The sequence below is a fragment of the Phocoena sinus genome, chromosome 1, assembly GCF_008692025.1.
Source record: "Phocoena sinus isolate mPhoSin1 chromosome 1, mPhoSin1.pri, whole genome shotgun sequence".
In the NCBI taxonomy this organism is placed as follows: Eukaryota; Metazoa; Chordata; class Mammalia; order Artiodactyla; family Phocoenidae; genus Phocoena; species Phocoena sinus.
Window position 1 is genome coordinate 116,400,866 of NC_045763.1, and position 72,089 is coordinate 116,472,954.

At 40.3% G+C, this 72,089-nt stretch overlaps 1 protein-coding gene across 2 annotated transcripts; it reads right to left on the reverse strand.

Annotated features, from left to right (window-relative positions):
* Positions 1-1,631: 1,631 nt before the first annotated feature.
* On the reverse strand, positions 1,632-39,210 carry LOC116757378 (interferon-activable protein 203-like). 2 transcript variants are annotated; one of them, XM_032638815.1, is made up of 9 exons: positions 38,958-39,210; positions 27,741-28,025; positions 26,685-26,818; positions 25,942-26,103; positions 24,285-24,443; positions 19,889-20,086; positions 16,944-17,363; positions 15,285-15,476; positions 1,632-1,945 (listed from the first exon to the last, which is right to left on the reverse strand). In XM_032638815.1, the coding sequence occupies exons 2-9, from the start codon at positions 28,003-28,005 to the stop codon at positions 1,883-1,885; spliced, it is 1,593 nt and encodes a 530-aa protein (XP_032494706.1). In that variant the 5' UTR covers positions 28,006-28,025; positions 38,958-39,210; the 3' UTR covers positions 1,632-1,882. The 2 variants fall into 2 exon arrangements, with proteins under 2 accessions (XP_032494706.1, XP_032494716.1); XM_032638825.1 differs by lacking the exons at positions 19,889-20,086; positions 24,285-24,443.
* Between the last annotated feature and the right edge of the window lie 32,879 nt (positions 39,211-72,089).

Sequence of the window (72,089 nt, forward strand, 5' to 3'; positions counted from 1 at the left end):
CCTTAGAAAACAGTTTGGCAATTTCTTTTTTTTTTTACTTTTTTTTTTTTTTTTTTTTTTTGCGGTACGCGGGCCTCTTACTGTTGTGGCCTCTCCCATTGCGGAGCACAGGCTCCGGACGCACAGGCTCAGCGGCCGTGGCTCACGGGCCCAGCCGCTCCACGGCATGTGGGATCTTCCCGGACCGGGGCACGAACCCGTGTCCCCTGCCTCGGCAGGTGGACTCTCAACCACTGCGCCACCAGGGAAGCCTGGCAATTTCTTATATATTTGAAATACATTTATCATATGAACCAACAGTCTCACCCCAAGATTTTTATTCATTGAAAATGATAACACAGGTTCACACAAAAATCTGCGTGGGAATATTTGCAGCAGTTTTATTTGTAAATATGTCAAAGTGTCAACAATCCAGTTGCTCCTCACTTGGGGAATGGATAAACAAACTTTGGTGGGTCCACACATTGAATTCTACGCAGCAATAAACAGGAATAAACTGATACACACAACTACATGGATGAATCTTAAACGTACTATACTAAGTGAAAGAAGTCAGACTCAAAATGCTATATACATTTTAACTTCCATTTTAGGAAACTCTGGAAAAGGGAAAAGTTTAAGTTAAGAAACTATATCAGTGGTTACCAGGAGCTTGGATTGGAGGAAGCCTTGACAATAAAGTGTCATGAGGGAAATTCTTGTTATGATGGAGCTGTTCTAATCATTAGGAACATGATCTTACCTTCTGTCCCTTATTTTTCTTACTAGGGGAGTGAAAAGAAGAACACTATCAACCCTCTAGAGCTAATATAAGATTAAGTGACACAAAATAATTGCAAAACACCAGGTACCAAGTATGTGATCAAGAAATACACTGTAAGGAAACTATATTCAATATCCTGTAATAAACCATAATGGAAAAGATTACAAAAAAGAATACATTCATATGTATAGCTGAATCAGTTTGCTGTACAGCAGAAATTAATACACACTATAAATCAACTCTACTTCAATAAAATACATGTAAAAAACTACATTGTAAATTTCAGTGTTAGCGATCTACTTTCTGCCATTGTACTCTAAACTAAATTAATTATTTGTCAGTGTTTGCCTAATGCAAGTCTTTGCTTGGAGCAACTTCCTCATAGGATCCACACATGTGAGAAGCAGGAAGTATAGCTGCAGAGCTACTTACCTGTTAGTACCTGAATAAGTAAGTGGAACCAGTTATTTCACATCAGACAGGGCTAGAATTACTTCCAACATATACTAGTGACTTCATGCAAATCATCAGAAGCTGCCTTATTTGGTACACAAATTACCCAATTATGGCCCCTCCAGGAGATCAATTCTGAAAAGATATCATTGTTTTGGACTAAAGCAACTCCACCCTAGGATAGGGGTTGGCAATTGAAGCATAGACTGGATTTCAGCTGGTCTGGCTTCCTCTTGGGTTTCTTTGAGCAGGGCACAGCTTGTTCAACCTGTTCATTCTTTACCAGAGTTATATTCTGTAAAGATCACAACCAAAGTATAAATCCAAATATTGCTTGGGTCTTAAGTATCCCTATCTGATTTGCAGCCCACCGACTATTTGCTTTTAAGCAATGAACTAGACTCCTAGGGAGGCATGTCTTTTGGAAAAATCATGTTTATTATTATTTCCAAATTATAAAAGTTATAGATGCAAAATTAGGAATTGAGATGGTACAGAAAAGTATAAAAAAATGCAAAGCACCCCACTCCTAAGAATTAATGGCTAGTATACCTATTGTGATATTTCAACCATATGTATACATATATACTTTTTTTCTGTACTTAGATCTTAGCTCCATAAACATCAATATTAATGACATCCAGGTTTTTAGAAGAACAGCTATAATCAGGTTTCCATATATGATTCAAGATTGAATGGTTGTTCCTTGCTTTTCCTGGCCTTGGTGACCTTGAAGAAGAAAGAGATAAGATAAACAATGAGATGACCCTGATTATACATTTCCCCCTTCACTCACACTGTGTCACCTTGCTATGGGCTGCATCTCTTTTTCTCTTCCCGTCTGAGGGGCTCTTCTCCCACTCTCACCTATCTTCTTTAGTGAATTCCTGTCTTTTGAGTCACCACCCCCAATTCTTGGCTGGAACCCTGAAATGAGATATGCACTCACACCCAGCGTGAGTGCATGTGGACAGGCAGGAGTTATTGGAGAACAAGAGAGAGGAAGGAGCAGGTGTACTCAATGCCAAGAGTTGAAGGGAAAGTTCTTACTGGAAAGAAAGGTGGAAGAAAGGGGCAAAAGTTATTCCTGCCACCATGCTGTGAAGGAAGGATTGGGATATATCATTGAGAGTCTGAGTAATGGCAAGATCAAAGAGCATGTGCATGTTGGTGGGAATGTAAATTGATGCACTATGGAGAACAGTATGGAGGTTCCTTAAAAAACTAAAACTAGAACTACCATATGACCCAGCAATCCCACTACTGGGCATATACCCTGAGAAAACCATAATTCAAAAAGAGTCATGTACCACAATGCTCATGACAGCTCTGTTTACAATAAAATAGCCAGGACATGGAAGCAACCTAAGTGTCCATCGACAGATGAATGGATAAAGAAGATGTTACAGATATATACAATGGAATATTACTCAGCCATGAAAAGAAATGAAACTGAGTCATTTGTAGTGAGGTGGATGGACTTAGAAACTGTCATACAGAGTGAAGTAAGTCAGAAAGAGAAAAACAAATACCGTATGCTAACACATATATATGGAATCTTAAAAAGAAAAAAAAAATGGTTCTGAAGAACCTAGGGACAGGACAGGAATAAAGACATAGAGAATGGACTTGAGGACACAGGGAGGGGGAAGGGTAAACTGGGAAGAAGTGAGAGAATGGCATGGACTTATATATACTACCAAATGTAAAATAGGTAGCTAGTGGGAAGCAGCCGCATAGCACAGGGAGATCAACCCGCTGCTTTGTGACCACCTAGAGGGGTGGGATAGGGAGGGTGGGAGGGGGGAGACACAAGAGGGAGGGGATATGGGGATATATACATATGTATAGCTGATTCACTTTGTTGTAAAGCAGAAACTAACACAGCATTGTAAAGCAATTATACTCCAATAAAGATGTTAAAAAAAAAAAAGAGGGGGGGGCAGTCTTCCCTGGTGGCACAGTGGTTGAGAGTCCGCCTGCCGATGCAGGGGATGCGGGTTCGTGCCCCGGTCCAGGAAGGCCCCACATGCCGTGGAGCGGCTGGGCCCCTGAGCCATGGCCGCTGAGCCTGTGTGTCCGGAGCCTGTGCTCCGCAACGGGAGAGGCCACGGCAGTGAGAGGCCCGCGTACCGCAAAAAAAAAAAAAAAAAAAAAAGGATCATCAGAGTAGCTACTTCATAGGGTTATTCTGAAAATTAAATGAGAAGATCTATGTAAGATATTTAGCACATGTCCAAAATTATCAATATCATCCACTCAAGCAAGCTCTGTTCCACATTGACTATCTTCAGTAATAAGCAAATTCGACGTTAGCTGATTCCACATGTTTTGTGCAATGATTGGGTCCTATGGGATTAACTGCAATTAAGTACTCCAAGTTTGATGTCCTTTATTCCTACATAGGCATCTATACACAGACTAGAAATCCAGAGAGCACTAAAAGCACCATCATGATGAATGGCAGGGAGCAATATTATAGTATGAGATTTTTTTACAACCTCAGTCACAAAAGATTTTGGGGAGAACACTTAATCGTAAAGACTTTTTTTATACCTACTATTTCACTTAAATGTCAGAATAGAGAATAGGCTTTAATTAAAGTTTGTAATAAGTAAAAAAAAAAAAAAAAAGAGCATGTGCATTTCTGAGTGCCTGATATGTCAGCCTTTGTATTTGATCTGTTTGCATTCCAGTGCAGGCATACCTTGAAGATATTATGGGCTCAGTTCCAGACCACTGTGATAAAGCAAATATTGCAATAAAATGACACACAATTTATTTGCTTTCTCAGCGCATAGAAAACTTATGTTTACACCATACTGTAGTCTATTAATGCAGTAGCATTAATTAATGTATTAATCAATGTATTCATGTACATACCTGAATCAAAAATACTTTATTGCTAAAAAGACATTAACCATCACCTGAATCTTCAGTGAGTCCTAATCTTTTTTTTATGGAGGAGGATCTTGCCTGGATGTGGATGGCTGCCGACTGATGAAGGTGATGGTTGCTGAAGGTTGGGGTGGTGGTGGCAATTTCTTAAATAAGACAATGATGAAGTCTGCTGGATTGATTGACTCTTCCTTTTCATGGAAAATCTCTCTATAGCATGCATTGCTGTTTGATAGTGTAGGGGAACAAAGTTTGCCACGTTTACCACCCCAAAATATGTCTTTCTGGCATAAGGATTAATTTATGTTGATTATTTTTAAGAAAGAGAAGAGTCTGTAAGTCTTTCTTTTCACCTCCCCTTTAGCTGTGTAAAGAATTTAGATAAAGGGGCTGTTGCCAGAATAAAGGCCTCATCAGAGGTACCTGCAAAGAATATGGGCTAGGTGTAGTGGAGGAAAACTTGGCAGGGCCCAGAGATCAGAGTCCAGTCTGTGTCCCATCCTCTCTGCATGCCCAGAAACCATTTGTTTACCAAAACATTTGTTTTTCCATCTTCATGTGAATTGTCTTTCTCCCCAGTGGAAGTCCCAAACAACTACCCCCAACATACTCTTTTGTCATTAACTGAAGATGGTATTTAAGGTGAGGGTTTCAGTCATCTTGGTGAGTTACTCACTTTTTCTGGGTCTCTCCCATGTATACATGCTAGTAAACTTTTGTTTGCTTTACTTCTGTTTATCTGTCTCACGTCAATTTAATTCTTAGACCAGCCGAAGAATCCAGGAGGGTAGAAGAAATTTTTTTCCTCACTGAGAATAGCATTTTACACACAGTAGAACTTCTTTCAAAATTGGAACCAAACTTCTCAAACCCTGCCAAAGCTATATCAACTAAGTTTGTGTAATATTATAAATCCTTTGTTGTCATTTCAATAGTATTCACAGCAGCCTCATCAGGAGTAGATTCCATCTTAAGAAGCCATTTTTTTAATTCACCCATAAGAAGCAACTCATTATACGCTGAAGTTTCATCATGAGATTGCAGCAATTCAGTAACATCTTCAGGCTCCACCTCTAATTCTAGTTCATTTGCTATATCTACCACATCTACAGTTACTTCCTCCACTGAAGTCATGAACCTTTCAAAATCATCCATGAGGGTTGGAATCAAACTTCCTCCAAATTTCCTTCAAACTCTCATTCATGTTGGTATGTTCACCTCTTCCCATGAAATAGGAATGTTCTTAATGACATCTAGAATGGTGAATCCTTTCCAGAAGATTTTTATTTGACTTTGCCCTGATCCATCAGAAGAATCATATCTACTGCAGCTATATAGCCTTGTGAAATGTATTGCCTAAATAATAATCCCTGGGCTGCAGAATGGATGTTGTGTTAGCACGATAACAACATTAATCTCGTTGTACATCTTCATCAGTGCTCTTAGGTGATCAGGTGCATTGTCAATGAGCCGTAATATTTTAAAAGGAACCATTTTTTTCCTGAGCAGTAGGTCTCAACAGTGGGCTTAAAATATTCAGTAAACCATGTTGTAAACAGATGCACTGTCATCCAGGCTTTATTGTGCCATTTACAAGAGCAGAGGCAGAGTAGACCTAGCAATCTTAAGGGCCCTCAGAATTTCAGAGTGGTCAGTGAGCACTGATTTCAACTTAGTCACCAGCTGCGTTAGTCCATAACAGGAGAGTCAGTCCATCCTTCAAAGCTTTAAAACCATGCACTGACTTCTCCTCTCTAGCTATGGAAGCCCTAGATGGCATCTTCTTCCAATATCAGGCTGTTTCATCTTCATTGAAAATCTGTTGTTGAGTGTAGCAACCTTTATCAGTCATCTCTGCTAGATCTTCTGTATAACTTAGCTGCAGCTTCTACATCAGCAGCACTCGCTGCTTCACCTTGTACTTTTATGTTATAGAGATGGCTTCTTAATCCTCATGAACCAACTTCTGCTAACTTCAAACTTTTCTTCTGCAGATTTCTCACATCTCTCAGCCTTCACAGAATTGAAAAGTGTTAGGACCTTACTCTGGGACTATTGTAGCTGGTTTGACCTTCTATCCAGACCACTAAAACTTTTTCCATATAAAAAATAAGGCTGTTTTGCTTTGTTATTCATAGGTTCACTGGCATAACATTTTAAAATTCCTTTAAAACGTTTTTCTGTACATTCACAACTTGTCTATTTAATGCAAGATATCTAGCTTTTGACCTCTTTTTTGCCTTCCTCACTAAGCTTAAATATGTCTAGTTTTTGATTTAACCTGAGAGATATGTGACTCTTCCTTTCACTTGAACACTTAGAGGCCTCTGTGGGGTTATTAATTAGCCTAATTTCAATATTGCTTTTTCTCAGGGAATAGGGAGGCCCAAGAAGAGGGAGAGAGATGGGGGAATGGCCCATCAGTGGAGCAGTGAGAACACACATAACATTTATGAAAGAAATTTGCCATTTTATATGGGTGTGCGGTTCATGGCACTCCAAATGATTTCAATAGCAACATCGCTGATCACAGATCACCATGACAAATATAAGAATAACGAAAAAGGCTGAAATATTATGAGACTTGCCAAACATGACACAGAGACTCAAATTGACAAATGTTTTGGAAAAATGGCACCAGGAGACTTGCTCTACACAGGATTGCTACAAACGCTCAATTTCTCAATTTGTCAAAAAAAAAAAAAAGCAATATCTGGAAATCACAAGAAAATGAAGTGCAATAAAACAAGGTATGGCTGTGTTAACTTTTGTTAGTGTTCCAGGAATCCATCCCACATGAATGTGTATATGTGAGTTTGACAAAGACCATGGAATTTTCCCTGTAGGACCAAACACCTCTGTTGTAGACCAGTATGTGTATCTCACTAAAGGCAGGTAACTTTGTGTTCTGAAATGCTCAGGGGCATCCTTGATCGTTTAGATTGAAATGAGCTCTGTTAACTATCCTCTGGGATAAAAGGTTTTTCTTCTATTCTATACATGATGAATCAGAGGTTCCTAGTATTTAAGTTATTAGCCACCTAGTAAATGACAGAGCCAGTATTTGAAACAAATCTGCCTTAAGGAAGTCCAAATTTACTAAATAATCTACCTGGTCTGAAAATTCAAACAATTCTACAATATTTAGCTTAGATATCATATCCTTTGATAGCCTCTCTGAAGTTTCTGTCTTCAATATGATTAAAAGCACCCTTAAATGAAAACTATAAGATGCTGATGAAAGAAATTGAAGATGGCACAAACAGATGGAAAAGTATATCATGTTCTTGGATTGGAAGAATCAATATTGTTAAAATGACCATACTACCTAAGGCAATCAACAGATTCAATGCAATCCCTATCAAATTACCAATAGCATTTTTCAAAGGACTGGAAAAAATTTTTTTATTTTGTATAGAAACACAGAAGACTCCAAATAGCCAAAACAATCTTGAGAAAGAAGAATGGAGATGGAGGAATCACGCTCCCTGACTTCAGACTACTACAAAACTACAGTAATCAAAACAGTATGGTACTGCCATAAAAACAAACAATAGATCAATGGAACAGGATAGAAAGCCCAGAAATAAACCCACACACTTATGGTCAATTAATCAATGACAAAGGAGGCAAGAATATACAATGGAGAAAAGACAGTCTGTTCAATAAGTGGTGCTGGGAAAACTGGACAGCTACATCTAAAAGAATCAAATTAGAACATTCCCTAATACCATATACAAAAATAAACTCAGAATGGATTAAGGACCTAAATGTAAGACCGGATACTATAAAACACCTATCACAAACATAGGCAGAACACTCTTTGAAATAAGTTGCAGCAATATTTTTTTGGATCAGTCTCCTAGAGTAATGGAAATGAAAACAAAAATGACCAAATGGGACCTAATTAAACTTACAGCTTTTGCATAGCAAAGGAAACCATAAACAAAACGAAAAGATAACCTATGGCCTGGGAGAAAATATTTGCAAATGATGCTACCAACAAGGGATTAACTTCCAAAATATACAAACAGCTCATACAGCTTAATATCAAAATAACAAACCCAATCAAAAAACGGGCAGAGGACCTAAATATACATTTCTCTAAAGAAGACATATAATGGCCAACAAACTCATAAAAAGATGCTCAATATTGCTAATTATTAGAGAAATGCAAATCAAAACTGCAATGAAGTGTAACCTCACACCAGTCAGAATGGCAATCATTAAAAAGACTACAAGGGGGCAGAGTCAAGATGGCAGTATGGGCTTCCCTGGTGGCGCAGTGGTTGATAGTCCACCTACCGATGCAGGGATTGTGGGTTCGTGCCCCAGTCCGGGAGGATCCCACATGCCACGGAGCGGCTGGGCCCGTGAGCCAAGGCCGCTGAGCCTGTGTGTCTGGAGCCTGTGCTCTGCAACAGGAGAGGCCACAATGGTGAGAGGCCCATGTATCACCAAAAAAAAAAAAAAAAAAAAAAAAGATAGTGGTATGGGAAGACACCAAGTTACCATCTGCCCACAACTAGGGAGCCTGCCTGCTGCCGGTGGAGGACCCTGATGCCCAAGGAGATGGAGGAACCCCGAAGTGAATGGGTAGGATGTGGGGGGACTGAAGGGGGAGGCCAGACAGGATTGGCACCCCTGAGGACAGGGAGATCAGGAGATGCAGGTAGGAGGGGCCCTCTGGGAGGAGGAGCTGGAGAGGAGTGGAGGGTGACTGCCCCACCCACTTGGGCCCAGGGAGCCTGCTGAGCTCCCAGGCCAATGCCCTGCCTTCCAAAGGCCCCTCCAGGCCACGTGGGCCCTTGGGAGTATAGGAGGGAGGTCGGGGAGATCAGGAGAGGCAGGCAGGAAGGGCCCTCTAGGAGGGAGGAGCAGGAGAGGAGAGGAGGGTGTTTGCCTCACCCACTCAAGCCCAGGAAGCCCGCTGGGCTCCCAGGTGAGGTCTCCTGCCCTCTGGGACCTCTGTTCTGTTGAGCCTAGGCCCCACGCCCCACTGCTCCCAGAGCCTTTTCCAGGACTGTGGGTCCTAAGCATAGGCCCTGCCCACTGCCCAAACCTTGCCCTTGCTTAGGCCCTACCCTCCACAATCAAGGCCTTTTCCACCATTTTTTTTTTCTTTTCCCTCCTCCTCGTTTTTACTATTGTGGTACCTTCCAGTTGATAATTCATTTATATTTTTATTTTTATATTCTTTCTAACGTATCTGTTAGTTTCCTAGTCCAATTTTATTTTCTACATTGTTATTGTTCCCTCTCTCTCTCTTTTTTTTTTTGCCACCCCCATGGTTTGCAGGATCTTCATTTATGAGCCAGGGGTTGGGCAGAAGCTCCTGCAGTGGAACCTCCAAGTCCAAACCACTGGACTAACAGAGAATCTCAGACCCCAGGGAATATTCATCAAACTGAGGTCTCACAGAGGTCCTCATCTCAGCACCAAGACCCAGCTCTACCCATCAGCCTACAAACTCCAGTTTTGGAAGCCTCAGGCCAAACAGCAAGTAAGACAGGAACACCATCCCAATAATTTAAAAAAAAAATAAAAATGAGAGGGCAAAAAATTATGTCACAGATGAAGAAGCAAGGTAAAAAACCTACAACACCAAATAAATGAAGAGGAAATACACAATTTACCTGAAAAAGAATTCAGAGTAATGATAGCAAAGATGATCCAGAGTCGTGGAAATAGAATGCAGGCATGGATTGAGAAAATATAAGAAATGTTTAACAAAGATCTAGAAGAAATAAAGAACAAACAAAGAGATGAACAACACAATAACTGAAATGAAAAATACACTAGAAGGAATCAATAACAGAATAACTGAGGCAGAAGAACAAATAAGTGAGCTGGAAGACAAAATGGTGGAAATAACTGCTGAGGAGCATAATAAAGAAAAAGAAAAAAGAAAAGAATTGAAGACTATCTCAGAGACCTCTGGGACAACACTAAATGGACCAACATTCACATTATAGGGGTCCCAGAAGAAGAAGAGGAAAAGAAATGGTCTGAGAAAATATTTGAAGAGATTATAGTCAAAAACTTGCCTAACATGGGAAAGGAAATAGTCACCCAAGTCCAGGAAGCACAGAGAGTCCCATACAGGATAAACCCTAGGAAAAACACACCAAGACACATATTAATCAAACTAACAAAAATTCAATTCAAAGAAAAAATATTAAAAGCAGCAAGGGAAAAGCAAAGATAATATACAAAGGAATCCCCATACACAGATTTTTCAGCAGAAACTCTGCTGGCCTGAAGGGAGTGGCAGGATATACTTAAAGTGATGAAAGAGAAAAACCTACAATCAATATTACTATCCCCAGCAAGGATCTCATTCAGATTTAACAAGAAATCAAAAGATTTCCAGACAAGCAAAAGCTAAGAGAATCCAGCACCACCAAACCAGCTTTACAACAAATGCTAAAGAAACTTCTCTAGGTGGGAAAAACAAGAGAAGAAAAAGACCCACAAAAACAAAGCCAAAACAATTTAAAAAGTGGTAATAGGAGCATACATATCAATAATAACTTTCAATGTAAATGTATTAAATTCCCCAACCAAAAGGCACAGACTGGCTGAATGGATACAAAAATACGACGCATATATATGCTGTCTTCAAGAGACCCACTTACGACTAGGGACACATACAGACTGAAAGTGAAGGGATGGAAAAAGATATTCCATGAAAATGGAAATCAAAAGAAAGCTGGAGTAGCAATACTCATATCAGATAAAATAGACTTTAAAATAAAGACTGTTACATGAGATAAGGAAGGACACTACATAATGATCAAAGGATCAATCCAAGAAGAAGATATAACAATTATAAATGTTTATGCACCCAACATAGGAGCACCTCAATATATAAGGCAAATGCTAACAACCATGAAAGAAGAAATCGACAGTAACACAATAATAGTAGGGGACTTTAACACCACACTTACACCAATGGACATATCATCCAAACAGAAAATATATAAGGAAACACAAGCTTTAAATGACACAATAGACCAGATAGATTTAATTGATATTTATAGACCATTCCACCCAAAAGTGGCAGAATACACTTTCTTCTCAAGTGCACACAAAACATTCTCCAGGATACATCACATCTTTGGACACAAATCAAGCCTCAGAAAATTTAAGAAAATTGAAATCATATCAAGCATCTTTTCTGACCACAACACTATGAGATTGGAAATCAATTACAGGAAAAAATACTGAAAAAACACAAATACATGGAGGCTAAACAGTGCACTACTAAATAACCAAGAGACCACTGAAGAAATCAAAGAAGCAATAAAAAAGTACATAGAAACAAATGACAATGAAAACACATCGACCCAAAACCTATAGGAATAAAAGGAATAAAAACCATATGAACATTTCAATAGATGCAGAAAAAGCTTTTGACAAAAGCTTTTGATGCAGCAAAAGCAGTTCTAAGAGGGAAGTTTATAGCAATTCAATATCACCTCAAGAAACAAGAAAAATCTCAAATACACAATCTAACTGTACACTTAAAACAACTAGAGAAAGAACAAAGAAAACCCAAAGTCGGTAGAAGGCAAGAAATCATAAAGATCAGAGCAGAAATAAATGAAATAGAAATGAAGAAAACAATAGCAAGGATCAATAAAACTAAAACTTGGTTCTTTGAGAAGATAGACAAAATTGATAAACCCTTAGCCAGACTCATCAAGAAAAAAAAGGGAGAGTATGCAAATCAATAAAATTAGAAATGAAAAAGGAGAGATCACAACTGACACTGCAGAAATACAAAGGAATATAAGAGACTACTACCAACAACTTTATGCCAATATAATGGACAACCACGAAGAAATGGACAAATTCTTGGAAAGGTACAATTTTCCAAGACTGAACCAGGAAGAATTAGAAAATATAAACAGACCTATCACAAGTAATGAAATTGAAACCGTAATTAAAAATCTTCAAAAAAACCAAAGTCCAGGACCAGATGGTTTCACAGGCGAATTCTATCACACACTTAGAGAAGAGCTAACACTGACCCTTCTCAAACTCTTCTAAAAATTGCAGAGGGAGAAACACTCCCAAATTCATTTAGAAAGTCACCATCACCCTGATACCAAAACCAGAAAAAAAATCCCCAAAACAGAAAATTATAGACCAATATCTCTGATGAACATAGATGCAAAAATCCTGAACAAAATACTAGAAAACAGAATACAACAACACATTAAACGGATCATACACCACAGTAAAGTGGGATTCATCCCAGGGATGTAAGGATTCTTTAATATATGCAAATCAATCAATGTGATACACCACATTAACAAATTAAGGAATAAAATCCATATGAACATCTCAATAGATGCAGAAAAAGCTTTTGACGAAACTCAACACCTATTTATGATAATAACCCTCCAGAAAATGGGTATAGAGGGAACCTACCTCAACATAATAAAGGCCATATATGACAAACCCACAGCAAACTTCATACTCAATGGCGAAAAACTAAAAGCATTTCCACTAAGATCAGGTACAAGACAAGGATGTCCACTCTTGCCACTCTTATTCAACATATTTTTGGAAGTCCTAGCCATGGCAATCAGAGAAGAAAAAGAAAGAAAAAGAATACAAATTGGAAAAGAAGAAGTAAAACTGTCGCTGTTTGCAGATGACATGATACTATACATAGAAAATCCTAAAGATGCCCCCAGAAAACTAATAGAACTAATCAATGAATTTGGTAAGGTTGCAGGATACAAAATTAATGCACAGAAATCTCTGGCATTCCTATACGCCAACAATGAAAAATCAGAAAGAGAAATTAAGGAAACACTCCCATTTACAATTGCAACAGAAAGAATAAAGTATCTGGGAATAAACCTGCCTAAAGAGGTGAAAGACTTGTACTCAGAAAACTATAAAACACTGATGAAAGAAATCAGAGATGACATAAACAGATGGAGAAATATATCATGTCCTTGGACTGGAAGAATCAAAAGCAATCTACAGATTCAATGCAATCTCTATCAAACTACCAATGGCATTCTTCACAGAATTAGAACAAAACGTTTTGCAAGTTGTAAGGAACACAAAAGACCCTGAGTTGCCAAAGCAATCTTGAGAAAGAAAAATGGGGTTGGAGAAATCAGGCTCCCCAAATTCAAACTATACCACAAAGCTACAGTAATCAAGACAGTATAGTACTGGCACAAAAACAGAAATACAGATCAATGGTACAGGATAGAATGCCCAGAGATAAACTCACGCACATACGGTCACCTAATTTACAACAAAGGAAACAAGAACATACAATGGAGAAAAGACAACCTCTTCAATAAGTAGTGCTGGGAAAACTGGACAACTACATGTAAAAGAATGAAATTAGAGCAACTACCTAACACCATACACAAAAATAAACTCATGGATTAAAGACATAAATGTAAGACCAGACACTATAAAACTCTTAGAGGAAAATATAGGAAAAACACTCTTTGACATAAACCACAGCAAGATCTTTTTTGTCCCACCCCCTAGAGTAATAGAAAAAAAACAAAAATAAACAAATGGGACTTAATTAAACTTAAAAGCTTTTGCACAGCAAAGGAAACCATAAACAAGTCAAAAAGACAACCCTCAGAATGGGAGAAAATATTTGCAAGTGAAACAACAGACAAAGGATTAATCTCCAAAATATGCAAACAGTTCATGGAGCTCAATATCAAAAAAAACAACAACAATCTAATTAAAAATTGGGTGGAATACCTAAATTGACATTTCACCAAGTAAGACATACAGATGGTCAAGAGGCACATGAAAAGATGCTCAACATCACTAATTATTAGAGAAATGCAAATCAAAACTACAATGAGGTATCACCTCACGCCGGTCAGAATGGCCATTATCAAAAAATCTAGAAACAATAAATGCTGGAAAGGGTGTGGGGAAAAGGAAACCTGCTGCACTGTTGGTGAGAATGTAAATTGATACAACCACTATGGAAAAGAGGATGATGACCTAGAGGGGTGGGATAGGGTGGATGGGATGGAGGCTCAAGAGGGAAGGACATATATGCATATGACTGATTCACTATGGTATACAATAGAAACTAACACAGCATTGTAAAGCAATTATACTCCAATAAAAATATATTAAGAAAAAGATACTATGTGGATTAAATGAGATAATGTAAAGAAAAAAATAGTTACAAGTAACAAATGCTGGAGAGGGTGTGGAGAAAAAGAAACCTTCCTTACACTGTTGTTGGGAATGTAAATTGGTGCAGCCACTATGGAGAACAGTATGGATGTTCCTTAAAAAGCTAAAAATAGAGTTACCACATGACCCAGCAATCCCACTACTGGGCATATGCCCTGAGAAAACCATAATTCAAAAAGAGACATGTACCACAATGTTCATTGCAGCACTACTTACAATAACCAGTACACGGAACCAACCTAAATGTCCATCGACAAATGAATGGATAAAGAAGATGTGGTACATATATACGATGGAATACTACTCAGCCATAAAAAGAATGAAATAATGCCATTAGCAGCAACATGGACGGACCTAGAGATTATCATACAAGTGAAGTAGTCAGAGAAAGACAACTATCATATGTTATTATTTATATGTGGAATCTAAAAAAATGATACAAATGAACTTATTTACAAAACAGGAATAGATTGACAGACATAGAAAGCAACTTATGGTTACCAAAGAGGATAGCAGTGGGAGAAGCAGAAGTAAATTAGGAGTTTGGGATTAACATATGCACATTATTATCTATAAAATAGGTAACTGAGGACCTACTGTATAGCACAGAGAACTATACTCAGTGTCTTGTAATAACCTATAAGGGAAAAGAATCTGAAAATGAATATATATGTGTGTGTGTGTGTGTGTGTGTGTGTGTGTGTGTGTGTGTGTGTGTAACTGATCCCATTTGCTGTACACTTGAAACTAAGAAAACATTGTAAATTAACTATACTTCAATACAAAAAAATTAAATTTAAAAATATCAGTAAAAAAAAATAATGAAAAGAAACTTTACACCCACTAAATGACAAAAATTAGTTCTCGTTCCACCTGCTGAACTCTCCATAGTAACAGCAGTCTAGTTTTCTTAAAGACTTCTACTTTGGAACAATAATGACCCCCCAGAAAATCTCACCTTGATGAAACTGTGAATTATGGATCTCAGCTGCCTCTTATCCCCACTTAATGCCAATTCAAAGCAGATGAGTGTAAGTCTATCGCCTTTCTCACAGCTGATTCTGGTCAGTCGTTCTCCATAAACCAGGACTTCCATCACTCCTGTATTATCTTGTATTTCATAATATATGCATTCATTACATACCAATTTCTGCAAAAGAAAATTAGCATCCATCTTCTGAGAACTGGATCAGGAATTTCCACAACTTTGAAAAATATAGGGTGTTAGTGGAAACTGTTGTGTCAGACCAGTTAATATGAGCTGGAGGTCCAGAATTACAGGTACCAAATAGTGTAAGATGTCTTGTTCAGTTTATCCCCCCATTTAAATTCTCTTTCTGTCTTTCCTTCAAGTCTTTGTGTGCTGGGTTCTTCTAGAAAACTGGATTACTTTCCTAATTTTTCCTGCTCCCATCTCAGAATAGCTGAGATTTCTTAAGAAACTTGGATATAGTGTGGTCTGATAAGCTTCACAGGTTTCTTTGGATCTCCCTGAGAACAAAGGCCATTCATGTCTTACTATGAGTCTCAAAAAGATGGTTGCAAGTCCTCCTTAAGCAGATTATTATTTCAATATGTAATTCTTTCCTCTATCTTCTCTATTTATTCATTCTTCCCTAATCTGCCCAATCTTGAATCTAGATCATCTACTTCCATTGTTCTAATTTCTATATCACTTACTTTACTCATTCATTCTACAAATGCACATGTGTGCACAGTCAAACAGAGTGTATGGAAAACAACAGGGGGATAGGTAAACAGCCACCCTAGAAGACATATATAATGGATTATGAAACAATACTTCACATAATGGTTAGATCAGCTAACCTTAGTATTTCTATGATGTGTTGGGACTGAAATACTTACCCTAATTCTAAGAATTCAGCAAAATTCTGCATTTTATTGCCCATATTAATATATTGTGGAATGAAACAACTTGATTTTTCTAGCGTTTTCAACATCCATATTTCTCTTATTAGTTAATGCCAAGGTTTTTTGCTCAACAATTTTTTGATGAATGAATGTGAAGAAGTGAGAGAACTTTAGAGGTCAGATGATCAGAATCTTAGCTAACTGTGGATAAGAGCTGATTCTAGGGCAAAGTAGTCTATTGATTTCTGACTCTGGTTGTCATAGTTGAAATCCTAGCTTGGAAGGGCAATTTTTTATTCACAATTAAATTAAGCTGTCACTGAAACAGGAGGCAGAACTCAAAGAAACAAAACCAGAAGGAGAGCTCTCTCTCTTCCCCCCCACCTCTCTCTCTATATCTATATATATAAACAAATATAGATGGATATAGATTTGTATGTATCTATATATATATATACAGATATAAACTCTGCCCTTTACTGGCTCAGGGTGGCTATGAATGGATTAGCACAGCTGTTAAAATCCCATGATTTCTGGAGGACTTGCATGCTGTTACCTTGGGAAGAAAAATGTTAAGAGATTGTCTATGTTATATTCTGAAGTGGGAAGACGGCACCCAGCTATCCCTGGTCAGGGGGGCTTTGAGTTCCTGTGTTTATGAAGTTAACCAAATTCATTCGGCAGCTAAGACTTTTACATTCCGGGGTTTCAGAAGAAATATTGCAAAACAATGGTGTGGGCTTACCTTATGCACCAGAAACACCCCATTCACAAATGTTCCTAGAGCTTGCGAGTAAAGATGACTGATTTTAGGAGTTGCATTTGCCTTTTGAATCAGGCTTTTAGAGATCTCCATCTTTCGGTCAGGGTTAACATCAGACACAGATGAGGCATTGAACACCTCCAGGAACCCATTGCGGCCAAAATAATCTGATATGGCAATGATTTTCTTTGGGATGAACTTCTCCTTCAGGTCAACATGATAAACCTTCACTTGGAAGAACTGGCTCTCAGTAGCCACTGTGGCATGAAACATCTTCCTCTCGCTTTCTCTGACATCATATGTAAATGGTTCCGTTGCTTTCAGCACCATCACTTCTTTGGGCCCCCTCTGGAAGCCCTCCTCTCTGGAAGCTTCTTTAGGTACAGCCTTCAATCTTGGTTTCTACATAGAAGTATACACCAAAAACAGGCACAATTAAGAACAGGATTCACTCTCTAATGAGAATCATCAACGGCTAAATGTTGACCTCAACAAAGAACATAATTAAGAACATAATTAACATATTAAGAACATAATTAGGTGGAGTTGGGAAAAAAACATAATTAACATATTAAGAACATAATTAGGTGGAGTTGGGAAAAAAAAAACCTAGACAAAGATCACTGACATGGTATATATAATCTAATGGAATGTATGGAGATGATTTAAACAGTGAATTTTCTTCTTTTTCATTGTTTTATGAGTGTGGTAGGAAGAATACTTTTCTTTAAAAGGTATTAACTCAAGGGAAGAACTATTTCTCCCAGAAAGAGCTATGTAGAGTACAGAGGCAGTGGGCAATAGTAATGCTGCTGTGTAGTGATTTCTAGTAGAGATGAGGATGAAAAAATCAACTTAAATTATCCCATCAACTCATTTCAGTGTGCAAGATAAGATACAAATCTGGATGAACATAAATTGCCCTTGATAGCACTGAGAGTAGGGAATGGCTCCAGTCAGAATCCATTGATCTCATCCCAGTAGATGTGTGGCAATTTAAAGACACAAATTAGAAAGTCTCTTTTCAGGAAAGCAGTGTTATGTTGAAAAAGGGTTAGTAGACAGTCACTGGAAAAAAACCCCGTGAACTTTCTGAATTTGGAAATGTCCTGGATAAAGAATGTTTTGAAGAGGAGCAGAATCAGCCACCCCAAAATATGTTTCTTAGGCTTAAGATGATTATTTTGAGAAACAACATACATAGAGGAAGCTCTAAAACCAGAAAGAAAGTTGCCCTTTTGTAAGGGAAATGTGCATTTATAAATTAAATCTCCATTTCTAAGGGTGTCTCCCCCTGTGTACTAGGAAGAGAAGGAGGACTCTAAATCTCAAGAGAATACTATCACCAGAGGAGAAACTGACTTAAATTTGCATAACAAGCATCACCCTCGTTTTTCCTGCTTTTCCTGGTAACCTCCACAAAACTCGCCTCCCCACACTTTTCTTTCTTCTGTCTTCACTAAAGATGGTATTTAAGCTGGGGGCTTAGGCCACCTCAGGGAGTTACTCATTCTTCTTGGGTCTCTTCTATGTATAGATGAGGTATACCTGTTAATAAACTTCTGCTAGTTTTTTCTTGACAATCTTTGATTTAATACAGGGGTCTCAGCCAAGAACTCAGAACGGTAGAGGGGAAATTGCTTTTCCTCCTCTACACACCCCTGTTAGAATAATGGCAGGACCCTTAGGAGAAGAATGCCAAAGGAGAAGTCAGGTGTCAGGGGACTTTTCTATGCCCCCCTGTCTACCCAGTGCCTGCACCATTTCTGAGTTTCAGGAGAGCAGTTTGAATTGGAGGGGAGGTTACTGATCTGTAAGAAGAACTGTGAAGGCAAGGGGGGGCCATGGGAGTTCTAGGGACCAGTTCATGGAGACAGGCCAGCTGCCTCCACAGACCAGCAGTGCTCCATGTGGTCTGACTTGTACTGTTATACAGGCCACAGCCTGGGGGTCATGGGGCTTAACTCTGATTTCTCATCACTGTGGCCAATTCTCCCTACATCTGATGCTCATTCCCAGGCCAAGTTAATCACTAACAACAAATCTCATACTAGTAACAACAGCAGCACCTTGACAAGAAGTGCACAGGACCTAAGGAAGAAATTATGTATCTATACTCAGGGTCATGAAAGAAGACCTGATGGACACATGTTCTTATTATGTTCATTGTGTGTATAGGGAATACTGAAAATAGCCTAAAGTCAAATAGTAAAGGATTATTTTTAAATTTATAAAAATTTTAAAATGCAGTTATTCTCTTACGTTAAAATAATAATTTAAATCTATACTTCTTGAATTAAGTAGCACTTCAAGATATAGCAGGTGAAAGTAAAAACCTGAATTATAGAAAAATATGTGTAATGTGATCAACCTGGGACAAATTGATATTCTTTGTATATACATAACAAAAGGTAAAATCAGAAAGACTGTTTACCAAAATATGGCATTTGATAGAAGGGAGATTTCAGATAGTTAAAATTAATTATTTTTGTCTATGTATCTGCATTTCCTAAATTTCTTAGATGATATTACTTCCATAATTAAAAAAAAGAGAAAGAATTGGTGATAGTGCTTTGTTTCTGTATTTCTCCAACTTATTGCGCCCTAAGCTCTCTCACTCATGATGTATTGAGAGAAACACAGAAATAAAATTAAACAAACAAATTACTAGTTATACCCATGACTAAAGAGGAATGATTTATGTGCACACTAGGTCATAGAATATCCTAATACAAAGGGCAGCATAATAAGAGTCCGAATTTGAATGTAGGTAGGATCTCAAAATACACACTCAATAACAATATGTGTGATCTAATTAATAAAGAATTGTATGTCGTAGGGGATTAGTGTGAAGTTCCTTTATGGTTCTAGAGAACGCTGTCATTATGTTGTAGGGAGGGAAAATACTGAAAACAGGAATCTGGTACCTTGGCTGAGGAACTGCTGGATGAGGTTGGTGGCAGCATCTGAGGAGTCTGAAGGCAGCCCTCATTAGGGATTATGCTGCGGTTTGCACATTGTGGAAGCTGACTCTGCTCCAGGCATAGTTCCTTTTTCATGGAGTCAAGCGTTTTATTGGTTGTGTCTTCTATTTTTTGAATCCAAAAATATGTATTTTCTTCTTCCTGGTTAATGGTTTTCAATATCAGATGAACCATAACATTTCTCTCTTGCCCCCCACCCTCTCTCTCTCCGTCTCTATCTCTCTCTGTCTCTCTCTCTCACACACACACCACAGGATCTTCACTCTGCCAATTTGCTCTGGAATAATAGTACATCTTCAGATACCCTCAACACCTCCCCAGCTTGGAGTCCAACCAGGATTTCAAACTTCTCTCTACAAATGTTAAAAACTCAGGTGATCAAAATTTCATCGGTCTGTTTTGGAATTCTGGCTCTACCTCTGATGCAAACTGGCCTGTATCAATTTCACCAAGACAACACTTGGAGTAATTTATTAGTAGAAAACTCTACCAGGTTATAATGGAAGCACATCTCTGAACAATGTTGGCTGTACTTATGGACATTTTATTAACTAAGTCTTCATTACCTTATATATTTACCAAATAAGCAAATCGGTTCTATCATCTACTCTTCAAATCCAGGAAACCCAGGTCTGCATTCATTTGAATGCTTTGTTTATCAGCATACCAGAGACATTGTTTCAAATTCATAATTCCAGAGGCAGGATTCTGCTATCTACCTAGTCTCTATCAAGAAACCAAATCTTTCGTAGTTCTCAGCAATAAACAGACCCATTCACAATTTCACCCAGGGTATTCTCAGTACACGGATTTTTATAATTGTTTAAGCCAGGGCAGGAAGTGTCTGTAAAATCAATTATTTTGACTATCTTTGGTTTCACTGATGAAAGACCATTTCTAATGTTCTGCAGTATAGAATTGCCACAGTTCTTACCACTTCTATCATTCATTTAACCAATCCATAAAATATCGGTTGTTGATAAAATTGTAGATGAGGGAGCTGCTTAAAATGCCTGTCTCTGGCATGCAGCTACTTGATTAGAATACCCTCTGACCTTCCTTGTCACTTCATTCCTCATTAGAAGGCTTAAGAGTCTGGGCAATGGAAACAAATCTGAGATATAACACTATCCGACATAAATTTTTACAAATAAATTTCAGATATTGTAGCATCTATACTACAATATATGCATTTAATGCTCAAGTTTTAGAATTCAGTTAGGCTTCATTTGAATCCTGGCTCTAACATTCATTTTCTGCATGACCTTGGAGAAGATTTCTAACCTCTAAGAACTTCAGTTTTCTCATATGTAAAATGGGATTAACAATAGCCTCCTCGTGTGACGTTATAAAGAACAAATGAGACAGTGTACACAAAGAACACAGGTTTTAGAGTCTAGCATCATTAAATGCTCATTACCTAGAAATATCACTACATTATTATCTTACAGTAGACACAGGGCTTTCTATTTTTGCTCTGATCCACAGATGTTTCATGCTTAATGTTGGCTTTCTTGATGGAAACCCAATAGAGAGGTGGTATGAGAAGCACTTTATTAAAGAAGCTTCTCCATTCACTTCTGCTACATTTAGTAATTCAATCTCATTGACAAGAGCATCTTGATCATTTTTTACATTCGGTTAAACCAAAAACTCCCACCATAACCGTAGGATTTAGGTCCCTAAAACATACTATATGGCTGGATAATACTTAAAAATAGTAATTGAATTTTTTCCCTTGGCTTATTTCCTTCACCACTCTACCCTGTTCTTGAAGCATGCCAATGTGTGCTGTTTGTTAATGGGGAGACATAGCAGCAGGAATAAAAGAAAATATTGGTCTGCTTCTGTCTTTGAATCCCAAACAGAGCCTATATTACAAAGAAAATAGTTGGGAGACCCCATGATGAAGAAGAACAAGGCTTTCCTGCTCTTTCCACTGATGAATCAAAGACAGAATGGGTCAGATCATCTTTGTGCCAGGTCTCCTACAGAGGTGGCTGGACCCCAAAGAAGAAATGACTGAATGGTGTGTTTAGGTGTATGAGGCCAAAAGGACAGAGGAGCCTCCCTGGGATTCCTGTGCTCCAAGGAGTTTTAGGGGCAGCAGAATGATTCTTATGAAAGTAGAAATGACTATATCACAAATTTAGGCAGATAGGACCTTAGAAAGTGTCAATTCTAAGCCTGTATGCATAGAAAAATAGGGTTGTCTTGCAAGAGGGAGGGGATATGGGGATATATGTATACGTATAGCTGACTCACTTTGTTACACAGCAGAAACTAACACACATTGTAAAGCAATTATACTCCAATAAAGATGTTTAAAAAAATAAAGAAGAAAAATAGGGTTGTCTAGAGATGTCCACATAAGTCATTGTTGTAGCAGAGAGACAGTGAGCCTGGGGTTTCAGTGACTAGACCAAGGCCAGCTGGACCTAGAGGCAAACAGGCACAGATTACTAGCTCCATCCCATAAATAAAACAAAGAGAGACTATGTGAGGAATTATTAATTATTGGAGGTAACAGTAATAAAAACAATAACAAAACTTGAAAAATCTTGTCAGAAGAAATGTCTTCAACTGGTATACGTGGATTTGCGTAGGGGGCTTCAGCCTCAGCAGCTTGGAACTTGGGTGACAAACTATTTTAGAGAATAGTGATTTAAATACTCCTTTTGCCTAGTCCTCAGTCACTTGCTTATTTACTGCAGAAACAGGCATTGTATCCCAGTGTGATGATAAGCACAGGGGTCAAATCAGGGCAGAATAAAGGCAGGCTAGGATAGGAGCTGATACACACGTGTGTGTACTCACTTTTCCATTCTCATCTGGTCTTTGCTGGGAAAGAGCACTGTGAATGAAAACTATGGCTGGATGCTGCAGCCATCAAGCCATCACATTACAGCTGCCCTGACAGTAAGCCCTAAGGGAACTCAAGATAGAAACAGGATGCCCGCCATCTAGCAGTCAACTGCTGCAGCCAGCCCTGATGGTGCACCTTGAGGAAACTCAGCATGAGAAAGCACAGGAGACTGGCCCCAGATAGCTGAGGTTCATAGCAAAGGAATGATTTCAGTGAGTTCAGACTCTTGCATCTTCCTATACATAGAAAAGTGTCAAATTCCTTAACTTGAGATATTTGGCTGTCTTTATTAACAGTAATCTTTTGATGTTCCAACTACCTGGTCTTTGTTGCAAAACCTCCTATACATCCTGGCTCCCCACTTGCTTCTTCAGAGCAGTATCTCAGAGCTATCTGAGATTCTGTGTCCCCCGCTTAAGTCCTCATATTGTCTGCTGAATAAAACATAACTCTCAACTTTTAGGTTGTGCATTTTTCTTCAGTTGACAGGCACCTGATAACTGATGTTATAGTATAGTAACAAAGAAAAATGTACGTTTATTACAGTTGCAGTAAGTGCTAAAAAGGAAAAGGAAACGGATCTTTGAAAGCAAACAAAAGGAATACCTAGGACTTCCCTGGTGGCACAGCTGTTAAGAATCTGTCTGCCAATGCAGGGGACACGGGTTCGAGCCCTGGTCTGGGAAGATCTCACATGCCATGGAGCAACTAAGTCCATGCACCACAACTACTGAGCCTGCGCTCTAGAGCCAGCGAACCACAACTACTGAGCCTGCGAGTCACAACTACTGAAGTCTGCATGCCTAGAGCCCATGCTCTGCAACAAGAGAAGCCACCGCAATGAGAAGCCCACACACCACAATGAAGAGTAGCCCCCACTCACCACAACAAAGACCCAATGCAGCCAAAAATAAAATGTAGATAAATAAATAAATTTATTAAAAAAAAAGAGGAATACCTAATGTATTCTGGGAGGGGGGTATCAGTGAGGACTTGTATGAGGAAGAAATTCAGGTTTGCACCTGAAAGGTGAAGACACCTTAACCAGTGGTGAATCAGGACAAGTGATTCCAAACAAAGAAAGCAGTCCATGTCAAAACATCTGACGTGGGAAGGAGCACAGAACTTTGAAAATAAACCCTATCATGTGGTGGGTGAACAAAGGGGAGTAGGGCCAAGGAAAGTGGAATGTAAGGGTGAACAGACATTCATCTTGACTTGTCTGGTCACCTTCCCCTCCTCTTTCTATTCAACACAAGAGTGTAACCCTCTCAAAATTAGAGATTATTTCATAAATACATGCTTTGTAAATAGCCAAGGAGTTAGAATAGAGTGGGATCACAAAACATACATGGAAAAATGAATGAGTGATTATGTTAAATAAATAAATGGTAAATTGTGGGAAATGAGATTACGATAATTCTTGTACTTATGTTGTAGGAGGTCCAAGGAATGGGAACAGGGAGCAGGTACCTTGACTGAGAAACTGCTGGATGGTGTTGGTGGAGGTATAGATTTCACTGCACAACTGTTCCCAGTTGGGCATTTGCTGGCTGCTGAAGTTCCTGGAAGTTGACTCTGTTTCTGAGATACGGTCTTCCTTTTTAAGTCATTAATTTTGTCATTTTTTTTCTCGAGAAAAAAAGATTTTTTCCTTAGTTCTTGATAATGATATTCAAAATCACATAGAACACAACATCATTTCTTTTCTCTCTTTTTTTTTTCTTTTCTCTTTTTTAATGTAGAGTCTTAAGTTTTCAATTTTTTTCTGAAATAATAGCACATATACAGATACCTGTATTACCTATCCTTCTCCTATCTCAACTAGGATTACAAATTTCACTCTCCAAATATTAAAAGCTCAGATGAAATTTCATTGGTTTGGGATGGAATCCAGGTCCTACATCTGATGCAAACTGGCCAAAGCAGGAAGGTAAACTTCCCTGGTTATAAGGGAAGCAAATCTCAGTCCAGAATTGGCTGCATTTAAGGATGTTTATTAACTATGACTTTCTGATCAAGAAAATACACAAGTGGGTTTCTGATATCTGCTCTTCAGGCTCCTAGAAATCTACTGATATTTTGGGAAAGATTACTGGATGAAATATGGACTCTTGGAACTAATAAAAATGACAACAAGGAAACTACACCCCAAATAGAAAGTCTCTTTATATGGGAGGTCTGTCTTCAAGGGGCATGTGTGTGTGTGGGGGGGGTGGGTGGGTATGCAGCCTGAGTCAGAGGGCAGCTTGGGTCTTAGGTGAGAAACAATGTTAGAGAATAGTGGTTTAAATCCTGCTCTTGCCTACCCTTCATGTTGTCTTGGGGCCATCTTTTAGTGCCCATTCATCTCAAATACAGCTCCATAGTCCTGGGTTGCATATAACCACAGGGCAAAACAAAAAGCAGGTTGGAATAGGAGTCAATGTCTACAGGTGTGAAATCACTTTCCCACCCCTGTCTTGTCTTCCTCTTGGACAGGTTACCTATAATCTGAGCTCCTTGTCTAGAAGGAAAGAAAAATGTAGAGTTATCACAGTTGTGATAAGTACTATAAAGGAATAGTAAAGTGTCCAAATAATGAGAGTATCTGATCCTTTCTTGAAAGGGGTTGTTTCCGTGAGGACTTGCCTGGGGAAGGAATTCAGGTTGGTACCTGAAGGTTGAATGCATTTGAGCCAGAGAAGAGACAGGGATAATGAATTCCCAATCAAGGAAAGAGCCTATGTGCAAACACCTGACATGGGAAAGAGCATATAATGCCGAGAACTAGTCTAGACCCGTGGTTAAGGGGAAAGGGGTGAAAGGAGACTGAAATGTAGGTGAGAAACATACCCTTATAGTCATGTCTAATTGTCTGGCCACTACCATTCCTTATTTCAGGACCAAACATAAGACATTCTTGAGGTCAGGAATTATTTCATAAATGCATACCTTGCCAAAAGCCACAGGACTTAGAATACATTGAGGTCTCAATATCTGCATTTGATAAATTAATGGGTGATTTTATTATATAAGGAAATTTTATATAGTAAGGGATTACTGATTACTGAGAAACTCTTTCAAGGTCATGAGGATCCTTATAATATGATGTAGGGTGGTGAACATATTAGGAACAGGAAAATGGTACCTTGGTTGAGGAACTGCTGGATGGGTCTGGTGGAAGCATTTGAGGAGTCTGGAGAAGGCTCTCAGTTGACTGTGTACTGGTTACTAACAATCCTGGAAGCTGACTCTGCTCCTTCTTTAGATTCATCCTCTTAGATTCATTAGTTTTTGTGGTTTTCTTTCCCTGAAAGTAGGGTTTTTTCCCCCTGGTTAATACTTTTCAATAATAAAAGAAACACATCTTTACTACTGAGAAAATCAAATTTTTATTATTAGATTCTAATTATACTAAAATTTATGTCCTTGGGAACTCCAGGCCAGAAGGTAAGCAGTGCACATGTATGTTGGCTTCATACAAATAGTAAGGAAAATTTTATACATGTCATTCCTGTACTCACTTCTGTGTTGATGAGAGGAGCAGTGGACTTGGATTTAGAAAATCTAAGTTTGAATTTAGTCTCTTTGAGTAGGCTTTGGCAAGCTGTTTTCCTAATCTGCTTGCTATTTTAATATACATCTAAAAGAGGGGTAATGATTTCGTATTTCCACCACAGGGAATTATATATGTTCAGAAACATAATGGGTGATCAGTACCTATTAATTCACTGGCTCTAAAATTAATTTTCACTCTGGCCCTGGATCCCTATTTCTCTGATTCGTTTATTTGCATGTTGAGAAATGAATAAAGAACTAAGTGTTCATAAGAAGGTAACAAGTAGAAAAGCCACAGTAAAATCTCCTTTTGTGGGACCTTAGCCATCCTACCTTCACAGGTGTATCCTTGATTGATTCAGGTCCCAAAGTTTTATTAGTGATGGATGTAGATTGGTCAGGACTGGGTTTATTCAGCTTGCTCTTTTTCACTGGAGTTGCTTCTTTTGCTTTGCTTCTCCTAATAACTGATGTGGTAAAAGAGAACATGATAAATCCAGAGGAGATGGTCTAAGATACCTGAAGCACCTTCAATACTATTTCCTGTCACTTCCTGCTTGTGGATCTGGGTAAGCTTGTATCTGCCTCTGCTGCATTAGCCTAGCTTGGCCATAGGTGGCCAGCAGTAGCAGCATAGGTATAGGTACTGGCTCAGACTTCCTCAGTGGTTTCCTTTCCTGTCCCCTGTACCACAAGCATATTCTTCCTGTCCTCTGGACTCCTATCTAGCTCAGTTGAACCCTTTTACAATCCACTTATTCTATATTTTCCTTTCAAGAATATAAAGTTTTCATGATACTAGTGGTGGGTCAATTTCTACAGAAGATCTATTTGAATTACTGAAACCAGAGAAAATGAATATAATCTAATTTGTGATGGGACAAAGTGGTGATACTAGACTTTGACTTTTTAAAATATGTTTTCCTAATCCAGTGGTTTTATAAGAGGCAAGTTCTTCACATCTCTCAGAGGTAGGTTTTTATTTAAGTACTGCCTCAGAGTTTTTCTAGAAAGTATAAAAATGATGGAGTAAATATGATAATAGAGCATGCATATTAACTGATTTAAATATTTCAAGAACCTACATATTCTAATTTTGTTTCATCATTGTCTAACCTTTCTAATGTATGGAAGCCTCAGCCTTTCTCATCAGCTCCTTCTAATATTTTCTTTGCCCACACCCCCAAAATACACCCTCTAAAACATATCAGATCTCTTTGTAGGAAAGGCATCCTCTAAGTTGTCAATTTGTTGGCATCTAAAATACTACCATTGTCATGGCTACGAGTCCTAAGTTGGGAAAGAAGGGTCTAAACTTTGACCAAATCAGGGTTCTATTTAAGGTTGAGGTCAGTACAGAGAGAGTGTGAAAGAGGTTCTTCCAAGTACCTTTTAACTTCTCCTTTCGAAGAGTTTTAGCAAGGTCTTTAATTTCTTCTATATCTTTGATCAAGTCTATTAATCTGTCAACACAGCCAGACCCAGGGAACTTTACTTCCATCAAGTCAGCAATCTTAATTCTGTCATATTCATCTTGCATTTTACTAGTCAGTCTTAAATCCTTGGCCAGTAAACACTTAATCATGCTAAACTGATAATCACTGATGTGCTGAAATCCTTTCAGCAGAACAATTCTTTTGAATTCACTCCCCATCTCTCAAGTTAGGGATGTGCCTGCAAAAGAAAAATAACATACAGTGTTACACCTTTATACAGACAATTTAAAAGACTGGTTATATCTATGTGAGTTAACGGCATATGTCAAAGTATTATCCATGGGTGTGTGTGACAAAAAGACTATTACCAGATGTGTTACTGCAGAAAATGGGTTGAAAACTGCTGTATGAGAAACTTCTAAGAAATTCTCCCATTTTAATGATGATTTTGAGTTGGTTTAAGGGTGGGTATGGTGGAAAGAGGTCCAGAAATAAGCAATGGTTGCAGTGTGTCAAGTATGGACTATGCAGTGTCAAAGTCCCTGATTCCTCCTCCCATCCTTTATTGGAGCTGCAGCCTACTTCTTGAATGTCTGCCTTGTTGGTTCATGACTCTTTCCGCCATGTCTGAAGTGGCCTATGAACAAAATGGGCTGCAACCTCTCGCCTTATACAAATATCCTTCTGCCATAGCACTACAGCTCCACGCTGGGTACCAACCCTAGTCCATCCACTTGGCACTTCCCTAGTCAGTTCTTATTAGCATCATCTCTCCCTGGGGCATGGACCATGTTCTCTGTGTCCTATGTCCCCATATCAGTGTCCCTTTGTTGGACTTCTCCCTTCTCTCTTAGACAGGATCACAGCATTTATTGGCTGGAATTATTTCGATAGGCTGCTTGATTTTTCTCCTTCCAGGCTTAATTTCTCTAATCAGTTCTTTTCATAGAGCCAGATATCTCTCTATAAAGCCACAGTTCTATCTCACTTGACATCCTTCAACAGTTTCCCATTTTCTCTTTGAAAAAGTTCTTGCTCCATAGCCTGGCTTAAAATGCCTTGAATAATCTGCCTTTCTTTACCTCTGTAATTTTTATGTCTCTTGCTCTAGAAATATACACCACACCTTACCTTTTCATATTTCATGACTTTGTTAATTCCCTTCCCAAAGCCTAGAAAGCCATTCCCATCTCTCTTCCTCTGAATACCTCCTTAGAGCATTCAAGACTCAACTGAGGCTTTGTCTTCTGAAAGCTACCAGGGGCCTGATTTGGGAGTGAGTGTCACTCTTCTGGGCCTCTTTAGCACCCTGTGCACCTCCTTGATGGCACTCAATGTATGGTATGCATTCCAGTTTTCTGTTTCAAGTCATGAATTCTTTTAGTTAGGAAACATGTATTTGTGTACCTTTTCTATAATTGGAATGTTCAAATTCCCAGGGTTGTGAATTATTCCTTCTTGAGAGTTCAGGAGCACCCTCAGTTAGATCAGGCCCATAGAGTGATGAGCCCACACCGGCCCAGGACCACCACAGTGCTGCAGCCTGCCTTATCAGAAACCAGCCAATCCACCAGCAGGCCTGAAACAGCCCAAGAATCTCCTGGGCCATTGACCTGCCTGCCAGTAGGTCAAAACCAATTCTGGGACAACTTGGACCCCTTAGCCAGTGGCCCTAGGCTTTGGCCCCAATGACCAACAGGCTTATACCAGCTTCAGGACCTCCAGGGTCCTGTAGCCAGTGGCCGACCCACCAGTGAGCCAGCACTAGTCCCAGTAAGCCCTGGTCCCTGGTCCTGTCCTTTAGCAGGCTGACTCCAGCCCTGGGGCCACTGGGCCCCAGACCCAACCACCAACAGGCCAACACCAGTTCTGAAACACACTGGACCCCTCAGCCAGCTGCGCCATAATCAAACCCCACTCACTAGTGGCCAGCACCAGTTTTGGGACACACCAGAACCTGTAGCCTGCTGGCCTGCCCACCAGTGGGCCATCACTGTCCCTGGGACCCCCAAGGTTGCACAGCCGGTCACCTTGTGACCCAGACTCACCAACCATTTTCCTTAGCACAAGGCAGGGCCTGGCAACCAACTGGGGTCAGCCACACCTACCAGACTATACACAATAGTCAGCCAACCACAAAAGAAGACTTGCATAGCTCTCATAGGGTGAACCCCTAGAGCAGGGGCCCCCGAACCCTGGGCTACAGACCGGTACCAGTCCATGGCCTATTAGGAACAGGGCTTCACAGCAGGAGATGAGCAGGGGGCAAGCAAGCAAAGCTTCATCCGTATTTATAACTGCTCCCCATTGCTCGCATTACTGCCTGAGCTCCACCTCCTGTCAGATCAGCGACCGCATTAGAGTCTCATAGGAGCGCGAACCCTGCTGTGACTGCACATGTGAGGGATCTAGGTTGCACGCTCCTTATGAGAATCTAATGCCTGATGATCTGAAGTGGAGCTGAGGCAGTGTTGCTAGCACTGGGGAGTAGCTGCAAATATAGATTATCATTAGCAGAGAGGTTTGACTGCACAGAGACCATAATAAATCAATTGCTTGCAGACTCCTATCAAAACCCTCTCCGTGAGTGGCAAGTGACAAGCTGCATCTGGTGGTAGGCTTTATAGTGGCAAGTGAGTTGATGTACTTCAATTGTACAGCTGCATCTGGTGGCAGAGCTTAAGCCAGAATCCGACACTTATTCTAGTCTGCACATGGCTGGCCCATTATTTTATTTACTACTTCTGTCCATGCCTCTTTCCCACGTTGCGCACTTGTCTCAGTCACAGTTTTGGCAAGCCCACAAGCTAACCCTCACCAAAATGAGTAAAAAACAAACGTCACTGGAGAGCTTCTTTGAAAATGGGGAAAGACCCAATGATGAGACAGCAGAAGACTCTTAAGACTGCCAACAAAATGAAAGCTGCATTTAAAAGAAAATACCAAGAGTTCTACTTAAATGACGGGTTCATTGCAACAGGTGATTCACATTCTCCAAGCCCACTTTGCATAATATGCGGTGACCAGCTATCCAACGAAGCCATGAAACCTTCAAAACTGTTTCACCACATGGAGACAAAGCACCCTGCATGAAAAGACAAGCCTTTGGATTTTTTCAAAACAAAAAAACGTGAACACAAAGAACAGAAGCAATTATCGAAGGCCACCACTTCATCACATGTGTCTGCACTGAGAGCATCATTCTTAATGGCTAATTGCATTGCTAAAGCTAAGAAGCCCTTTACTATTGGTGAACAGTTGATCCTGCCTGCTGCTAAGGACATTTGTTGTGAAATTTTAGGAGAGGCTGCAGTTCAAAGGTGGCACGTGTTCCTCTTTCGGCTAGCACCATAACTAGATGAATTGATGAAATAGCAGAGGATATCGAGGCACAATTGTTAGAGAGGATTAATGGGTCACCGTGGTATACATTCCATGTTGATGAGTCTACCAATGTTGACAACAAAGCAACAATGCTTGTTTTTGTGTGATATATTTTTCAGGAGGATGTGCATGAGGATATGTTATGTGCACTTTTGTTGCCAACCAACACCACAGCTGCAGAACTATTCAAGTCTTTGAATGATTACACATCAGGAAAACTGAATTGGTCATTTTGTGTCAGTATATGCACAGACAGAGTGGCTGCCATGACTGGACAGCTTTCTGGTTTCACTACTCAGGTCAACTGGGTTGCTTCTGAATGTGAGTCTACGCACTGTGTCATCCATAGAGAAATGCTGGTTAGCCGAAAAATGTCACCTGAACGTAACAACGTTTTGCAGATGTGATTAAAATTATCAGCCACGTTAAAGTACATGCCCTTAACTCACATTTGTTCACATAGCTCTGTGAGGAGATGGACACAGAGTACACACATCTTCTCATACACAGAAGTGAGACGGCTTTCTAAAAGTAGATCACTGGCGAGAGTTTTTGAGTTATGAGAGCCACTTCAGAGATTTCTTTTAGAAAATCAGTCACCATTGGCAGCACATTTCAGTGACACAAAATGGGTCTCAAACTTGCTTACTTGTGTGATGTATTCAACCTGCTCAACAAACTCGATCTGTCACCTCAGGGGAGAGCTACAACTGCGTTCAAGTCAGCAGATAAAGTGACTTCATTCAAAGTCAAACTGGAATTAGGGGGGTGACGAATGATCATTGGGATATTTGATATGTTTCAAACATTAGCAGAGATTTTGAGAGACAGATCCAGGGCCTTCTTTCTCCCAGCTGGTGCATGATCACCTATCTCAGCTTTCTAGAGAGTTTGAGCATTACTTCCCAACCACAAAAGACCCCCAAACTCGGAAGGAATGGATCTACAACTCATTTGTGAGTAAGCCAGGTGAATCGATTTTGTTCATGCTAGAAGAGGATCAACTGCTTGAGACTGCAAATGACAGTGGCCTTAAAAGTATGTTTGAGACAACTTCAAATCTCCATGCAGTCTGGATTAAAGTCAAGGTGGAATATCCTTAAATTGCCACAAAAGCACTGAAAAGCCTGCTTCCATTTCCAACATCCTATCTTTGTGAAGCAGGGTTTTCTGCAATGTCAGCAACCAAAACAAGATTACAGAGTAGACTGGACACGAGCAACACACTTCAGCTGTCACTGTCTCCCATCATCCCCAGATGGGACCATCTAGTTGCAGGAAAACCGCTCAGGGCTCCCACTGATTCTGCATTACGGTGAGTTGTATAATTATTTCATTATATATCACATTGTAATAATAATAGAAATAAAGAGCATAATAAATGTAATGCGCTTCAATCATCCCAAAACCATTCCCCCCACCTCAGTCTGTGGAATAATTGTCTTCCATGAAACTGGTCTCTGGTGCCAATAAGTTGGGGACTGCAGCCCTAGAGCATACAGCTCTGGTGACGAGAAGGGAGTGCACTGCTGGGACAAATAGGACATCTTCTACAAAAGACTACTTCTCCAAGGTCAGGAAACATAACCAACGTACCAAATACACAGAAATAAAAGAAGAAATTAGGTAAAATGAAGCTATAGAGGAATATGTTCCAAATGAAGGAACAAGATAAGACCTCAGAAGAACAACTAAGTGAAGTGGACATAGGCAACCTACCTAATAAATAGTTCACAGAGGTGACTATAAAGATGCTCAAAGAACTCAGGAGAAGATTGGATGAACAGAGTGGAAAGTTAGACGTTTTTAACAAAAAATTAGAAAATATAAAGAAGACTCAAACAGAGATGAAGAATAAAATAACTGAAATGAAATATAAACCAGAAAGAATCAACAGTAGAGCTAATGATACAGTAGAACAGATCAATGAGCCGGAAGACAGAATAATGGAAATCACTGAAGCTGAACAAAAATTTAAAAAAAGAAAGAAAGAAATGAGGACAGTTTAAGAGAACTCTGGGACAACATCAAACATGTTACCATTCATCATATCATAGGAGGGTCCCAGAAGGAGAAGAGAGAGAAAAAGGGGCAGAGAACATATTTGAAGACATTAATAGCTGAAAACTTCCTTAACCTGTGTAAGGAAACAGACAGGAAGCCTAGAGAGTCCCAAACAGGATCAACCCAACGAGGACCACACCAAGACACACTGTAATTAAGATGGCAAAAATTAAAGATAAGGAGAAAATATTAAAATCAGCAAGGGAAAAGCAACAAGTTTCATACAAGGGAATTCCCATAAGGCTATCAGCTGACTTTTTGGCAGAAACTCTGCAGACCAGAAGGGAGTGGCATGATATGTTTAAAGTGATGAAAAAGAATAATCTACAACCAAGAATACTCTTGCCAGCAAGTCTTTCATTCAGATTTTATGGAGAGATTAAAAGTTTTACAGGCAAGCAAAAGCTAAAAGAGTTCAGCACCAGCAAACTGGCTTTAAAAGAAATGTTAAAGGGACTTTTCCAAGTAAAAAGAAAAGAAACATGAAACATAAAAGGAAAAAAATCTCATTCGTAAATGCAAATATATAGTAAAGGTAATATATTAGCCATGTATAAAGCTAGTAGGAAGGTTAAAAGACAAAAGTTGTAAAATCATCTACATCTGCAATAAGTTGTTAAGGGAAACAAAAAGATGTGAATATGATGTCAAAATTATAAATGTGGAAAGGGGGGAGGAAATGCAGTGTTGTTAAAATGTGTTTAAACTTAAGAGGTCAGCAAGTTAAAATAATCATGTATACATGAACAAGACAAGGATGCCCACTCTCACCACTTTTATTTAACATAGTATTAGAAGCCTAGTCACAGCAACCAAACTAGAAACAAAGAAAAATAAAAGGAATCCAGATTGTAAAGGAAAAATTAAAACTGTTACTGTTTGCAGATGAAATTATATTATACATAGAAAATCCTAAAGACCACAGAAAACCTACTAAAACTCACCAATGAATTCACTTAAGTTGCAGGATATGAAGTTAATATATAGAAATCTGTTGCATTTCTATACACTAACAATGAACTATCAACAGAAATTAAGAAAACAATCCCATTTATAATCACATCAAAAAGAACAAAATGCTTAAGAATAAATCTACTAAGGAGGTAGAAGAACTGTATTTGGAAAACTATAAGACACTGATGAAAGAAATTGAAGACAACACAAAAAAATGGAAAGATATAATGTTCATGGATTGAATGAATTAATATTATTAAAATGACTAAACTACCCAAAGCACTCTACAGATACAATGCAATCCCTATCAAACTACGAATGGCAGTTTTCACAGAACTAGAACAAAAGAATCTAAAATTTGTATGGAAACACAAAAGACTTCAAACAGCCAAAACAACTTTGAGAAAGAAGAACAAAGTTGGAAGTACCATGATCCCTGATTTCAGACTATACTACAAAGCTACAGTAATCAAGACACTATGGGGCTTCCCTTGTGGTGCAGTGGTTGAGAGTCCCCCTGCCGATGCAGGGGACACGGGTTCGTGCCCGGTCTGGGAAGATCCCACATGCCGCGGAGCGGCTGGGCCCGTGAGCCATGGCCGCTGAGCCTGTGCTCCACAATGGGAGAGGCCACAACAGTGAGAGGCCCGTGTACCGCAAAAAAAAAAAAAAAAAAAAAAAAAAAAGACACTATGGTACTGGAATTAAAACAGAAATATAGGAAATGGAACTAGATAGAAAGCCCAGAGATAAACCCATAAACATATGGTCACCTTATTTTTGATAAAGGTGCAAGAATATACAATGGAGAAAAGAGAATTTCCTCAATAAGTAGTGGTGGGAAAACTGGACAGCTACATGTAAAAGAATGAAATTAGAACACTCCCTAACACCATACACAAAAATAAACTCAACATGGATTAAAGACCTAAATGTAAGGCCACACACTATCAAACTCTTAGAGGAAAACATAGGCAGAACACTCTATGACATAGATCACAGCAAGATCCTTTTGACCCACCTCCTAGAGAAATGGAAATAAAAACAAAAATAAACAAATGGGACCTAATGAAACTTAAAATTTTGCACAACAAAGGAAACCATAAACGAGACGAAAAGACAACCCTCAGAATGGGAGAAGATATTTGCAAATGAAGCAACTGACAAAGGATTAATCTCCAAAAGTTACAAGCAGCTCATGCAGCTCAATATCAAAAAAACAAACAACCTAATCCAAAAATGGGCAGAAGACCTAAATAGACTTTTCTCCCAAGAAGATATACAGATTGCCAACAAACACATGAAAGAATGCTCAACATCATTAATCATTAGAGAAATGAATGGCCATCATCAAATATCTACAAATAATAAAAAAAGAAAGGTCATGAAGAACCTAGGGGTAAGACGGGAATAAAGACACAGACCTACTAGAGAATGGACTTGAGGATATGGGGAGGGGGAAGGGTGAGCTGTGACAAAGCACAAGAGAGGCATGGACATATATACACTACCAAACGTAAGGTAGATAGCTAGTGGGAAGCAGCCGCATAGCTTAGAGATATCAGCTCGGTGCTTTGTGACCACCTAGAGGGGTGGGATAGGGAGGGTGGGAGGGAGGGAGACACAAGAGGGAAGAGATATGGGAACATATGTATATGCATAATTGATTCACTTTGTTATAAAGCAGAAACGAACACACCATTGTAAAGCAATTATACTCCAATAAAGATGTTAAAAAAATCTACAAATAATAAATGCTGAAGTGGGTGTGGAGAAAAGGGAACCCTCTTGCACTGTTGGTGGGAATGTAAGTTGATACAGCCACTATGGAGCCCAGTGTGGAGTTCCTTAAAAAACTAAAAATAGAACTACCATATGACCCAGCAATCCCACTACTGGGCATATACCCTGAAAAAAACATAATTCAAAAAGAGTCATGTACCACAATGTTCATTGCAGTTCTATTTACAATAGCCAGGACATGGAAGCAACCTAAGTGTCCATCGAGAGATGAATGGATAAAGAAGATGTGGCACATATATACAATGGAATATTACTCAGCCATAAAAAGAAAGGAAATTGAGTTATTTGTTGTGATGTGGATGGACCTAGAGACTGTCATACAGAGTGAAGTAAGTCAGAAAGAGAAAAATAAATACTGTATGCTAACACATATATATGGAATCTAAAAAAAAAAATGGTTCTGATGAACCTAGGGGCAGGACACGAATAAAGATGCAGACATAGAGAATGGGCTTGAGGACACGGGGAGGGGGAAGGGTAAACTGGGACGAATTGAGAGAGTGGCATGGACATATATACACTACCAAATGTAAAATAGATAGCTAGTGGGAAGCAGCCGCACGGCACAGGGAGATCAGCTCAGTGCTTTGTGACCACCTAGAGGGGTGGGATAGGGAGGGTTGGAGGGAGGGAGACGCAAGAGGGAGGAGATATGGGGATATATGTATATATATAGCTGATTCACTTTGTTATACAGCAGAAACTAACACACCATTGTAAAGCAATTATACTCCAATAAAGATGTAAAAAAAAAAAAAGAAAGAAAGAAAGAATCACTATGTGGCATAACAGGCACTACCACAATGTTGTAGGTCAGTTATGCTGCAAAAGCAAACAAACAAACAAACAAACAAACTCATAGCAAAGAAATTCGATTTGTGGTAACCTGTGAGGAGAAAGGGAATTGGATGAAGTCAGGAAAAAGGTGAGAACTTTCTTTTATAACATAAATAGGTACTAGGGATGTAATGTACAACATGATAAATATAATTACCACTGCTGTATGTTGTATATGAAAGTTATTATGAGAGTATATATCCTAAGAGTTCTCTTCATAAGAAAAAGAAAAATTTTTGTACTTCTTCAATTTTGTATCTATATAAGATGATGGATGTTGCCTAAACTTATTATGCTTATCGTTTCATAATGGATATAAATCAAATCACTATGCTGCACACCTTAAATTCATACAGTGCCATGTGTCAATTATGTCTCAATAAAACTGGAAGAAAAAATGTAAAATGCAGACCTTAGCTCCCTTTCCCCAGATAATAATTTAGATTCATTAAATAGCCTCTCTGAAGTTTCTAGATTGTGAATTTCACAACATATCTAGTCCCAGGGGTAAGAGAAGAGGTACTCCCCATCTATCTTGTGGGGAAAATAATTTTTAGAGTAGAATTTTTAATCTAGTCTAAATGCTACTTAAATATGAGGGCCTCAAACACTACTGTATTCGAGGCATTGGTAGTTTTGGCAGACAAAGACCCACATGGAAACATCTATTGGAAATAATAGTCAGTAAAAATTAATATATAAAGTCAAGAAAAACTGTAAGCTGAAAGGTAAGTAAGGGTGAAAACTTAACTCGATTAGGCATGTCTATGCCTGAAAACTAAATAAAGCCCTGACTGAAGAGAAGAGAAGCAGGAAGTATATCAACATGGTGGAGGGAGAGAGGGAGGACAAAGAATATGACAGTTCACTAATGTATTTGTCTTAAATGGTAAGTCAGATAGGGGTATAAGTAAAAAACAAATCAAAAAAGGAGAACATAGAAGTATCAGAAATTGAAATGAAGAAAGCAGATACAAGACAATATAGGTTAATTATCAGCATAAAGGTTCTAGCCGGTTAAGCTTAAGTGACAAATTGGTCAACTTGGATTTAAGAAATCTGGCAATGTATTGTTAACAAAAGATCACTTAAAGGTGGAAAAGTAAACTATTTATCATACAAAGAGTAAGTAAAAGAAAACCAGTTTATCTATATTACTGTGGTTTTAAATAGATCTGAAGATAAGAAGTATCATCAGAGCACAACACAATGATAAAACGTCCACCTCCTAGGGAAATACAACAGGTTTAATTGTGTATTTGCCTATTAAAAGTAAATATAATAAGTGTAATTAACAGCATTTATCTAACATACATAAGATTCTGAAATGAATATTAAAAATCTTATATTCTAGTCAAGCACATATAAAATATTACTGTATCAGGCCATACAGTCTTTAAACAATTCTAAAAGTAGACAATAGAAATCTATTTGTAATTGCCTCTCTCTGCCTCTCTCCTATGCCTTGCCACCAGAAAAAAAAAAAGTATTAATTTTCAGGAAGGCAGAAAGGAACCCTAAAAGAAACTGAAATAACAACACTGAGCTGGTGTAAAATGGAGTCTAAAAGAAAAAGTAAACTGTCTTAAGAGAGGTAAAGAAGCCATGTTTTGTATAACTGTACTTGTGGAATTGAAACTTGTCTGCTCTTCTCTGTGTGTGTGTGTTTTCTAAAATTAGGACAATGCCATACAATACACTTTTATATCCAGATGTATTTTTTTACTCAATATTATTTTATGATACTTTTATCATGCCCCTATCTTGACTTTCACCCGAGGCCCCCACCACAGCCACCAAGTTTCCTGTGCATTTTCCAGGGAAGGAAACCAAACCTTTGCTCTAAATATAGCTCATGCCGATAGTTGCCTGGGGAATACATTTTAATATCTTCTATAGTCAAAATGCATCTCCCTTTGTTCAGGCTTCAGTTGTAGTGGAATAAAATGTCTATTATTTGCCTAGGCAGTAAAGGATTAGAATCAAGCTACTGCTGTTTTCACTTTTCTGAGTATAGTTGATATAAAACATTTCTTCCCAAATTCTTCATGACTAAAGCTCCCCTTCTCACCTTGAGGCTACCAACCAGGTACCCACAGCTCTCTAAAGAAATCATTACCAGTCTTACCTCAGTGAAAACGTCCTCCACAGTAGTCTAGATGTTGAGGCTTTCTTTAGATACGCAAGAATCACTGCTTATTTTGCTTAAGTAGGACGATAAATCAGTAAAGGTCTCAGAGACTGAACTTCAGAATTTTATAATCTTCTGAAGGGCAGAGGAAAAAGAAGTATTTTGAAAGACAACAAGGAAAAAGGGCACTGGCTATACAAAAACTTGATTTAGTGCTGGCTTCCTCACACGGTGCTTTCCTGGGGAGAGAGAGAAGTTAGGAAACAGTATTGAGACTCCTCCCACCAATGTTCTTAGCTTTCAGTTTCATTAGTCAGAGAAAATAAACGGTTTATTTCCTGTAAATATCTTAATCAAAATGAAAAATTATGGCAAAGTTACACTTAAAATTTTTTTATTATAAATGTCAGTAGATGAAAAGAGTTCCAACATTAGAACTCTGTTATCCAGCAGACTTACATGAGGGTCATTAGAAAACTATATTCCCTTGAATGACTCTCAAATATACAAGAAGTAAGGTAAGCCATCTGGCCACTTATCCCTTACTTCCTGTTCTCAGAGTAGCAGTGGCAAGAGGAGATCTTGGAAGAACCCTCTATCTCTACTCTTTTTGACTGAAACTCCTGGAAGGGGGTGAGTTTTCTATAAAATAGCTGTTGGTTTAAACAGTACCTAAAACATTCACCCAGTTAATGACTGACACACCTGGAGCTTGACAGAAGTAGAAGGTCATTACAAATATGTGAATCCTTCCTCAGATTATGTAGAAAGAAATGTGATATTAGTGGCCCTCTTGACTATGACTAGCTACTTAACCTCACTGATTAACTTCATGCTTACTCATCATGCTTTCTGCATTAGTCAAAGGTAAACACAAGTGGCTAGTGGGCTTATATCATGACAGCTTCGAAACCTTGCAAATTCTGGAAGAACACTGAACCTCTGGAATAAGAGGGGCCTGATAAACCTTTCCGTCTACGGTGTTACTTCTGTGAAGGACAGTGGATGCCTTCCAGAGTACCGTACACCCTGAGATGTCAAATAAATGGCACCAGCCAGCAGACCTCATAGTGGTTACTCACCAGCTGATCTGCAAGTAGAGTGAGATCATGACTGCAAATGGGTCCTAAAACAGCTAATGTTCGTAGATAATCCGAGGTCTTCTAAAGAGAAGAAAGTCAATTACTTTCATACAAACTAGAGTGATGGAAGGGATAGTTGAAGTCTGGATATGAAACCCTCTGAATAACTTCACCAAAGTAGGAGTAAGTCAGGAAAAAGCAAAGAGGATCTGAGGTGAGGTCCAGAAACACCTGTGGGTGTTCACTGTTTTCTGTCACAGGTTTTAGGTTGCTGTTATGTGGATGCATGGAGCTGGTGTTAAGGCAATGCGTAAAGAGGAACTTTAGGGAGGTCAGGAGATCCCACTCCAGAGATCAGAGGGCAGTGGACACATGGGAGGAATGGCCATAATTCAGAACATTTTCCTGCCCCTTTTCTTATAATCAATTCATGTGGAGTAATGTTCTCAGTTGAGACTCCAGTATACAACACACAGATTACTGTTATCAATAAACACAGTTCAGAGCAATGCTCCATAATTCATATTGTGCAGTTGGTATTTTAATAGATGAAGCAAAGAAATGCTAAAAAACCTTAACTTTGCCAACCTAGTTAAGGTTTACAGAATTTCACTCTCAGGAGGATGAAATGTATGGCATGGAAATAGAGGCAGACACTCAGTTGTGCAAACCAAGACAGTTCAGCTAGAGAGGAGAGATAGGAAGGGAGTAGGAAATGTCAGCACAGTTAGTATGTGTGTTACTGGTTCTATGGCAGCAAGACAAATTCTAGACTCCTCTGAGGAGTGAGCTAGTTACTTCATGCCATGGTCACGACTGGCTTGGAAATTCAGTGGGATTCAGCATTAGAGGAAATTAGAATAACCAAGGGACTCGAGAGTGCAGATTAACATCAATCTCTGGTTTTGGCAATTCAGCTGAATAATATTCTTCTCAAACTTTAGGTTTGGCTTTTATTACCCAAACACACACACACACACACACACACACACACACACACACACACACACACACACACACACGTATACATACACATACATGCATGCACTCTCATACATGCATGTACACACACATGCACAGACAGCCAATCATTCTCTTGTTTTTGCATGCTTGGAAGAAAATTCTTCTATCTAGTTTTTTTAATTCAACAAATATTTAACAATAAGTAAGATTTAAGGATCTAATGTACAGCATGGTGACTATAGCTAATAATACTGTATTGTATACTTGAAATTTGCTAAGAGAGTAAATCTTAAGCATTTTTACAAAAAAAGGTAACTTTTTTTTTTTTTGCGGTACACGGGCCTCTCACTGCCGCGGCCTCTCCCACTGCGGAGCACAGGCTTCGGACGTGCAGGCCCAGCGGCCATGGTCCACGGGCCCAGCCGCTCCGCGGCACATGGGATCCTCCCGGACCGGGGCACGAACCTGCGTCCCCTGCATCGGCAGGCGGACTCTCAACCACTGTGCCACCAGGGAAGCCCAAAGGTAACTTTTAAAGTTTGTGTATGTGTGCACTTTTTAGTCTTAAATATGAGTAAACAGACATGAATCACGTTCAGAAAAACCCCTAATGTGAAAAAGAACAAAACATGCAGAGAAAGGAACTTAAAAGAAACAGAGACAAAGGATGAAGGAGAAGAAAACTACATATATATATATATATATATATATATATATATATATATAGAGAGAGAGAGAGAGAGAGAGAGAGAGAGAGAGAGAGAAAGAGAGTCATCAGAGATAGAAGGCATTGTATCAATGAAATAAAAAGATCATGCTAACAAATGTGAAAAAATAAAGAAATTAACAGAAGAGTTTTTAGAGATGTGTCTTTTAAATGTGATAGCAGAAAAAATTTAAATTTAATAGAGTGGTGGAGGATAAATTTGAGGAGTTCCTTTTCAGTGTATACCTAGAAGACAATGAGACGGAGAAAACAGAGAGAAAAGAAGAAGTGTAGAGGTTTATGCTTGGGTGAATATTAACCAGCTCAAGGTGGTTATATATAATAGATGCCCAAGCAAGAATGAACCAAGACAATAAAGAAAAGGAAGTTATCAAAGAACTAACATCTAGCTTGCTGAATCGGGGTGGTGGGGGGGACAACATATATAAAAGCACATTATTTTAAAAACACCAAGGAGAGAGCAAGTCTTAAAGCTTCCAGAAAAAAAAAACAAAACAGATCACATTCAAGGATTAGGAATAAGAATGGTATGGCCTTTTTTTTTTTTTTAACATCTTTTTTGGAGTATAATTGCTTTACAATGGTGTGTTAGCTTCCACTTTATAACAAAGTGAATCAGCTATACATATACATATATCCCCATATCTCCTCCCTTGTGTGTCTCCCTCCCACCCTCCCTATCCCACCCGTCTAGGTGGACACAAAGCACCGAGCTGATCTCCCTGTGCTATGCCGCTGCTTCCCACTAGCTATCTGTTTTACATTTGGTAGTGTATATATGTCCATGCCACTCTCTCACTTTGTCCCAGCTTACCCTTCCCCCTACCTGTATCCTCAAGTCCATTCTCTAGTAGGTTTGAGTCTTTCTTCCCATCTTGCCCCTAGGTTCTTCATGACCATTTTTTTTTTTTAGATTCCATATATATGTGTTAGCATATGGTATTTGTTTTTCTCTTTCTGACTTACTTCACTCTGTATGACAGACTCTAGGTCCATCCACCCCACTAAAAATAACTCAATCTTGTTTCTTTTTATGGCTGAGTAATATTCCATTGTATATAATGGCATGGCCTTCTTGACAGCAGCACCAGAAGCTAGAAGACACGGCAGATGGGAGGGGGGCGCAATCGCCTTACCACTTGAAGGCAAACAATTTTTAGCCTGGTATTGTATACCCAGCTGACAATTAATTACACATAAGTATAAGGAAGGAACAAAATTGTTCAGGGAATCTCCAGGACAACGATGAAGAGAGGTCCCTGAACCTTGACTCGTGCAGAGCTGGAGAGCAGAGCAGCTTGTCCAGATGGAAGGGGTAGACACGGAACTCAAGGAGGACTCCTGACCAAAGAAAGAGTGGCAGAGGGTGCGGGAAGGAGGGGGTCTGCCTGTGCTGCAGGTGGTGAGTGGCCCTTATAAAGTAAGTGAGTTTGCTTTGAGGGGAAGTTTACAATTTTGGCAGTTTAGAAAGTCCTAGGGACCAGGGCATAAAAAGTTGAACAAACTATTAAAGAAATGTCATTGACTTCAGAAAAACATTAAAGACACATAAGGAAGGAACACAATACAGTATATAGCTTACCTGTGAGTTTTATTTACATAGTCATAGTAATATAAAATACCAAACATTGATTTGGCCAAAAATTTTTTGAAAATTTTTGAAATGACTGTATTGGGGAAATGGAAGGAAGGAATCACATGTATTTGTGAGATGTGGGGCTCTCACAATGTACAAGAAAAAGGGTTTCATATAAAACAAACTTGTGGTCACCAATTATTCCCGGGGAGGGATAATTTAGGAGCTTGGGATTAACATACACACACTGCTATGTATAAAATAGATAACCAGAAAGGATCTACTGTACAGCACAGGGAATTCTGCTCAATAGTTTGTGATAACCTATAAGGGAAAAGGATCTGAAAAAGAATATATATATATATATGTGTGTGTGTGTGTGTGTGTGTGTGTGTATATATACATGTACATATATATATATTCTGAATCACTGTGCTGTACACCTGAAACTAACACAACATTGTAAATCAACTATATTTCAATTAATAAATAATAAAAAAATGTTAAAAGATTAAATTAAAACATAAGGGGCTCTACTAGATGCTGATTAAAGTATCAGAATCTTTCCACTTGCTTTTCCTAAGGATCTATTAATTTTACACAAAAGTTCAAACACAACCTACATTAAGATATAATAGTATTTTATAAGTAGAATTAACTACTTCCAGCTAAGAGAATTTGGGAAGTTTCCATTAGGGAAAAAGGGCATTTGGGCTGGTCCTATCAGAAAGAATCAGATTTCAATAAGTGGGAATACAAAAAATAGAATCCCAGGTCAGCAGAATGGAATAGTCCATTTCAAGGACTGTCCATGTAGAGTCAACAAGTCATCTATTCCCTGGGGTCCCTGATTGCCTCTGGCACAGAGAGCTAACCTTTATCACTAGCCTTTAAGTGGTAGGGCCTTCCATAGGTTATCTCATGTAACCTCACAACACACTATGTGTAAATACATTAACGGCACCTCATCGATGAGGGAACTGAAACTGAAAGGCGTTAAGGCTCTTGTTCAAGGGTACCCAGCTAGTCAGTGGTGGAGACAGAATTTAAACTCAGTTAAATGCCCATTTCCTTTCTATCACTCTGCCCTGCCTTATGGAATATCTGCACATAATTTATAGACTTGACACACCAATATACAGAAAGCCTTTTTTTTAGGAGTACAGACAGATCAAATAAAGAAACCCTAGAGGGGCAGGCTCTGCACTCACCCACAACCACCGTTTCTAGGTCTTTCTCACCACATCCTTCCCCTCAGCTCTCACACAGCTCAACACACAGATAAATGTTCTACCAGAGAGGAAGCCACAACTTCAGACTGTTCAAGATTCTTACTGCAAATAACACAATCGACTATGGCTAGCTGTACTTTTTTTTTCAATTTGTTGTACAATGTGATGATTTAATGAATTGGAGGGGCTTTATTAAAGGATAGTAACCTCTCAGATCATTGGGAAGGCTGAAGGAGCAAAATCAAGTCTAAACTCACGCAAACAAAAAATGCCGCATGCTTTGCACACCTCCTTACCCCGCCCATATTCACACACTCCAAGCCAGGCAGCAAAACTGCTCTGAAAGAGCAAGCTCAGTGCTTCTGCCACTGCACACAAGACGTCAAGACCTGACTTCACCTCATTCACGAAATCTGCAGTACGAATGCCACTTCCATATCAGGAAGTTGACCTTTGGGTTGCTGCATTCGCCTAAAACCCACACATCTTTGAAAACAGCTGTATCAGCAAGAGGGAAGCCCCATGTGCATCCTGGTTCTCCTGCTGAGGACTTCCAAATCAAGCCTCATTTGGAAGCAGGTGACAGGGCAAACCTATGCCACATGTATCCAGCTGGGCTGCAAGAGAACTTGAGAGTCTGAATTCTGAGCTGGGAGGTGGGAATTGTTACATGTGAATTATTTAAAAGATGTTGGGCAACCGCGAATATGACACGTCTGCTGTAAACCCATTCAAAAGACATAGGAGTCATTCATCACTCACGGATTTCTGGCTCAAGAGCATAGGTGAATGATGGGGTGAATGATGGGGGCGTCATTACAGAGAATAAGAGCACTGGAGGTGGGGTACATCAGGACAGGTGAAGAGACATGGCTTGAGTGCTAGAAGTCTTGAGTTTGAGGTTCCTGTGAGATGTAAATGGAGATTTAATTGCATAGATGACCCTGGAGCTTAGATGAAAGGTCAGAACTCCAGATAATAAAATGGACAGCATCAGAATACAGACGGCAATCGATGCTGTAGAACAGGTTGAGATCGTCAGGCTGAGTGAAGACAGTGTGGGCCTTGGAGCCACAGAGAGCCCAGACAGGAAGTGGCTGGGCAGAAGAGGAAGAGTCAGCAAGGGAGACTTACAAAGAAAGGCCAGAGCAGGCTGGAAAAGAAGCAACAGCTGGCGCGGCTCTGGAAGGCAAGACAGAGAGTGTTTCAAGAAGGGTGGGGTTCAGACCCAGCAAACCCTTCTAGAAACAGTCATTAGGTAATTAGTCATTTCCTCCATTTACCCCTCATTCCATAATTTTAGTCTGGTTTCCCCTGTTTACGTTGAGTCACAATAACCTGAAACAGACAGTAGGTAAAAATGTAACACAAGCGAGGCAATAATAAAAGCCTGAGAGTCGATCCTAAGGCTCTTCCAGCTTCTAAATCATATTCTCAGGGCCTCCTTCTCTTCCTACCTTGTGAACACGGGCCCTTTGTTCGTGGTGTGTGGTCATCTTTCTGTTCTCTCCCTGGTCATCTTATCCATAATGCTCTGTGGCCAGGCCTTTCCCCACATCCCTCTGTCCCGATAGACTAAGCTCAGGCTACCCTGACCATACCTGCCCTCCATTTCACCCTCGTCCTTCATTTGGTTAATTCCTATTCACCTCCAGATCTCTCTTTATATTTCACTTTCTCCAAAATTATTTTCAAGTCCTCCCAGCCTAAATTTGGGTTAAGTACTCCAACCGTCCATCCCCATAAAACCCAGGACTTCCCATATATCGACATTGCGCGCAGAAGTGCCTGGGCTCTGGCTCTGCACAGTTAGAATTCCCGCTCCACCACCTGTGTGAGCTTGGGAAAGTCTCTTACCCCACTGGAGACCGACAGTGCCTAATCCATGCAGGTGCTGTGAAAATTTAAAAAGTTCAAGTACTTAAGGCACTAAGCATAGTAATTGAAAGACAGAAAGCACTTGGCAAACACTGTGCATTATTATTAGTATCATCCATATTATTACCCTCATCATGTTGTTTAATGCCTAATATCTGCCTTCTTCCCTGAGATATAAACTCTGTAGGGGTAGAAACTGAATCTGTCTTGTTTAAAAACAAAAGAAAAAAAAATCAACACTGGGACTGGAATCGAGTAAGACTTCAATGCACATTCATTAAATATGGGATTCTCAGGCACTTGTGTAAAAAATAATTCCAAACCCAAAGGACCCAGATCCTCCACAAACCTGCCACCCTAAAAGTCATTTCTATCCAAATGTATAATGAAAAACTCACACTCAACATATCCTAAATCAGTGATTATCTTGGGCCCCTAAGTACCATCTCATTCTGATTCTGCTTTTACTGTTAATGGAACCACAATCCTCCCAGTGACCTAGGCTCCAAACTTCATAGTCATCTCCAATTCTTCCCTCTTCCTTGACCCCTACATCTAGTCAATTTCATAAATACTGACAATATTAGGGACAAGGCTGATTCAGGGGTGATGGTAGTCAGGTGAGGTTGTGATAAAAAAATAAAAATGATCACCATACCTGATAGTAAGTTAACCTTTCAATATCTATGGGAAGCCTGCCTGAAGGAACCGTCCTCGTACTGAACTGCAGAAGGGCACCTGAAGACAAAAACAGGGGGATCAGGATGGTGATTTTGGTATTTATATTCCAACATTTATATTAATCATTTATTAATGAATTTTTAATGGTAATAACCTGTCAAACCATTTGTGTGTTATGAAAAGCAACTGCAGGCTTTCTCTTCATTCTCAAGAGTCTGCTTTTGAATTTAATAGTGACATGCAGCACAGTTGGGTACATTTCTTCAGTGCTAAGCGGTCCTTTGATCCCTGAGGTTTCCTGCATAATCGGAAATGTTCCAATTTACTCTTGTCCCTTTCCTACTTCTCATTTACCACAGTGGATGATGGAAAATTACAAAATGATAGAAAAAGTTAATGCAACTGGTGATAAGCCAGGAGAGTGACCCTAATTGGGACATCAAGTAGGCAGGAAGAAGGGGAGGAGGGATAGAAAAAGCATAGGGTTACTTTGACATTATCAAGCATAGCTGAGGTTCTGGAGTGATTGAATGGGCTCTGAAAAATGGAATGATGTGTGTATATGTGGGACATAAAAGTTGTGTCTCTGACACCTGGATCCTACATCTTCCTGGCCATGTGGCCATTGTACATGCCTTAGAATCATGGGATGAAGATACACCAGGTACTAGGAGCCTCATGAGTCAGTTGGGCCTGATGTTTATTGTTTCATAATGTCAAGGAAATGACCTAAAGTTTCACACCGGTTTTCCCAATTATATCCCCGAACATATGCTTCCAAAAAGGCAACTATGTCCCTCCACCAAACCCCAACCTCAATGAAACTATAGTGTCCAAATATCAGCTGCAGATTTTCTCCTACGTATTGTTGGATAAAAGTAGCTATTTTTAAGCTTATCTCCATTCTCACACTTGATCTTAGTCCATCATCCAACTCACTACATCTTCCTTCCTTTGCCTTTTCTTGAAACATAACACAGTATCCTGGCTAAGGATTGTCATACATATGAGAAGGACAAGGTTTTCATAGAAACTCCTGGCCTGGGTGATGGGCTATCTCTGAGCCACTCACCGACCTGGGTACATACAAGTATTGTTTAAATTAATAATCCTAACTGTGCAAAGTAAGCATGACTATTACCCCCACTTTATAGATGAGAAAATAGAGGCTTAGAGGTGTTTTGTGACCGGCCCCAAATCATACAACTAATGAGTAGCAGTAATAGGGTTTGAACTTCAGCCTTGTGAAGCCAGAGCCAAGCTCTTAAAGATTATAAAACACTGCCCTCTCGTGGCAATATGAAGAAGTACAGCTCAGTGACCAGCAGGATAAAAACCACGTGGATCAACAGGAGGCAAATATATAGCATATGTCTTGCTTAAAGATGTAGCAATTTGGGGTTGCTTGTACAGCTCCACTATATGCAGGCATCCTTACTGAGTCTTGCTATCTGTCTCTTCCTTAAGAAGTTCTTTTCCTAGTTCTATTCTTTTACTCTCAGCGTAGCTGAATGCAAAACAAAACACAAGGCCCTCTGCTTAGTTCTTTAAATTATGTGCCAGCCTGGACCAAAAAAGACTACTCAGGGGCATTTTCCTGGGTGCCAGAATCACAATATCACAATAACAGAACTGGAGGCTGGAAAACACCACCCAGATCCCCAAACCCCACAAGGAAAGCATTTATTCCTCCAGGAGTATTGGCTGCTGACAGCTGAGTTTGTCTTCTGGGATTGCTCAAGGCTGAAGGAAGCTGCCTTGCCCAAGGTTACACTCTCGTATGGACAGGTTCAAAGTTCCAGCCCTCCTGCCTCAGTTAGTTAGAGACCACTAGAAGCCATCTCAACTCTAAAGTAACAGAGGGATTGGCTGCATCCCCATTACAATTGCACCGCGGTTCAACTTCTTCCTCTGCCCAAGCTGCTTCCCTCTCTCCTTTCAAGTGTTTCCAAGAGCATCCTCTAATAAGCCTCCCACAGGCAAATCTTGGAGTCTGTTTCTCAGACAACCAACCTAAGATAATACTCAACTCTTAACTTGAATCATACTCACAAATACTGTCACTTTAAATAAGGTGCAGGAGTGCAGGGTAAAGATATATATCAGAAAAGCACATGGATATAAAGTTCAGAAACATACCAGAAGGTAAAAGTCATATATGAATTGGGGACCAATGAATCAGTCCTCATATGCTGCTAGAGTATGTGCCCACTTCACATTTCATAACTTTGTAATCGCCATCATGCCACTTAAATTCCTTGTCCTTCAGTTTTTTAATCTCTAAATAAAAGGATGTAATTAAATGTTTTCTATGGTCACTTCAGACCAAGTCCAAAACTTTACCTTAAAACTTCATAGTGAAAACTCTTACAATCTTTCCTACAAGGTTGTGTTTGAAGGTTATTTGTTTGTTTTCATTTTGACCTTGAGCTGTTCATCTACTGTTTTGATATGGTGATTAGGGATACAGGCCTTTTCCATCAGTATCAGCATCAAACATATGCAAGGAATGGTTCAACTCTAGGGAACCTTGGGACAGTAATTGTTGATTCCTCTTTGGGGTAAAGTTCTCTTTTAAGCTAAAATTTTTCGCTAGGAAGAAACTCACTCCAATTATCCACATTAGCATGAAGTGTCTCATTCTCAAAGACTCAAGCTCAAATCCCTCCTGGAATCCCTCTTATTCAGTAACTTCCTTTTGACCTTCTTTCCCTTTTAGTTTCTTCTTTGAATGGAGACATGGGAATAAAGGTACAGACTGTCATCAGGAAAGATGAATGACTGTTACATGAGAAAACTCAATCCCAATGTTAAACTTATAAAACTTAGTTTGCGTGGTCCTAAGGAAATGTTGAACTTAGGAAGACAGTAAAAAATAATTAATACAAGATAAAGTAACTTAAATAGCAGAGCTAGAGAAAAGAATGATGGGATAGAGGTTAAAGTTTCTATATCCAGACATTCTTGATCTCACAGGTGTAGAGGACAGAAAAGTTTTTCTTCAATCAAATTAATATCACGTGTTGTTATGACCCCTGAAAAAACCAGGGCAGAATCCGTCCACAGTGACACTTCTGTCATGGTATGACTTGGCAGGTTCTGTCTTCCCTTTTTTATATTATAGGCTGGGTCCCTTTTCATTATTCCCATCAAGGAAGAAGAGGAAGAACTCCTGTGAGCCTTAAAGATTCACAAGTTACAAGACCGTCCTATATGCCTGAGGGTAGACACCATGAATAAAATTATATACTTATAAAACACAGTCATTACATCACTAATCATTAGAGAAATGCAAATCAAAACTACAGTGAGGTATCACCTCCCACCAGTCAGAATGGCCATCATCAAAAAATCTACGAACAATAAATACTGGAGAGGGTGTGGAGAAAAGGGAACCCTCTTGCGCTGTTGGTGGGAATGTAAATTGATACAGCCACTATGGAGAACAGTATGAAGGTTCCCTAAAAAGCTAAAACTAGAACTACCATATGACCCAGCAATCCCACTACTGGGCATATACCCTGAGAAAACCTAATTCAAAAACAGTCATGTACCACAATGTTCATTGCAGCTCTGTTTACAATAGCCAGGTCATGGAAGCAACCTAAGTGTCCATTGACAGATGAATGGATAAAGAAGATGTGGCATGTATATACAATGGAATATTACTCAGCCATAAAAAGAAACAAAATTGAGTTATTTTTAGTGAGGTGGATGGACCTAGAGTCTATCATACATACTGAAGTAAGTCAGAAAGAGAAAAACAAATACCGTATGCTAACACATATATAGGAATCTAAAAAAAAAGGGTTCTGAAGAACCTAGGGGCAGGACAGGAATAAAGACACAGACGTAGAGAATGGACTTGAGGACACGGGGAGAGGGGAAGGGGAAGGTGAGACGAACTGAGAGAGTGGCATGAACATATATACACTACCAAATGTAAAATAGACAGCTAGTGGGAAGCAGTGGCATAGCACAGGGAGATCAGCTCGGTGCTTTGTGACCACCTAGAGGGGTGGGATAGGGAGGGTGGGAGGGAGATGCAAGAGGGAGGAGATATGGGGATATATATATATATACATATAGCTGATTCAGTTTGTTATACAGCAGAAACTAACACACCATTGTAAAGCAATTAGACTCCAATAAAGATGTTAAAAAAAAAAGAAAGAACAACAATAAAGACACAATCTTAGATGGAAAAAGAAACAAAACACAATCATTACATATATCCTCATTATCTCTATTTTGGGAGCAATCTGGATGGCACGAACCAAAGCAGCCAGTTTAAGGTTTTCCTCTCCGGATGCCCTTTTATTTGGAAAATAACTTAGAAGGCTGAAGTATAAGAGAGGTACCAATAAATGATATGCAAGTGTGTGTATATCGGTGTGTGTGTGTGTGTGTGTGTGTGTGTGTATGTTCATCAAATGCCAGTAATTGCCAAAGCAAAACTGGCTTTGTCCCTCTCCGTTGAAAAGGTCCTCTTTAAGAGGTGACCATTTAACCTGGTGTCACCTCTAGTTGTGTTCTGTCATGGAGGGGCTTCAAGGACACATAGAATAAAAAACAAATGGCATCCCTGAAATTATGCAATGTAACAGGAAGCAACGAGGGTGATTTGTCCACAGACACATACCCTAAAAATAGCTCTATTTCTTTCATTCAAATTAAGGAAGGAAATGATTAAAAAGTGAAATCCTTAGGTCAGTCTGGATCTTATAGTGAATTAAAGATTCTTCACAAAAGAGAGCAAATAATTATCATCTAGCAATCCACCTCCTGGCATTTACCTTAAGAAATAAAAATGTGATCTCAGATTTAAAGAAATGGTTATTCCTCCTAACGCAATTTTAACAGTAAAATACGAAAATATTTTCTGAACAAAACTAAGAATGGTATTGAAGAATATGACGCAGGAAATGGTTCACCATGTTGCGTTATCTGAAAACAGTAAGTTACCACATAATATATACGATAAGTCCCAAATTTCATGAATATATGTTCAGCTGGAGTTTGTGATGGCACATAACAGTTTTAGCCCTAATTAGGCAGAGCATAAGTTAAACCCCACCAAACATGCCCCACAATTATACAGATTAGAGACTGGCTCCCATTCTCTGCCCACCTTACATTATCAGACTGAAGCAGTGAGAAGCTCTAATCTTCTGGGGGAGGGGTAAAACATAGTGAAGCTGGAGGAGGGGTGGGAACACTGCCCCATGCAGGCAGCTGAGAGGGGGACAGTGTATCCTCATGTCCCTGTATTCTCCAGGCCCAACCACAACCTAAGGATAGGATCAATCACAGTGTCTATGCTCAGAGTGAGACACTAGAGTGTGAAGAGGATAGGTTCCTTGCCTGACGTTACAAAGGTATAAATAGAGGGTAAGAATTTGATCCCAGGTAATTATTCTCTAGAGCCTAAAATTTTAACCAAATACCAATCTGCTTCTGCATAAATAAATTACTGGAAAGACATTAACACACACACACACACACACACACACACACACATGCACACACACAGCTCCATGACATTTACAAATGGAAGGGAGTATTAGTGATGGCATATGTAATTCCACAAGGTCTAGCATATTATTTTGATTTACCTCCCTGGCTATACAATATTAAAAGGCATCTGAATTTCCTGAGGGTCAGTGGAGGGATGTAGCCAGACACATTAGATTCTGCAGTGGTGGTGGCGGGGAGTTGGGGAATGTATTTAATATTTGCTACAGATTACCTAGAAAAAATAAGTGGATGATATTGATTAGTGGATTTGTAGCTGCTTTAAAAGGTACATCTCTAGAGTTTTGATTTGTGAATACAATTCAGCTTGGAAGAACAATCTGGAGAGGCATGCCACAGGATTCTGTTCTGATGGAGCTTTTTCATCATTCACTCAGAAGCAAGCACCAGATTTGCTGAAAACACAAAGATTCAAGGGAAAGCTTATATGTACTGGTAAACACAATAGATATCTCACATAGCCTAAAAGGACCAGAAAAATATGCACATTAAATTTGCAAAATCAACTTTCATAAATTTAAGTTTTGGAATATAGAAAGAAAACATCAAATGTATAATTGACAGGAAAGGACCATATTAATAGTCATTCTCATAGTTCCATATGAAATGAAAAAACATTACACATAAATCAGCTTCAAGTGGATCGAAAACTTAACTGAGAAAGAAAATACCATAACACTTTTAGAAGAGCACATACAACAATAAATTCATGACAGAGGAGTTGTAAAGGGTACAGAATGAAAATCATGAAGGAAAAGTTGATCAGATAAATTATATTAAAATTGGGACCTTCTGTTGACGAAAACATCAGAGAAAGTGGAAAAATAATCTAAAAATTGGGAGGAGACATGTGAAGGCCCATACAGCCGACAGAGGTTTAGTATCCAGAGTATACGGAGAAGTCCCATAAATCTATAAGAAAAAGACAAACAACCCAATAGATACATGAGCAGAAGATTAGAGCAGCACTTTACATGTGAAGAAACACAACTGGCAAACTAATATGTGAAAAGGCGCTTAAACTCATCAATGGTAACCAGGGAAATGAAAATTTAAACCACAGTGAGATGCCACTTAACCACCACCAGAAAAGCAAGTATTAAAATTTGACAAACCAAACATTGGTGAGGACATGGATAAATGGAAATTAGTTTTTTTTTAATTTTTAATTTTTTAAAAAATTTTTGCCATGCTGCACAGCATGTGGGCTCTTAGCCCCCAACCAGGGATCAAACCCATGCCCCCTGCATTGGAAGCATGAGTCCTAACCACTGGGCTGCCAGGAAAGTCCCCCAGTAAGTAGTCTTATCCACTGCAGAAGTATAAGGAAGTATAAATTGTTTGGATCATAATGTGGCATTATCAAGTAATTTTGAAGATACACATATCCTATGATACAGCAGTCCCCATGCTAGAAAAACTTCTTAGCAGCCCTGTTTGTTAAAGCAAAAAGAAATAAAGAAATAAAAAATCACCAACCAGGGGCTTCCCTGGTGGCTCAGTGGCTAAGAATCCGCCTGCCAATTCAGGGGACACAGGTTCGAGCCCTGGTCCAGGAAGATCCCACATGCCGTGGAGCAACTAAGCCCATGCGCCACACCTACTGAGCCTGTGCTCTAGAGCCCGCGAGCCACAACTACCGAGCCCATGTGCCACAACTACTGAAGCCCATGCGCCTAGAGTCCGTGTTCTGCAACAAGAGAAGCCACTGCAATGAGAAGTCCGTGTACCACAATGAAGAGTAGCCCCTGCTCACTGCAACTAGAGTAAGTCCGCGTGCAGCAACGAAGACCCAATGCAGCCAAAAATAAATAAATAAATTTATTTTTAAAAATAATAAAGTGACCAACAGTAAAATGGACAAATAAATTGTGATATATTCATGTAGTGGAAAATTACACGACTGCAAAAGTGAACTACAGTTAAAACAACGTGAATGAATCTTAGCAAGTTGCAGAATATACATAATATGATTTCATGTATTTAAGGTATAAAATGTACAAATTGAACAATATATTGTTTACTGATACAAAACTTAAAAGAAAAGCAAAGGGATAAAACCTCCAAATTCAGAAAAGTAGTTACTTCAGGGGAGTGGGAAGTGAATGGGACTGGAGAGGCACATGGGGCTTTGGAGCTAATGATCATATTCTATTTCATAAATTAATTGGGTGGTGGGTACACAGGTATTTGTTGTGCTTTTATACGTCTGCATCTTAAACATGTGCTTATAAATATTATTTTGTGTATCTATGCAGTAGTTAACAATTTTAAGACATCAAATATTCTCTTTTTTTAGTATGGGTAACTTGGCATACCATGAAGCTCTTTTACAATTATTTATGATGGTTTACATTTTTAAAATAACTTTTCCAAAATTGAGGATTCTGTTCTACCTTTTCATTTTGTGTGTCTAATGTATTTTCAGTGTTATTCTCGTTCTAGCCTGCTTGTGCTAGCAAAAAAGGTAAAACAACCTATCAAAAAAAATATATTTTACTATTTCTTTCATTAAGCTCGGGTTTTTTTTCTTTTTGTTGCTGTGACAGAACAATTTAAATCATTACTGAAGATCAGAAAATATAGCCAAACAAAAGTAGACAAGAAAAACAATGCTCATAACCCCACAGAGGCAAGCACTCCTGACACTTCTGGGAAAATCCTTTCAGATCAATTTCCTTGCTGGCTATGAGCTAATAAAAAAATGGAAAGAGTAGTACTTTGTTATACATGTTTTATAATCAACCATCATTTAGTCAATCTATATCAGAGAGCAGAAAACTCTGAATCTGCCCTCTCTCTTTTCCTCTGTATAAATCCTAAGGGATTTATAAAATAATTCAATCCTTCCCTCAAGGCAGGAAAAAACAAAGAGGTTGGATGGAGAATGTCAACTCCAATCAGTTGGTGGCTGCGTGAGCTCTGTTTTTTTTTTTTTGTTTTATTTTTTTATTTTTAAAACATCTTTATTGGGGTATAATTGCTTTACAATGGTGTGTTAGTTTCTGCTTTATAACAAAGTGAATCAGCTATACATATACATATGTTCCCATATGTCTTCCCTCTTGCGTCTCCCTCCCTCCCACTCTCCCCATCCCACCCCTCCAGGCTGACATGAGCTCTGTTTTGAGACACTTTCTAAGAATGCAGCTGAGCAGTGAACTCTGTCTGTGCCAAGAGCTTGGGAAGAGAGAGGGAAGAAGCACCCATGCCCAGAGTCTGCCATCGCAGCATACAGGGCTTCTCTGTTTACATGACAGCTTCCTTGGTGATCTCTATTTTCCCAGCTAAGTTCTCTAGAATACTCTCTACTATATTCTGCACCTTTCTTTGTCTTCTTCCTTTACAGCCTATGTTGAATGGTACCTAGTTTACTCTGTCTAATATCGAAAGTGTACGTAACTTGAGATCTTTAAGGTACGACACTTGCTTTGAAGTGGAAAGAGCTACACTTAAAATATCATAATGGATGCCTGGAAATCTATAATGGCTAGAAGCATTTAAAATTTAAATAACTTAATTGGAATATCATACATTGTACGCTACCAAGAATTCCCTATGAAGGAGATAGGAACACTGAAAAGGAAAACATTACAGCTTCAATTTGTACTTTATAATGATGACCATAGGTGTTCATTTTCAAGTCAAAGCTATTATGATGATAGGAGGGGACTAAATTGAGAAGAATTTGCAGAGCATATGGAATTGGACTAGCATCTCATTTATTAAATCTCAATAAAATTGAGCCATCATATCACACCAGCCCAATTTTATAAAATCTCCCCTGTTACAATAAACCAGATTGTAATGTGTCTTAGTAGAGTAGGTCTGGACTCTAAGAAGGCTCTTCTACCAAAGGAAAGAGGGCTGGTTCCTGATACAACATAAGCTTTCTTTTGAAACTAATGTACAACTGTGATGATATCCATCCAGAGTGTTACTACTCGCTGAAAAGGTCCTCCTTTAACTAGTTTTTAACTTTAGTGCCCACCCACATCTTCTCATTTGAGATTTAAAAGAGGCAACTTGGTGTAGTGGAAAGGGCAGGAACTTAAAAATATTTTCACATCTTCATTTCTTGGTTTCTCTCATTCACTAGCCAATGACCTTGGGCATGTTACTTAGCCTCTCTGAGTCCTATCTGCCAAAGATATAATGTCCCCCTTGCAGGGATGTTGTGAAGAGAAATAGGATAATATGTCAGTATGACCTATTGCAATGGCTAATTCATGGTATGAGCTTAATCAGTGTCAGTTGTGCCATGTATATCAGGGAAATAATAATCTAGAATCTAATAAATAAACTGCCATTTATTTTTATTTCAAAAAATTTTAATGGCTTTTGATGCTACTTACCCACAGTCTCCTTTTCCAGCTCTAAGAGACATTTTAAAACTATGGCTTCCTAAGGCAACCTCTCTAAACTTTTCCTGACTTCTATGGCCTACTAGTGCCTCCTTGAAGTATGATCACAACCAGAACTGCAAGTGGTACTCTCAGGCAGACAGACCATGGTGACAGAGTGCTACTCACTAAAGCATCGGAGTGGGAACCAGCCAAGAATGCATGTAACTCTTTGTAGGTGCTACCAGCCATGAGAGCAGAGGTATATATAAATGGGCTGCTTGAAGATTTTGTCTCCTGGAGGGGCTACAAGGGGACTGCATTGGCCTTTAGTCATACACACACAGACACACACACACACACACACACACACACACACCACCACCACCACCACCACCACCACTTCCCTTCATCCTTTAATCCCTTTCCTGCTTGTGATCTGGGTGATTTCCAAGACATTAGGTTGTTCCGGGATTGAAGCAACTCTAAGACACAGAAAATCCGAAATTGCAAGAAAGCCCTCAGGCCTCTCTTTCACCCTCCAAGAGGATGAACCCTTGAACTGCAGGATATAGAAAAGTGAGAATTCTCCCCAAATCTTAGGCAAACCACTAAGTCCTGTAGCTGTGTTATCTCTGAGATCTGGCATTCCTTAAAGGTCACTGTGCCAATGTTTTATATTCTTAGGTACCCACCCTGATGGAGCCTTTTACACTTTATAAAGCCCTTTCAAATACATAGTACATGTAATTTTCATAACCAAATGAGGTGAGTAACATTTCCCCAAACTCCATAAGTGAGAACACAGTGGCTTCTAATCCCAAGGTGAATTCTTTTCCACTGGCCCACGGTTACATCACCCCAGGCCTTGTGCATTCCGGTCCCCTCATGTCCCAGGCTGTAACACAGAACTACCTTCTTCAGGAAACACTCACCACACATGCACACACAAATTTCACAGCCATAGCAAACCTGTCTAGAGTTATGAGAAGTATAGAGAGACACAAGTGATTATACAAGAGGCAACATAAGTGAAAGTGGATTTTGAACCAGGGTGCCTGGGTTCAAATCCTCCTTTCCCCACTGAACTGAGTAACACTGGGCAAGTCACTAATCCTATGCTTTAATTCTCTTATCTCTAAAGTGGAGATAATAGTAGTACTTGAGAATCACATAAATCAGTGCATAGAAAACACTTAGATTAGTGCCTGTTAAGTGGCACAAACTAAGTGTTAGCTCACATCACTAGACTGGCAAATCAATTCTCTTAACACAAGAATCGCAGGCGCTACAACCACGCATCCATAGAAGAGAAATAAAAGAAATACTCAATTCATCCTGAGGTAGTCTTTCATTCCCAGGAGGGCTCTCCTTCATTTTCCTGATTTTTTAGATCTTCAGACAATTTATGAAAATACATTTTAAAAAATTCCTATGACATAGTCGAGAGCTGAGACAGGAGAAGCATTTCTATCACAAATTCAACTACCTGAAGCCTAGCCACTATTGCTAGCATACATTTGAAGACCTTTCACACACAAAATAATAAGAACTTAATCTCTTAAAATCATCAGCACAAATATTCAACCCATTTTGAAACAGAATTTTCTCACATTTCACCTCCCTCTCACCATAGAAGGCATCAACCTCTAAGCAACACAAAATCTATGGATTATATGCCCTTTTGGTTGGATACCTGTCATATGCCAGGCCCTGTGCTGGCCCTGAAAAATACAACAGAAAACCAGACAGATACAGTCCCTCACCTCACAGAGCTTAAAATTTAGAGTTGCATGTGCTCTCCAACATGGTTACCATGAACAATGTGTGACTATTTAAATTTAAAATTAATTAAAATCAAATAAAAGCAAAAGTGTATTTCCTCAGTCACACTAGCTACATTTTTTTTTTTTTTTTGGGCCATGCCGCACGGTTTGTGGGATCTTAGTTCCCTGACCAGGGATTGAACTCAGGCCCTCAGCAGTTAAGGAAAGCACAGAGTCGTAACCACTGGACTGCCAGGGAAGTCCCTAGCTACTTTTTAAATGTTCAACAGTCATGTATGCCTAGTAGCTACTGCATTGGACAGCACGGATATAGAATATTCCCAGCCTTGTGAAAAGTCCTACTGGAGGGTGCTAATGCAGAGAAAGATAAAGGTAAGTAAACAGGCAATGGGAATATGGCACAGAAAATGCTATGACAGAGAAACAGGATGCTAAGGGAAAAATCCCTAACTCAGACTTGATAGGAGACAGGGATTCTGGAACAATTCCTAGAGATAGTGACATCCAAGCTGAGGCTTGTTCATTTGTTTAACAAGCATCTGTCATGCACCAGGCACTGGGAGTAGAGGAGCATATAATATAAACAAAGGTTCTTTTTCACAGAGCCTCAGTGGAGGAAGACAATCAAGAAACAAATACACTCCCCAAATAATTTCTGTTTGTGACACACGCTCTGGAGGAAAACAATGGCATAATGGGGAGAGGTTACTTCAGTTTGCTGAGAAGTGAAAACCCAGCTGAGTTTGGGGATCTTAAATATATACTATTGATACTACGTATAAAATAGATAACTAATGAGAACATACTGTATAGCACAGGGAAATCTACTCAATGCTCTGTGGTGACCTGAATGGAAAAGAAGTCCAAAAAGGAGGGGATATATGTATATGTATGGCTGATTCATTTTGCTGTACAGTAGAAACTAACACAGTTAAGCAATTATACTCCAATGAAAATTAATTTAAAAAATAGATATGACGACACAAGCTTCATGTTATGTGATTTTTCTTTTCACCAGTGCTCAGTAACCCCAAAGTAGGTTCAAAAAAGGCAGACGGTTAGGATCTTGCAGCAGCGGATGGTTGAACAATAGAATTAAGGATAAGGGAAGAGTTATTGAAGTTCTGGGCCATGCCATTCAAGTTTCATAGAAAAATCAGTGAAGACAGGTGGCGCTAATAGGCACTGAGGAAACAGGTCCCAAACTGGAGATCCAGATGAAGCAGAAGGAGACAAAGGGCAGGGACAACTGGGTGATAGAACTGGAAGGATAGAGAGACATGAAGGTGCGGTCAGAAGACAAAGTGCAAATTTTATTATTCAGAGAAAAAAATTTCCTATAGGAGTGGCGATAGGACTAGATGGATACAATGACACAGAGGTGAAAGCTGATGTAGGTGAAATACCTAGGATCCGAAACTCTGACTCATCTCTATAATGTACAGCTCACAACCATGTTCCACAAGGTTTTCATAGACCTGTTTTGTTTTGGTTTTTTCTCCCATAGACCTACCATATCACTCTGTGTCTGATTATATTAACGACTTTTCTTTTTTCATATCACCTGCTTGAATCAAGAGCAGGGACACAACCACATCTTCCTGGTGCGCTAGGTCCTCACTGGCATGTCCTACACTACTTTCCTTAGTAAAGGACTTCCTACAGCTCTGGGCTCCTCCCATGTTCCTTAGAAAAGCCAAAGGATCACTTAATCTTACCCTTGTGTGCCTAAAGTAGGATTCTAACCTGCAACAGGTAAGCACAACCTTAGAAACAAGGTTAGGTTGAACTAAGGGAGATTGATTTAAGAAATGTCAAGGAGTACACTGGCTTCAAGTGATACCCCCACCAGTGTTTACATTTACACATTGGCCTTAATAATTTCCTTCGTTGGGGATATAAAACAAGAGCAGAGTGTAATTCTTACTCCCAGTCTTAGCCATTTATTTTGGCTTCTACCGTGGAAATCGTCTATGCTTCAACCAGGGACCCACACTCTGCCATCAAATTATGAACCCTCAGGACATGTCCACAATACATAAAAAGTGAATTGGTAGATAAAACCTAGTAAAAGTCAGAATGCATCACTATAGTTAAACTCTTCACAGAAACATGGACTGTCCTTTCTCTGCCTTATAATGTCTGAGCTACTCCAACTCACCCCTCCAGACCCCACTCATTTGACTCTCCATGTTCACGAAGCCTTTCCAAACCTTCCCACATCTTCCCCCCATAAAACATTCTCACCTCTGGGCCACCACTGTTTGTCTCTACTGCAATTTGTTTTTTAATCTGTTTCCCATTATAAACCACATATTCCTTGAAACAAAGAACAATATTTTATTCATCTTTGTTTTCCTGATTTTTATGTATTAGGTAGTGCCTAATACATAGAATATGCTTAATGAATGTTTGAGGGAGGGAAGAAGAAAAGGGAAATAGGGAGGAAGGAAAGACGGAATATGTGAATTAGGAAGGAGAGTGACACTCAGGCTACAGATAACTTGATAAAATCCTGCATGCTCCTATTACAAAAGGGGAAAGCAGGGATAAGCAGAAATGTGACTATAAGACCCTTCCTGAAGCTAAGCTTGTGTTTATGCCTAAGCTCTAGATCAGTCCAGAATGTTCCTCTACAACAGTGAATCAGGATACATGCATCCTCCTTCATACCTTCTAGCCATAGAGGAGGCAGCATGCTTAGTGAAGAGGGGGCCGAAGTCAATGACCTGGTTCTTGGCTCTGTGGCCCTGCATGAGCTCCCTAACCCGTCTGACTCTGAGTCCTATCTATAACACCAGGCTATTAACAACTGCTCTATGATCTATGCTCAAGTGAGATAACTGAACTGAAAATCTCCATAAAATCTAAAGGGCACTGCCCATGGATGAGATCACTGTCATTGGATCTAGCTCCACTTGGTTTCCAGACCTACCCTCCCCGCAGGCCAAAGTGTATTCCAGCTGTTGTAGGCTGTCTCATCCACATGTAGCACAGGGAGTATACGCGCGTTCATCCTATGTTAGCTGGATGGTATCACATATGCTCACAGTTTCACCATGTCTTATTTTCCCTGTCTACTGTGCTGGGCTTATGGTAATCATCAGCTTGGTGTTCATCTCAGAGAGACTGTCAGTCACTGCACCAAAGCTTGCCCGGGTCAATCTGGAGAGAGTCATCTCTCTACCTCACCAAGTTTAGAATTGGAGAAGATAAGACAGAGGTAGGTTTGCTTAGTCCTCGATTCATAACTTCGTGGTTCTGGGACGGGCATAGATGAGTAAGATGGATGGACCAATCATTTTCTAGAGTCCTGAGTTAGTGTCTATCACTGAAATGCGAGAGAAGATGAACTCGCTCCTAAACCATCCTCTTTCGGTTGCCGTACAGATATTTTTCTTCTCTTGGCTGCAAAGAGGCAAGAACGCCTTCCCTGAAAATCAGATCTAAAACATGAAAAGAAATTCTAGGTTTAGCTTTCAATTCCTCACCAATCATCTCCCTCTCCCAAATTCGCCCACACCAACACCAAGAGGATGCGAAGGAGCTATTCTGGAACCCAATTAAGCAATGGAGGTTTAACATGAAATCTATTCTAGCTAGTATTTCCTCCCACAGTTGGTAACAGATAGCCCTACCTCATCCTGAATTTTCTTATATATTAAGCAGAGCTAACAGAGAAAACCTACATGTTCTTTTTGTTTCATGAAGTTTCTCACCTTTCCCCAAGTAGGATATAGGATCTGCGTCATTCAGAGCATTTGAATGGCAATGTTGAGTACGAAGATGAAGATTATGGGCTGAATGTCAGAAGATCTGAAAGGCTCATGAGGAGAAGATGGAAAGAAACTACCGCAGTGACAGGAGCGTTTCCCCTCTGGCAAAAAAAGGAGAGTGGTTTGGGGTATGGGTTTTGTTTCTGTTTTCAATTTGAGAGAATAATTTCTTGTTATAATAACAAAAGATTTCACTGAAACTGGAACAGTTGACAGAATATGGTTGAACTTAATTAAACCCTCAAGGGGGAATAAGAAGAGGGTCAAACAAAGTCAATGAATGGAGAAGCCCAAGACTGGTCTGGAATTAAATAAGATAGTAAGATTGAGAGAGCTCTGTAAAGTACAGAGTATTGTGCCAATGTCAATTCCTTTTTACTTTTAGAACCATTACTGCAGGATTAGCCTTTCTCTTAGATAAAACAGATAGTTGCTTCTGTGGGATTATTTCTAAGGATCCTGAAGACCTACCTGTCTTCCAAATTGCCCCTAAACTGATTTGTAATAAGATGGTCAAATCCTATGCCACACAAAGTTCCAATACTACTTTGGGAAATAAAAATGAAACATATCTAGCTTAGGAATAAACGAATGAGTTGTAAAACCATCAGCTATTAACACCATGGCTCTTTATAGCTAGCCAATCACCCTGCGAGGTTTTGAGGACATGGGCCACAGATCATGTAAATTTTCACTTATTGTTTCTCTCATTCAACAAACATATATGGAGTGTCTATTATGTGTGAGGCATTCTGGGCTCTTTTACTCCATGGTAGAACAAAAAAGACAAGGTCCCTGCCCTGGAGAAGTTCATATTCTAGCTGGGGAGAGGAGCAATAAACATAATAGATATGTAAGTGAGACAGTATAAATATCAAATATATGTAAGTGAGATAGTATACTTATAAGTATAAGAAATGCCAGGACAGAATAAAGGGGGTCAGGGATGCAGGCGAAGTGAGTGATGGCAATTTTAAATTGGGTGGGCAGTCTATAACTCCTTGAGAAGGTAAAATTTAAGCAAAGACCTGAAGGAGTTGATTATGCAGAGAGAAAACTCATGTGAAGGTTCTAGGGCAGTAGCACATGCATGAGTTCAAGAATCACTGAGGAGCCCAAAGTGATCACAGCAGAGCAAGAAGCAGGGAGATAATACAAGGTGAGATCAGAGAAGTATGTTGAGAGAGGGGTAGACAGATCATGTAGGGCCTTACAGGTAGAAGGGCCATATAATTTATTGTCCAGATTGGAATCCATGTAAGGATAAAGGAGGTGTTACTAATAATTACACTGGGGCAATAATCTTAAAGCAGGCAAACCCGGATGTTTGGTGGCCTTACTGATAAGCCACTGTCTGGCATCTGGCTTTTACTTTGAAGCAAATGGGAAGTCACAATATATACACTACCAGATGTAAAATAGATAGCTAGTGGGAAGCAGCCGCAGAGCACAGGGAGATCAGCTCGGTGCTTGGTGACCACCTAGAGGGGTGGGATAGGGAGGGTGAGAGGCAGACGCAAGAGGGAGGGGATATGGGGATATATGTATAGGTGAGCTGATTCACTTTGTTATAAAGCAGAAACTAACACACCACTGTAAAGCAATTATACTCCAATAAAGATGTTAAACATAAATAAATAAATAAATAAAATAATAAAAGGGGCGGGGGGCGGGGGAAGAAAGCAGTGTGCTCTGAGGTTGAAACTGGGAGATAATTTGTAATTTAGATGAAAAAAAGTCATCAAAAACTTAACACTTCAGGCAATTCCAACCCCAAAAGCCTCTACTTTTCCTATCAATACTGACTGTATGCCAGGTTTCCTGCAGATGTGAGTGGGAAGAATATTCTTGACACATTTGGCAAGATGACTCCTTAGAGCAGGAGGGGTGAGCCTGTAGGCCACAGCAGACATCAAAGAAGGCAATGGTACTAGTCAGTCCTTTAAAAGAGGGACAGAAGGGGACCATAGATGGGCCGAGGGAATCTTTGTTTACTCTCTCTCAGAGTGTTTCACCCCTACTACTGTTAGACCCAAACGGTCTACGAGGGATTCCAACTCGCCCAAGAACCGCCAAGAGTCGAGAGCCGCTGCAACACGCAAGAGGTTTATTAGGAGCCGATGCACCGGGGTTCCCTGAACCTCACGCAGGAGGCCGATGGGGAACCCCTAAAAGCGGAATCACATACTTTTTATAGGTTTATTTACTCATAGGGCGGGTATATTCTCACAATGATTGGGTAAATGTGGTGACTTTTGAATTCATTGGCTTAGGAACTTTTGTCCCACCTTCTGGCCGTTATAGTTGTCTGTTCATTGTGGCGGTTAGGGCGTATACCTGTTACGGGCAACTGGAAAATTACCCGCTGTCTGGCAAGTCCCCGTCAACTGAAAAACTCCAAGAATTGGTTTCGATAGGGAGAAGGAGTGGCGCACGATAGGGAGAAGAATTGGTTTCGATAGGGAGAAGGAGTGGCGCACGATAGGGAGAAGAATTGGTTTACGGGAACAAGTGAGGGGGTGGAAAGTCCCTAAAGGCCCCACATTCCCCCCCTTTTTTTTTGTAACTAATTTCAATCATGGAATTTCAGTTTCTTTTTGCGAGTTTTGGTATTGTTGCCTTAGCATTAAAACTTGTACCGTACTAATGCGTTCTCTAATAAAGGCTATCAGGCGATTCAGAATGCATGGTCCAAAAGTTAAGAGCAACAATAAAATAATGAGGGGCCCTAACAAGGTGGAAACTAAAGTAGTAAGCCAGGGAGATTTATCAAACCACGATTGAAACCATCCTTTTTGATTTTTCCTTTCCTGTTGTCTTTTGTCCAGGCGCTCCCTAAGTTTGTCCATAGTTTTGGTAATAGCCCCAGAATGATCAATATAAAAACAGCATTCTTCTTTTAGTGCAGCACATAGTTCGCCCTCCTTAAGGAACAGCAGATCTAATCCCCTCCTGTTTTGCATTACCACCTCTGAAAGCGAGGTGAGGGATTCTTTTAACTGAGTTATGGAACTTTCTAATGCCCGGAGGTCAACATCTACAGCTTGCCTTAAGGCATCATAATAGTGGGGTTGTTGGATGAGGGCTGTTGTACCCGTTCCTACCCCGGCTGCCATTCCTAGTCCTAGGAGTACAGCCAGGGTGAGTGTTATGGGTTCCCTCTTAAACCTTCCTCTGCCCTCATATTCATCTAGAAAGGATGAATCTGAATGATAAATGAGTCTGGGGACCAGCTGAACTAACACACAAAAATCGGTTGAAGCTTTAAGGACCTCTAAAGAAATGCAGGGGGTCAATCCTGTGTTACATGCCCACCATCCATCCGGAGGAGGGAGGAGATACCCTGAGCCCTGTGGGAGGCTTAAATTGGCACAAAGATGTCGGTGGGACGAGGGGGGCGTTCCTACACGTGTACCGTTTCCTAATACTGAGGCCAGGGTCAATTTACTATTTCCTTCTTGTTTCCATCGACATTGATCTGGAGTGTTAACATTATTATAATTAGAATTATATCCTATAGCATCATAATAAGGGGGAGGAGCAGCATAGCAAAGCCAACATGATTTGGTAGCCTCCGGGTTTGTGGCATTTAAAACCTCAAAAGCCGCCTGGACCAATGAGAGCATTCGGTCCCGGGGGGTCTTGGGCTTGATTGTTATTCCTTTTGGCTCAGAAGTTTGGTTTCTTATCTCTGGTAACGCTGTGGGAGGGGCCAAAGGTAGCGAAGAGTGCCCTATCTCAGGGTTGGGGCTTATAGGAACTGGAGTAGGGGTTTCAATTTTTAGTTTGATGGTCATTAGTAATCCATCATTATATCCTTCTTTATAAAACCTGATTCCCCATGAATGGCCATTTATCCAGTTTTTATCCTTTTTTCCTGGTTCACTAAAAGAGATCTTAAGGGGATGGCACCATTTAGTACATTCAGGCCTATAAGTTAAGGGGTTGGTTGGGTGTGTATAATTGGCTGTCACCTTAATAAAGTCCCAGCCAGAGGTGGGCTTCCAATAGGTGTCTCCTGTGGTTTCACACCCCCAGCTTTTACAATAAAAATGTTCCTTTCCCCCACATTGATAATTTAGGGACCTATGGCGATGAAATCCCGGGCATACATAAAAGGTAGGGTTGCTAAGTTTCTGTCGCGTACCCGAGTTTTGGCAGCCGTATTGGCCGGCCCGACCGGGTATGGATGGGGCATTTTGACGATCATGGGAGTGTGCTGTGTCCCAATTGGGAGCTCCTATGGCTAATTTACAAACATCGGGGAAAAGGTCTGGCCACCAGGTCCAAGGAGCAGCAGTATGGCTAACAGACCATATTACATCTCCAGTTTGGGAAATTACCTGCCAGGTTAAATGCTGGGGCAGGTGAGGACTAAAATTACTCACAGTCAGTAGGGGTAACAAAGTTAAAGTTATAAATCTGATGATGGCAGAAGCTTGAGCTTGAGCGGGTTGCTGGTCTTTTGGGCTCGCCATTCCGACGTTGCAGATGCTGGTGCGGCCTTCACGTGTGAAGCGTGGATCCACGCAGCGATGCCATCTACCTTTATAGCCGTGGGGGTGGTGAGCAGGACGATGTATGGTCCTTTCCACCGAGGCTCTAGAGTCTGGGTTCGGTGCCGACGGACGTACACGGAATCTCCGACTTGGAAGGGATGAGCCTCTGCTGGTGTTCCTGGTCGGTAAGCCTCTGCCAGCTGGGACCACACCTCCTTTTGGACCAACTGGAGTCCCAACAGCCTAGCATATAAGTCAGTGTTATTATGGCAGTCAGGACTTAATTTCTCCCTTAGCGTAAAAAGAGGAGGTGGGGCCCCGTATAGTATTTCAAATGGAGTAAGATAATAGCGGGAGGGGGTATTTCTAGCCCGGAACAGGGCTAAGGGAAGGAACACCGTCCAATCTGTACCGCCAGTCTCTATGGACAATTTAGTTAGGGTCTCTTTTAGAGTTCTATTCATTCTCTCTACCTATCCTGAACTCTGGGGTCTATAGGCACAATGTAATTTCCAATCAGTCCCCAGGTATTTGGCCACACCCTGACTTACCTGGGCGACGAAGGTGGGACCATTATCTGATCCTATTACCTTTGGTGCCCCGAACCGGGGGAAAATTTCTTCTAAGATCTTTTTGGCCACCACAGTAGCTGTCTCCTTCTTCGTCGGGAAAGCTTCTACCCATCCTGAGAAGGTATCTATAAAAACTAGAAGATACCTGTTACCGTACCTTCCAGGGCGTATTTCAGTGAAGTCGACCTCCCAATAGGCTCCTGGGCGGTCTCCTCTGAGCCTTTTTCCGACCTCAAGTTTTCCTTTATGGGAGTTTACCTGTTGGCATGGAATGCACTCTCGTGCAATCTGCTCAGCTAATTTAGTTAGTCCAGGGGTATCATAACCTGTCTTGTGTAGTAGGGACACCATCTTTTTGGTTCCCAAGTGTGTCCATCTGTGAATCTGTTGTAGCATGGATTTTGCTTGTTGAGGAGATAATGTTCCTTTAGTTATGGCTGGGGTAATTGTTCCCCTATCATTTGGTTTCCCAGGACTCTCATCTGATAGTTCTAGTATGATTTCCCGTAGAGCCACTTCTCGTGCCACCCTATCTGCCAATTTGTTGCCTCTTGTCACCGGGGTATTGTCCTTCTGGTGTCCGGGGCAATGAATGATGCTGACTTTAGTGGGGAGCATGAGGGCAGCTAGCAGTGCCACTATTTCTTCTTTGTTTTTAATTTCTTTGCCCGCCGAGGTGAGCAACCCTCTTTGTTGGTAAATGGCCCCATGGACATGGGCGGTAGCAAATGCGTATCTACTGTCCGTATAGATGTTTACCTTTTTGTTTTCTGCTAGTTCCAATGCTCTAGTCATGGCGATTAGTTCAGCCCGTTGGGCCGATGTCCCTTGCGGTAATGCGGCTGCCCAGATGACCTCTTTCCCGTCTACCACGGCAGCTCCCGCCCGACGCTTACCTTCCTCTAGGAAACTGCTTCCGTCAGTAAACCAGGTAACGTCAGCGTTGGGGAGGGGCTGATCCATCAAGTCTGGTCTGCTACCGTGTGCTGCAGCCAGTACTTCCTGACAATCATGGATGACGGTAGTGCTTTCCAGGTCAGGGTCGGGTAGCAAGGTGGCCGGGTTGAGTCCTGTGGCTGAGGTAAACTTAATACGATCTGAGTTTAACAGCAGGGCTTGGTAATGAGTCATCCTGGCATTTGTTAGCCATCTGTCGGGTGGCTGGCGAATTACACTTTCTAATGCATGGGGGGCTGTTATCGTTAGGTTCTGCCCCAAAGTCAGTTTGTCAGCATCTTTGACCAAAGCGGCCACCGCGGCGATTATTTTTAAACAGGCGGGCCATCCTGCTGCCACAGGATCCAATTTCTTTGATAGGTACGCAACCGGGCGATTCCAGGGGCCCAGTTTCTGAGTTAGTACTCCCTTTGCAATACCTTTATTCTCGGCCACGTACAGATGAAAAGGCTTAGTGATCCTTCCCCCGTTCCTTTTTTTAGGGCATTCTCTTGCCCAATGACCTTTTTCTTTACAGTAGGCACATTGGTCCTTGTCTAATGGCCGCCTTCTATCCGTTGTTCGCCCTTCCTGTCTATTTCTGTCTCTACTGTTTCCTCCTCTGACTACAGTGGCCAGTATCTTACTCAAATGTCTTTCTTGCCTCTTATCTCATCTTACCTCACGAGCCTCTTGTTCCTTCTGCTTTCTTTCTTCTCTTTCTTCTTCTGTCTCCCTCTTATTATATACCTTATCTGCCTCTTTTACTAAGTCCTGAAGGGAGAAACCTTGTAGGCCATCCAGCCTTCGTAACTTCTTTCTAATATCAGGGGCCGCCTGGTCAATAAAGGCCATTGCTATGGTGGCCTTATGTTCCTCAGAGGTTGGATCATAAGGAGTGAATCGTCTAAAAGCCTCCATTAAGCGTTCTAGGAACACGGTTGGCGATTCCTGGGGCCCCTGAGTTACCTCTCTTACCTTAGCCAAATTCGTGGGGCGCCTGGCCGCTCCATGGAGACCCGCCACCAGAGCCTGGCGATACATTTTCAGGTGCTCCTTACCTTCCGGGGTATTAAAGTCCCAATTCGGCCTGACGAGTGGAAACCCGGCATCAATCTCGTTAGGCAACTGGGTAGGTTGTCCATTGGCGGCTAACACATTCTTTTTAGCCTCCAGGAGAACCCGTTGCCTCTCCTCAGTTGTGAGGAGAGTCTGGAGGAGCTGTTGACAATCATCCCAGGTGGGTTGGTGGGAGAAGACAAGAGACTCTATTAAAGCAGTAAGAGCCTGTGGGTTTTTAGAGAAAGTAGGGTTATGCATCTTCCAATTATAAAGATCTGCAGAGGAAAAGGGCCAGTATTGAAGGGGTCTATTCCCGTGGTTATCGGGGGGGCCATATTCTCTAAGGGGTAAAGCAGTAGAATCTGGGGAAACAGCCCTCTGGCTTCTGGTGCCCGCCGAGGGACCCCCCCTTTCCGCCATAACAGGTGGCCCTACTGGTGCGGAGGGTTGTGAAGCTGGGGGTCCTAGGGGCGACATGGGATTTAGGGCCGGAGGATAAGGAGGTGGGGAATCTAGAAGAAGCAAATCAGACTGCAGGTCAGGATATATCGCCTTTGGCGGGTCCGGGGCAGCAGATGACTTTTCCGTGTCTGGGGTTTTCTTCAGGGCCAATATCTCCGATTGTGCTGGAGCGCATGCAGACGTGCCTGTTGAGGAAACAAAGGGCCGGACCCACGGAGGCGGGGAGAGAACTAGATCTTCCCAGACCAAGATATATGGTATCTGGTCTGGGTGTCCGTGGGGTCCTGTGTTAAAGACCCTAGACTTGACTAGCCCAACCTTATCTAACAAAAAAGATCCTTCGGGTGGCCACCCTGTCTGAAATGTAGGCCACTCAGAGGTACACAGCGTTTGCCATTTTCCTTTCCTTACTTCTACCGAAAGGTTGTGGGCCCTAGCCCTAACTTCGGTCCAGTGGCTTAGGGTAAGAGAAAGAGGAGTCGTCATAGTTTGTCCCATTGTCGTCCGTCAAAAGAAAGATAATAGTACAGAAAAACAATAAAATTTCAAAAGACACACATTGATATTGCCGCCGCGAACTTAAACCCGAAACCAACTCAAATTCAGATGGCAGCTTATATAACCTGCCAGAACCAGCCGCCGCGAACTTAAACCCGAAACCAACTCAAATTCAGATGGCAGCTTATATAACCTGCCAGAACCAGATGAAGGGGAGACAAAATTTGTTTCTCCTTCCAGATGGACCACCAGGGCGTCCCCCGGGGCCCGTGGACACCAGCTTTCGGCACGTCTGCCTAGCCAGGAGTCCAATACAGATTCCACAGCAAGCCGGTTCGCACGGCTTTTTCCTAATGGCGGCTGGCAACAAACAAACGACAAACAAACAGACAATTGGGCTCGAGCCTACCTGATACCTCCGACTCCCGATGTTCTTGTGACCCGGGGGCGAGTGGGGATCCCGGACGAGCCCCCAAATGTTAGACCCAAACGGTCTACGAGGGATTCCAACTCGCCCAAGAACCGCCAAGAGTCGAGAGCCGCTGCAACACGCAAGAGGTTTATTAGGAGCCGATGCACCGGGGTTCCCTGAACCTCACGCAGGAGGCCGATGGGGAACCCCTAAAAGCGGAATCACATACTTTTTATAGGTTTATTTACTCATAGGGCGGGTATATTCTCACAATGATTGGGTAAATGTGGTGACTTTTGAATTCATTGGCTTAGGAACTTTTGTCCCACCTTCTGGCCGTTATAGTTGTCTGTTCATTGTGGCGGTTAGGGCGTATACCTGTTACGGGCAACTGGAAAATTACCCGCTGTCTGGCAAGTCCCCGTCAACTGAAAAACTCCAAGAATTGGTTTCGATAGGGAGAAGGAGTGGCGCACGATAGGGAGAAGAATTGGTTTCGATAGGGAGAAGGAGTGGCGCACGATAGGGAGAAGAATTGGTTTACGGGAACAAGTGAGGGGGTGGAAAGTCCCTAAAGGCCCCACACTACCACCGTTAATCCACCCCAGACAAAGCACCACATCTTATTACATTTTAGGTCCTCTACATCCTTCCTACCCAGAGAAGTTTACAACTCTCCCCCAGTCTAACGGCTATCACTCTTGTTGCATATTTTTACTGTGATAAAATATATATGACATAATATTTATAATTTTAACAATTTGTAAGTCTACAATTCAGTAGCACTAAATACATTCGCAATGATGTGTAAGCATCCCCACTGTTTATAATCAAAACATTTTCATCACCTGAACTCCTGTTGCTTTTTAATGTTTATTCTAAACCCAACGATTACCTCTCACTCAGACCTCCACAGCGATGAACACCACATGGCTAACAAATTCACATTTCTTAAGGCAATATGTTCAGGTTCTGAGGCAGCTCAATGTTACCGAATGTTACTCAGTGTTAAATCTTCACTCTTCCTTTCTAAAATTATCCCATGTGGTCTCAATGTGTCCAGTTTACAAGCAAGCAAAGAGAGAGAAAAACACTACAAAACAGCTCC

What these genes read in the sequence shown, in the direction of transcription:
- LOC116757378 (XM_032638815.1), bottom strand. Translation starts at nt 28,005, where the DNA reads ATGGGGAGTGAATTCAAAAGAATTGTTCTGCTGAAAGGATTTCAGCAC. An exon ending in CCAGCAGTTCCTCAACCAAG is followed by an intron (nt 24,444 to 25,941) that starts GTACCATTTTCC and finishes TTTTTTCTCGAG; the next exon opens with AAAAAAAATGACAAAATTAA. An exon ending in GGGTGTTTCTGGTGCATAAG is followed by an intron (nt 15,477 to 16,943) that starts GTAAGCCCACAC and finishes TTTCTTTTGCAG; the next exon opens with AAATTGGTATGTAATGAATG.